We start from the raw sequence: 72089 nt of genomic DNA, 5'->3' as shown, positions 1-72089 counted from the left end.
CCCACGGGGGGCCAGTACAAAAAAAAAATGTATGCATGTATGCATTCACTACTGTAAGTCGCTCTGGATAAGAGCGTCTGCTAAATGACTAAAATGTAAATGTAAAATTCTTTTTTTCATCATCTTCTTTTGCATTCTATGGTCTGCAGTAGAAAAACAGAATGAAAACACCCAGTTGTGGCTAACTGTAAACTTGCACATCCTTGACTGCATTGTTTTTTAATAGGAATAGCCAACTGTTGACTCCTTCAGTCTTCACTTCTAGACTAAGGCCAGTATTCAATTAAATCAGAGGTTATAGGCATTGCGGCTCAGGCAATGTTCCTGTGTTCACAGAGATCCCATTCACGGTAAATGCTACATATATTGTCTCAATCGGATTGCCTTTAAAAAACGCAATGCCTATCAACCCGAGATCGGATTGATTCCCAGCCTTACACTATATACTATACTTGCTAACATTCAGTTAGAGTGATAAAGGAAATATTTAAATTACAACTCTTTGAGGAGGCTTAGAAATGTATTTTTCCCATTATATTTGATTCCTGGACATAGGGTTTGTATTGATGATGTAGTAGGGTCACTCACAGGGATGCGGTATTTGCTGCGGATGCTTGTCCTCAGGGCGATCAAGGCTCCAGGGAGGAAAGGCACACAGCAACTGTCCCCATTGTCCTGTGCAACCTTACAGCCCAGGATACAGGGCACGAAGGTCGCACACAGACCTGGAAGAAAAAAACATTAAAGTCACACACTGTCTCCACCATTAATTGTTGGTGTGGCGTGTTTGAGTGGTCATCACGGTTACATTAGTTGTGTAGAACTGATACCGAGTAACCTCACCCAGTCTATGGATTTTTAAACAGTGTACTCAACACAATGCAAACATTGTGCATGCATAATTTTACACACACAGAGGGGGACTCACAGATGCCGCAGTCATCGCAGCAGTCACAAACGTTGGAGCTCCAATCGGAGGACCCAGAGGAAGTCACGGTGTAGTTGTTGATGGTGACCTGAGGCTGGGAGCTGATCACCATCTCACTCTGATAAGCCATTACTATCAGGGAGAAGAAGAAGTTTGGACGAAGTTCTACATCCGTTTACACCTCCACACACTGATACCATTCAATATTCATATTCAAAGCCGACTAGAGTCCCAATGGTCATCTCCTGCCACTTACCTGCTGGTGCTCAATCCCTGTCAGTCTCCACTGGGGCCTTAGATATCCTGGGTGAGCTTTGGGAAAAGCTGTGAATGGGAGCGCCACGGGGGCCCTTTGCTCTTATACCCATGGTGACATCATCATATGGTGACAGTGCCATTTCCATGAAATATGGCGAGACAAAGAGTACCTGCATTCTGGCCACTCATTTGGAACTGTAGGAACACCTCATAAAGAGAAATGTCAAATGTTTGGTTTCTGGGCGTAGAAGTTTCAGTCCTTTCAAAAGTCAACCTCTTTACTTGGTTGTTGTTATCAGTATGGTAAATGGAACAAAGCAGGAACATAGTGCGGCACCTTGTACTTCGTAGCCACTCAGGTGTGTGCATGTGCGTGTTTGTGTGTTTAATGATGCATGTACAAGCCAAGGTTTGTGTTGTGTACACTCTCTTAAAAAATACATAGACTGGGTGAGGATAATCAAGACCAGCAGTTCTGTACATCTAATGCAAGAGTGATGGCCATTAACAGACCCAACGGCCCCATCCAATATCAGAAATTGAACAAATTTATCAGGGCAACAACACTACTGACAGGGCATTTTGGGGGGCCGTAAGGGAGATTTGGTTGGGGGGCCACCCACATCGCGGCAAAACATTTGTGGCCCCCCTCTTGATGGCGGAGAGACAAATGTAAGTTTGAAAGTTTATTTCCTGCAATTCCACACATTTTGCCATGGGGGGAAGATAATTGTTTTGCAATTTTGTAACAAAATTCATGCACTTGTTTCATGGGGCAGAGGTAAAAAAAAAATCTGTTTTACAGGTAATTTCATGCAATTCTACCCATTTTGGCATGGGGTGGAGAGACATTTTTGCAGTTTTAAAGAGAATTTCCTGTAATTCTACACATTTTGCCATGACTTATGCCATATTAATATGATATCTGAGTGAGAATGACAGAACATATATGGGGTCTCCCTGGCTATTGACATTTGTGTGGTAGCTGTCAAGAAAACAATCATCTTCACAATTAAATCTCATACTACCCACTGAGGTCATTTTGACCAGGAGGCATATTTTTTTTATCATAGCCCAAAGGCTATCATAGCCCATTCAGTTCTTCAAAATATTCATGACTTTGTCAATCAATTTATCAATCGATTAGGCCTACTTCTAGGATGCCTTTTAAACTCAGAAAGGATGTTCACGAAATGTCCATTTGACACCTTTCTGTTTTCTCAATTAAATACAAATCAGCATTGGAAAAAGACGCAAGTTTAAATTTGTTCAGCCTGAGCGAGTCTGACCACAAGTCGGAGACCACTATGATGGCACACCAAATGGGTTTGATGGATTGCAGGAAAAGAGCAGGAATAGGCTTGTAGGCTACAGTCCAAGCTACTGTATCTCTTCCAATGGTGCAACTGCTGTTGGTATCCAAAGATTATCCAACTTGAATAAACGCTTGGAGGTAAAAGACGACAGCAGTGGTGTAGCCACGGGCAATACGGATATCGCTTATTGATGTCTACATCGCTCATTGATGTGAATCACACTTCTGTTCTCATTTAGCTTTTTGCACTTTACGGATTGTGGTTGTTGTGGATGGTGTCGTGACGTTGTATTAGTTAATGTGACAACTGTTGCTCATCGAATGATTAAAGGTTTCTAATTGCGTGATTAAATGAATCAAGCAATTATTAACTCATTAACCTGGGGCACCATGGGAACATTAGTTTTATTGAGTTTCTATTTCCCAAATTAACTCAAAGAATATCAGAATATTGATTTTACAACAGTCGCTAATTAATCAATTTCCTCTACAGTCTCATTCTGAACGTTACATAATCCGGGAATCTGCACAGACCCGGGTCCCACCAATGAGTTCGTACCACACCAATCTTAGTTGATTATTTATTTACTAGAAAGCTAAAATGATGATAAAAGATACACATACACAAAACACAGTCTAGGCTATTGATTGGGACTTAGTATAATGGGCCAACACACTATGGAGCGTGCTACCCAAAATGGAAATTTAAAAGAGAGAGAATAAGAGAAAGTACACGAGAGAAATATACATTTGGGTGCATTCGTCAGCTATTCTTATTTTAACCCTAGCCTTGCCCCGAACTGCCGCTCTTATGGGTCAGAATCTAATGATGTAATTATGTGTTGGAGGTCTCAGATGGGAAGCTCCGCGTGGGTCGTTTAGGCTTCTCAATGACACACTTCTCCGGCGCAACTCTCTGGTTGTCCTCACGATGTCAGTGTTCTTTTGGCTTAGTGGTCCGATTCCTCGCCCTTGCTCTGATAGGGGTCGTCTGAGGACAGACAGCTCTGTAGCTCAGCGTAGATACCACGATTTGATGGGGAGTGTAGGCTAGGTGGTTCGGCTTGAATTCACCCGCTTAGACACGGCTACTCATCCATAGCATGGGTAGAAACATATTTCTTTGTCTTCTTCCTTGTGTTGCGTTTTGGGGTTCGTTGACTTTTTAGACCTTGGCTGCAGCTTGGGTCACTTAGTCTGATCTGTTCATTCTTAACCCCCATGTCTTATACCCTCGGGTCAGAAGTGGGCGTAACCGCCTTTAGGGCAATTCTCTGGGCGTACCAAGTTAAGAGGCAAGGTCTAGATTTTACTCAAATCCAATTTTAGACAACTAACTTCACATTTCATCTTTACCAAAACATTCTCTTTGATTTGAACATTTTCCACACAACATACAATGTATAAACATCAGGCATATACTAGGAAAACTCTTAAAGTTACAATGTTTTCGTAATAACATCACCTATTAACCTTTAATAACAACACAAAAATTACATACATTTTCATATTCCATCTATCGTCATGACCACCATTGTGGCTGATGGAAACCATTGTTCCAAAGTCCCTTTATTGCATGTTTAATGTGTGGCTGACGGAAACTATTGTTCCAAAGTCCCTTTATTGCATGTTTAATGTTCTGAGGCTGGTTTTCCATAGTGAGAGGACAAAGGAATTTTGTCTGTGGCCTAAGATTTATCATGGGCGTGAGTGGTCATAAAACCCATCTTCAGACCCCTAGATCTCTCCTCCTCTGTTGGGGGTGAGAGATACTCTGTAGGGTTGTGGTCTCCTGTAACCTGACCTGATCAGGACAGTCATGACAATGGCTTTTCACAAATTTAGACTATATGTGTATTTTAACCCAATAATGGTTGAATTGAAGAAGTTTAAACTGCCTATCAAGCTTGTTTTTGCGACCAGCGGAGAGTCAGTGAAAAATAAGCTCTTACAGCAGCTGCCTAGTGCGGACCCCAGTCTTTGGAAAACAAGTTTCAGGGAGTTCCTGGTATTGTGCTCCATACTGTCAAAAATGACTTTAATTTAAGAAGACCACGAGTGGGGCTTTTATTGCTTAATCTACAGTAATTCATACTGATTTTGAAAAAAACATGTCATAGGCCTACACTGTAAAAACAGAAAGACTTAAAACACCATGATTGTGTAGTGAAAGTAGTTTACCCAAAGTAGTTTACCCAGGCCCTGCACGCCTAGCTCCACTCCCATTCCCCAGGCGCTCTCATTTGTTGACTTCTGTAACCGTAAAAGCCTTGGTTTCATGCATGTTAACATTAGAAGCTTCCTCCCTAAGTTTGTTTTATTCACTGCTGTAGCACACACTGCCAACCCGGATGTCCTAGCCATGTCTGAATCCTGGCTTTGGAAGGCCACCAAAAATCCTGACATTTCCATCTCTAACTATAACATTTTCCGACAAGATAGAACTGCCAAAGGGGGCGGAGTTGCAATCTACTGCAGAGATAGCCTGCAGAGTTCTGTCATACTATGCAGGTCTGTGCCCAAACAATTCGAGCTTCTACTTCTAAAAATCCACCTTTCCAGAAACAAGTCTCTCACTGTTGCCGCTTGTTATAGACCACCTTCTGCCACCAGCTGTGCCCTGGACACCATATGTGAATTGATTGCCCCCCATCTATCTTCAGAGCTCGTACTGTTAGGTGACCTAAACTGGGACACCCCGGCCGTCCTACAATCTAACCTAGATGCCCTCAATCTCAAACAAATTATCAATGAACCTACCAGGTACAACCCCAAATCCGTAAACACGGGCACCCTCATAGATATCATCCTGACCAACCTGCCCTCTAAATACACCTCTTCTGTCTTCAACCAGGATCTCAGCGATTACTGCCTCATTGTCTGCGTCTGTAATGGGTCTGTGGTCAAACGACCACCCCTCATCACTGTCAAATGCTCCCTAAAACACTTCAGCGAGCAGGCCTTTCTAATCGATCTGGCCCGGGTATCCTGGAAGAATATTGACCTCATTCTGTCAGAAGAGAATGCCTGGTTATTCTTTAAAAGTGCTTTCCTCACCATCTTAAATAAGCATGCCCCATTCAAAAAATGTAGAACCAGGAACAGATATAGCCCTTGGTTCACTCCAGACCTGACTGCCCTCGACCAGCACAAAAACATCCTGTGGCGTACTGCATTAGCATCAAATAGCCCCCGCGATATGCAACTTTTCAGGGAAGTTAGGAACCAATATACACAGGCAGTTAGGAAAGCAAAGGCTAGCTTTTTCAAACAAAAATTTGCATCCTGTAGCACAAACTCCACTGTAAAGTCCATGGAGAATAAGAGCACCTCCTCCCAGCTGCCCACTGCACTGAGGCTAGGAAACACTGTCACCACCGATAAATCCAAGACAACTGAGAATTTCAATAAGCATTTTTCTATGGCTGGCCGTGCTTTCCACCTGGCTACCCCTACCCTGGTCAACAGCCCTGTACCCCCCACAGCAACTTGCCCAAGCCTCCCCCATTTCTCCTTCACCCAAATCCAGATAGCTGATGTTCTGAAAGAGTTGCAAATTCTGGACCCCTACAAATCAGCTGGGCTAGACAATCTGGACCCTCTCTTTCTAAAATTATAAGCTGCAATTGTTGCAACCCTTATTACTAGCCGGTTCAACCTCTCTTTCATATCGTCTGAGATCCCCAAAGATTGGAAAGCTGCTGCGGTCATCCCCCTCTTCAAAGGGGGAGACACTCTAGACCCAAACTGTTACAGACCTATATCTATCCTACCCTGCCTTTCTAAGGTCTTTGAAAGCTAAGATAACAAACAGATCACCGACCATTTCGAATCCCACCGTAACTTCTCGCTATGCAATCTGGTTTCCGAGCTGGTCATGGGTGCACCTCAGCCACGCTCAAGGTCCTAAACGATATCATAACCACCATCGATAAAGACAATACTGTGCAGCCGTATTCATCGACCTAGCCAAGGCTTTCGACTCTGTCAATCACCACATTCTTATCGGCAGACTCAACAGCCTTGGTTTCTCAAATGACTGCCTCGCCTGGTTCACCAACTACTTCTCAGACAGAGTTCAGTGTGTCAAATCGGAGGGCCTGTTGTCCGGACCTCTGGCAGTCTCTATGGGGGTGCCACAGGGTTCAATTCTCGGGCTGACTCTTTTCTCTGTATACATCAATGCTGTAGCTCTTGTTGCTGGTGATTCTCTGATCCACTTCTACGCAGACGACACCATTCTGTATACTTAAGGCCCTTCTTTGGACACTGTGCTAACTAACCTCCAGATGAGCTTCAATGCCATACAACTCTCCTTATGTGGCCTCCAACTGCTCTTAAATGCAAGTAAAATTAAATGCATGCTCTTCAACTGATCGCTGCCCGCACCTGCCCGCCCATCCAGCATCACTAATCTTCTAAAGCCATGACATCATGTTCTGTAATTGTTCAATCTGTTTAAAGTCACAGTCAACTTAGTGTATGTAAAGTTCTGACCCACTGGATTTGTGATACAGTGAATTATAAGTGAAATAATATGTCTGTAAACAATTGTTTGAAAAATGACTTGCACAAAGTAGATGTCTTATCCGACTTTCCAAAACTATAGTTTGTTAACAAGAAATTTGTGGAGTGGTTGAAAAACGAGTTTTAATGACTCCAACCTAAGTGTATGTAAACTTCCAACTTCAACTGTAAGTGTTAGGATACAGAGAAAGTGTTTTAAAAAATGAATAGAAGTACTCTGAATCACTTAAAGTGGTTCTTCAATCTGAATCTTGGTGTTTTTAAGAGAGTAGTTGGAAAACACTTTTTTGTGTTTCTGTGCATGTAAAAATCTGTGTCAAAACACAAAAAGAATGCTTTGGCATACTGTGTCTCTCATAGAATCAAATGGTGAAATATAAATAGTTTGTCAGTTATCTATTGATTGATACAGATTTTTTTTATAAATATTCTACACAAAAAAATCTAAAAAGATTTAGATACAGATCTGCTATATTTTGCCACAATTTTCAAAAATATGTTAACACTTTAAAGGACACTGGGAACTAAACCATTTTCCAAGGGTAGTCTAATTACTGTGTAGGCTACAGTTCACAGGCCCATTGTGAGATTATAAACTATGTTACAATCAAAATTGTTGGTGATATGTCAATTTCGAAATGTGTTTTATTGCATATCCCGCTCCTACAGATAGTGGGGTCAAAGCTATTATTAACTTAAATTGGGATTATGTGCCTTGCTCAAGGACACAACCATTTTTCTGCACCAGGATGCAAACCATCCACCTTCCGGCTACTGGACCATCTTTCTAACCTCAATGCTATTTTCCACCCCAAATGTGTGGAGAAGGCTGAAATGATGAAGAGGAAGTGAGACATGGCACTCATTTTATTTCTGGTTCTATGGATGTCAATGAGCTAAACTAAAGAGATGGATAGAGGCCTCTAGTGGCCAAAAGGCAGTTTAGCATGAGCAGTGTCATCAATAGCAGTGCGTGGGTAAAATCACAAGGGAAGCCAAGCTAGAAATAAATCCATATTACAATCTGTGTGTTGCAATAATTACGTTGTTTGCCCTATAACCTGTTAGTTCATATGCCTTTCCACCGTGATATATAGGCCTAAGGCCAAGACAATAAGACACAGTGGCAGAATAATTTCAACCACACCTTTATTTCATCACAAAACCGGAGAGCAACATCTGTCCGGTGAAGTCCACAAAGTATATTGCATTTAACAAACCGTTACATGGCCTACAGCATGGTCAAGCAAGTTAATGTTTCCGACATTTTCGGACTGCTAAACAACTATTGATTTAAAACCACAGAGAGTTACCGTAAGTCGCAAAGGATCTGCCTACATTATTCCAGCACCATTTTAACTTCAACATTTCAACATCATCAAATCACCTATGCTTAGTCTAGTACAGTGACAAATAAAAGATAGTGGGGGTGCAAGTAGAAAAAACATGTTGACTCACCGTGCTGGTAGAGAAACGCCAATGCCATCCTCCTCTCTTTCATGTTAACGAAACGGTCTATGACTGTCATACAGTACACGCTTTTAGTTTTTGTTGTTCTAGGCTACCTAGTTAAAATGCTTCCTCGCTAGCCTAACTTCCTTTTATGATCAACAATGAGCCAGCTAATCAACATTAGCCTACTACATCTAGCTAGCCTACATGTTGAACTTCCATCCTCTTAGGCCAGGGGTGCAATGTATGAATTTACAGTTGGATCAGAATCACCGTTATAATCATTGGCCAGTATGGAGAATTAAGTAAAATCACAAGTCCAAATCCCTATCTCCATCCATGTCTAATTTTTAGCTAGCTAGCTAGCCACCACAGAACAACGACAAAAAGAGATGCAACAATTCAAGTTTTCTGTCAATGACGTTTTGGTTTTGATGTGATTGGCCTGAAGCCTAATCCAAACTGGCTATTCTTGACACTTTTGTTTTGGTGCTCACTCAGTTTAGCTCAACGCTAATTGGCTATTATTTTTTATCAAGGGAGGCCAAATGCTCAGTGGCTTCCATTGCATTCAATGGAAGGGCAGCCACAACATCATACTCTTTTTGACCAGAGCATTAGATACAATGCCTTCGGAAAGTATTCAGACCCTGTCACGTCCTGACCAGTATAAGGGGTTATTTGTTATTGTAGTTGGTCAGGACGTGGCAGGGGTGTGTTTGTTTTGTGTTGTCGGGGTTTTTGGATTGTGTTCTATGTTTTGTATTTCTATGTTCTATTTTCTAGTTTTTCTATTTCTATGTCTAGTTTATTGTTTTGACCTTCAATTGGAGGCAGCTGTTCCTCATTGCCTCTAATTGAAGATCCTATTTAGTAAGGGTGTTTTTCATGGGGTTTTTGTGGGTAGTTGTTCTTTGTATAGCCTAGTAGCCTTACAGGACTGTTTCGTCGTTGTTTCCGTATACGTGTTTATTTTTGTTTTCCTTCTTCAATAAAAAAGAAGATGAGTATACATATTTCCACTGCGTTTTGGTCCAATCCCTACGACACTCGTGACAGAACTACCCACCACAAACGGACCAAGCAGCGGAGGAAGGAGCAGCACCAGGAGAGGAGCTATCTGGAATCGTGGACATGGGAGGAAATTCTGGATGGGGCTGGATCATGGCACCAGGCTGGGGAATACGTTCGCCCGAAGGAGGAGCTGGAGGCAGCCAAGGAGTGGGCATCCAGAGAGTGGGCATCCAGCCTGGAAGGAGGATGCCTGCGCAGCACATCTGGCCACCAGTGCGCCTCCTAGGCCCAGGCTACTCTACGCCTGCTCTACGCACGGCAGCCATCAGGCCTCTGCACAGCCCAGTTCGCCCTGTGCCAGCACTCCACTCGTACAGGGCTACTATTACCATCCAGCCAGGACGGGTTGTGCAGGCGGTGCGCTCCAGACCTCCAGTGCCTACTCATGGCCCGGTGTATCCAGTTCCTGCTCCTCGCACCAGCCCTGAGGTGCGTGTCTCTAGTCTGGCCAACTTTGATGTAATGTCCTTAAAACAAGTCAAAATGAGGCTCAGTAGTGTGTGTGGCCTCCACGTGCCTGTATGACCTCCCTACAACGCCTGGGCATGCTCCTGATGAGGTGGCGGATGGTCTCCTGAGGGATCTCCTCCCAGACCTGGACTAAAGCATCCGCCAACTCCTGGACAGTCTGTGGTGCAACGTGGCGTTGGTGGATGGAGCGAGACATGATGTCCCAGATGTGCTCAATTGGATTCAGGTTAGTAAGGGTGTTTTTCATGGGGTTTTTGTGGGTAGTTGTTCTTTGTATAGCCTAGTAGCCTTACAGGACTGTTTCGTCGTTGTTTCCGTATACGTGTTTATTTTAATTTTCCTTCTTCAATAAAAAAGAAGATGAGTATACATATTCCCGCTGCGTTTTGGTCCAATCCCTACGACACCCGTGACAGACCCCTTTACTTTTTCCACAGTTTGTTAGGTTATAGCCTTCTTCTAAAATGTATTCAATCGTTTTTTTCCCTCATCAATCTACGCACAATACCCCGTAATAACAAAGCAAAAAAACGTTTTTAGAAATGTTGACAAATTTATAAAAAATAAAAAAACAAATATCACATTTACATAAGGTTTCAGACCCTTTACTCAGTACTTTGTTGAAGCACCTTTGGCATAAATTACAGCCTCGAGTCTTCTTGGGTATGACGCTACAAGCTTGGCACACCTGTATTTTGGGAGTCTCTCCCATTCTTCTCTGCAGCTCCTCTCAAGCTCTGTCAGGTTGGAAGGGGAGCATTGCTGCGCAGCAATTTTCAAGTCTCTCCAGAGATGTTCGATCGGGTTCAAGTCCGGGCTCTGGCTGGGCCACTCAAGGACATTCAGAAACTCAATTTCGAGTCTCATAACAAAGTCTCTGAATACTTATGTAAATAAGGTATTAGTATTTTATTTTATACATTTCAGAATAAGGATGTAATTTAACAAATTGTTGAAAAATTCAGGTGGTCTGAATAGGCACTGTATATACAGCGAAGTCTTATTTTGAATTCAGAGATCAATTCTTATCTGCCATGTGAGTGAATAAAACAACTTGAAGTTAACACAATAGAGACAACTATTGGGGCTTTGGGGTATTGATAAGAATTCAAATTGACAATGTTTTGTGTTTGTTTTTTATACAGAGTTCATCTTGAAACTTGAAGTGTGTCCCCTGGAAGGCACAACTGGAGCTGACATCCCTGATAAAGGCTGGCCTGACTATTTCACTATATGTGAGGTCACTGGAGCATAAAAAGGCATTACGGAACATAGTGGATCTCACAAAACCTCAATTTCATCACCTGAGGGGTATGTTGCTGTCTGCAGTTGTTGACGAAGCACTGCAGTATGCAACATATCCTGAAAAAGTATCATAAAATTCTAATGGCAAATGCCATAATCTTGAAATGGCCAATCCTGAAGGCCAAATGGGGTTCACCCAACATGGTGTGGTTTACGTGCATTATGGACAAACTAAAGAACAGACGGTGAGGCATAGTCCCGCATTTTAGGAGAAGAGCAGCAGTGGGTGAGAGAGATCCCAGACATCAAAAGCAAAAAGGAGGACTGACACTCCAACCAGTGTGAACTTGGACCCACCGCCATGCCAGGTCCCATCAGATGCAGTATCACTAATGAAAGAAGAAATGAGGAAGATAGAGGGAAAGGGGATTTGAACAAGCTAACAAGTATTCTTGAGGAAACATTCACACAAATTAGATAGTTACTTAACACGTGAAAATAAAGATGAAATACTGGAGGAACACCCCTTTTTATTCAAGACTTCGAGCTACTCACTAACTCAACATTTGAGCTCAGATACTTTCACAGACATGCTGGCACTCCGGCAGGGAAGTTATTGGATATGGCTGGAGCCAAATTAGAAAGAATGGAGTGCAACCCACAGCAAAGGATCAATTCAAAGCGAGCAGTCCTCTAAGACATTGTGGAGAGAAATGAACATTGCCTTGGATGAAGACATAACGACACAAGACATTTACATTTTAGTCATTTAGCAGACGCTCTCATCCAGAGCGACTTACAGTAGTGAATGCATACATTTCAATTCATTTCATACATTTTTTTTTTAAATGTTTTTTTCCCGTACTGGCCCCCCGTGTGAATCGAACCCACAACCCTGGCGTTGCAAACACCATTGCAAACACCATGCTCTACCAACTGAGCCACAGTAACACGCCACCATTCAGTAGCTGGCCTCCCAATGCTTCCCCATCTCCTTTTGGTGAAGACAGTACACTTTTCCTAAAGGCGTTTTCATTAAGTTACTATTTATGGTTTTTAATGTATTGGCGTATGCTACATTCTTTTTCATTCGATTTTAAAATATATTGTATTTTATTCATTTAAGGAGACTTCCACACCATCTGATGTCACCACAGGACCTCAATCTCCCTATGTTGCGGTGTATTGGCTCAGTCCATTCTTCAACTCGTTTCTACTTAGTGGTGGAAAACAAAGCAGTGCTTGTTCTGCATGATTTTGTGGATGCTATTGCAGCATTATAATTTTAATTTGACATATTTTGGATGCTATACCCAAATAAGTGTGACTGTACTTTCAAATGTATACAGGTGCAGATACTGAAAAGGCCAACTTCAAAAACATGTCTGGAGAAACACTTTTTTAATTTGCTATTTTTTTATATATAATTTTGAGTATTAAAGTTAGGCAGGCTGGAGGCAGTTAATTTATGTTTAGAAATATTGTGAATAGAGTTTAATGATACTTTTTGTCATTCCAGATGAAATGTTGTATACCATGTCTCTTTTATCATGTTGAAGTTAGTACTGTACTTCTTGTTTGTTTATGCAAACGTGTGTAGAGATGATGTAATGTACCAGTAATGTATATATGATATAATGTATTATAGATGATGCCAAAGGAAATACTGTACCATGTTTGACTGTGATGGTTTTTAGTGTCTCACAACTCTTTGAGCAGTCTGCAATGTGTGGTTTTTTTCCTTCTGTATTTTGTATAGTCAATTGATGTATCATTGTGGAGTGACACTTTAACTCCGCTAGTGTTCAGGGGTTTTCAAGAGGAAACAACACCAAAATAAAGGGTTCCAATTCTGCAGTACACAGAACTCGTAACACCAAACTAGTGCTCAGGAGCTTTAGAGAGAGAAAGCAACACCAAAAAAGGTTTCAATTCCGCACTAAGGGAGCGAAAATTGTGGAGGGTCATGCTTTTTACATTTCAGCCAGGGTGAGGGTTTAGTATTTTTTTTATTTAGTCCAGGGGAGAGTCCTGTAATTTGTCATTTAAATGTCATATTGCTCAGGGTTTGAGAATGAGTTGCTTATTATAGTATATTGATGTGTGCCCGATGATTCCCCCATCCCTGATTCTCTGCTGGGCGAGCAATATCAAGTGTGCCTAGTCTGGTCTCAATAACAATGATCCATAGCCTATTCTATAGACTATAGGCCCAGACTATACGAAGAGGATGCTGGGAGAAGCACTGGGAAAAGTTATATTTCTAAGAAAATGTACTTCCTTCCCGAGTTTATGCGCTACTGGGATAGTGTATATAAAACTAGGCTACACTGCATTACACATTGCAATGGATAGGCGTTCCCAAACATGAGCCCCGGCCTGCCCTGCTCTTGCTGATGTAAACCCTTTTGCTGCCTAACCAACGACTGTGCTCTGTACGGTGGCACTTCAGCAGGTGGAACAAAGGCTTCTTCTTAAAATAATTTTGTATTTGTCCAAAACATTCTATATCTGTGTGTGGATTAGGCCTACTGAGTGAGAGAGTGTGAAGATGAGAAGAAGGACCAGTGGTAAGCTTGCTACTGCTATAATTTATTTCAATAAAAACATTGCCCATAATAAAGATTTTTATCCGAGATATACAGATATTGACCTCAAAATAAGCCATACATGAGTAATTTACATAACTTACATGACTATGAATTGGCAGCTGCAGATATGGACAGAGCATGGGTGCTGAAACTAGGCTAATTCAAGAAAGCTTAATTAATTGGAACTTCTTAATTTTGATTTGATTTTAGCTACTAACAACAAGAGGCCTTTGTGTTGGAGCCTATTTATTCCTATTCAAGAAATAAGAGGTATTAGCTACTGGTTAGACAGATAAAATTATAGTCTACTATTCATTTTCTCAGCAAATTCCTTCAATCAACATGCACTCCTTAAATATCTAGTTGTCAGTGAAGAGCTTGGTGTGTTAAATTAAAAACCATGGCTGTAATTGAGGGGGTATGTGAGGGTATTGTGGCTTTTGTTAAAGAAAATGGCTAAAAGCATAGGCCTTGTTAACATAAGATTTTGAATTAAATTAAATGGACCTGTTTATATAAAACAATCTATAATGACGCTTTAGTCTGCAATGCTTTATGCTAGAAACAAGCTATAAAATGCAGGGGAAAGACGTGACTCCGATGCATATAGGATATATTTGGTTTGTCTCTATGACATTCAGAGGCTGCGCTACAACCTATAACCGAGGAGAGAAAAAATGTACTTTGCTTGGGAAGTAATGTGTGATTCTGTCACTTTCATTTTTTACATTACATTTTAGTCATTTAGCAGACGCTCTTATCCAGAGCGACTTACAGTAGTGAATGCATACATTTTCATACCTTTAATTTCATGCATTTTTTTTTGTACTGGCCCCCCGTGGGAATCAAACCCACAACCCTGGCGTTGCACACACCATGCTGATGTTGCAAACACCATGTTCTACCAACTGAGCCACAGGGATTGACATTCAACATTTCAACAGAATATTAAACAACATACTAACTCTAAATCAGTCAGGAGCAAGCCAGGTAGTCTAAGAAGGAACAAAAATGAATTATTTCGGCAATATTATTATTATTTCAAGGCTATGGCCTGCCATTTAAGTAATCAATTGTGAATCATTTGTGACACGCTACAGGCTCGCAGGAGAGCTCAGCATTTCAACAACACATCAACAACAGCACTTCAACAACATGCCTATAAATGTTGCATTTAGGATCTATAAATTACATAAATAAAAAAGTATTACTTAGAATTAAATAATAATAAAACGAAAACATACTTATTAGGATATACTGTACAGTCAATGCCTTTGAATTAACTTTTAAAAACACGAGTTTGGCCAGTCTGCGGTTTGAGGGTCTTCGGTGAGCTATGCATGCCTGGTTTGTTTATTTAGCCCAGCAGGTGCTCCTATATTCCCATGCACTAATCACAGTCAAAATAAGTCTATTATGTTACAACAATATCATGGAATAAACTTTTATACAGTAGAAAATGAGAGTTTCCTAAATGAAAGAAGTTGCACGTGCATATAGACCTAGCTGATGATATGTGGCTGCTGCGTTAAACAATGAATGTCTTTTTCTCTAATTCATTGATGATCAGATACTTCAGTCGTAACTGGATCTGTTGCACTACATTTTTATATTTTACCACTGTTCCAAACTTAGACTATCCTCTTTTTTAACATTAGTCTGTATAGAAATCAAACCATCTCCGGTGCTGCATTCGTTGGCATGCTCTGTTGTGGTATTAAAAGAGATTCTGCTTGTCTCCAGTCATGTAAAATGACGTAGAATTGCATGAAATGTGTTTATAAAAGGCTATTTTTTCTCGGACCGCAAATAAGATGATAGATTCATGCAGTGCTTTTATTATAATGGGTATCTTTTCACCCCTAACCTTGTCCACGGTGGTCTGTGAATCCACCACCTTCTGGGTACTTTGCCATATATTGCTTCCACAACCTTCTGCATACTTGGCCATGTATTGCTTACAAAATGAAGAACAGTTTCTAAAACTGCATATCTAAGTCAATGGTCTGTTCTAAAGGACACACGTCAAACTCACGCACTTTTGATAGACTTAAACAACTGCAAATTATCAAGATATCAAAGTGTCACCAACAAAATCGTAAAAAGTAGGCCTATAGCAAATGCAGCATATGGCATTAAGTTTTCACATGCAAATAGCACTTTTTTGTAGTGCTCAAAGCATGCAATTCTATGAGAGCAGCATTTCTCTAAACAATTTAAGCTCAACTAATCCACCACGACAACAAAATCATAAACAACAGAGTAGGCTAATAAATTCATAATTATGGGGTTATGCTCAGGTAAAACAATGTGGCTAATCTATATTTCCAAGTCTTATTCTTGAAAATCAAGAGGTGAATTAATTGGAATGACTGGAAATCTGACAGACTGGTTTTTAACGTAAAGATATAGCCTAATCAAATTATTACCAATGGGTTAGAAGAACCCTACATAACCATCCCATAAAGTAAAATGCAACATCCATTTATGGCCAGCTATGTAAACTCTAAATTTGATTTATTATGCAATAGATGTTGTTCAGCTGTTAATATTCAGTTTTGTCTTCTTCTAATGTCTCTTAAAGGAAAACTCCACCCAACAACTCTATTTTTGTATTTGTTTCATTAGTCCCAAAGTGTTTTGCTTGTCAGCAATCAAGTTTTAAAGATAAGTAACATTCCAAATACAGAAATCATCCCCACATGATGCATGTACCATCATATGATGCTGCGTTGTGCATCATACAGAGAGGATTTCTGTATTTTGAAAGTTACATGTCTTGAAAACTTGATTGCTGACAAGCAAAACATTTTAGGACTATGTCGACAATGGAATAATGAAACAAATACCAAAATATACTTTTTGGGTGGAATTTTCCTTTAAGGGGAAAGTAATCTAAAAGTAACTAGATTAGTAATCAGATTACGTTACTGAGTTTGGGTAGGTCAAAAGTTACGTTACTGATTACAATTTTGGACAGGTAAGTAGTAACTGTAACGGATTACATTTAGAAAGTAACCTACCTAACCCTGGCAAATAAAATTCAGTCATGTAAGGCCAAGGCATTGAAATAAGGCCATTTGTACTGGGCCCTAGGCTACTAAAAATTGTCCCCATGTGTGCAAACTCCTGTAAGCGCCTCTACTCTACTTCTCCATGCCAACACGCAAATGCGATGACATGCATGCAATGTCTTATTATAAAGGTACCTCAGTGCTCCCCAGGTCACCCCCCTCTCGCTTCACTTTTGCTCGGGCACCTCCCGATAAAAACTTAAGCACTGAACAAGGTGGTCTAGACTCTAGCTAAAATATCCACACAAGCCACTAGCCAGCCAGTCATATACAGTGGCTTGCAAAAGTATTTACCCCCCTTGGCATTTTTCCTATTTTGTTGGAATTAAAATAGATTTTTTGGGGGGGTTTGTATCATTTGATTTACACAACATGCCTACCACTTTGAAGATGCAAAAAATATTTTATTATGAAACAAACAAAAAATGAGACAAAAAAACAGAAAACTTGAGCGTGCATAACAATTCACCCCCCCCCCCCCCCCCAAAGTCATTACTTTGTAGAGCCACCTTTTGCAGCAATGTGTCTCTATAAGCTTGGCACATATAGCCAATGGGATTTTTGCCCATTCTTCAGGGCAATACTGCTCCAGCTCCTTCATGTTGGATGGGTTCCGCTGGTGTACAGCAATCTTTAAGCCATACCACAGATTCTCAATTGGATTGATGTCTGGGCTTTGACTTGGCCATTCCAAGACATTTAAATGTTTCCCCTTAAACCACTCAGGTGCTGCTTTAGCAGTATGCTTAGGGTCATTGTCCTGCTGGAAGGTGAACCTCTGTCCCACTCTCAAATCTCTGGAAGACTGAAACAGGTTTCCTTCAATAATTTCCCTGTATTTAGCTCCATCCATCATTCCTTCAATTCTGACCAGTTTCCCAGTCCCTGCCAATGGAAAACATCTCCACAGCATGATGTTGCCACCACCATGCTACCCTGTGGGGATGGTTTTCTCGGGGTAATGAGAGGTGTTGGGTTTGCGCCAGACATAGCGTTTTCCTTGATGGCCAAAAAGCTCAATTGTAGTCTCATCACCCCAGAGTACCTTCTTCCATATGTTTGGGGAATCTCCCACATGCCTTTTGGCGAACACCAAACATGTTTGCTTATTTTTTTCATTAAGCAATGGCTTTTTTTCTGGCCACTCTTCCATAAAGTCATGCTCTGCGGAATGTACAGCTTAAAGTGGTCCTATGGACAGAAACTCCAATCTCCACTGTGGAGCTTTGCAGCTCCTTCAGGATTATCTTTGGTCTCTTTGTTGCCTCTCTGATTAATGCCCTCCTTGCCTGGTCCGTGAGTTTTGGTGGGCGGCCCTCTCTTGGCAGGTTTGTTGTGGTGCCATATTCTTTCAATTTTTTATAATGGATTTAATGGTGCTTCTTGGGATGTTCAAAGTTTCAGATACGTTTTTATAACCCAATCCTGAACTGTACTTCTCCACAACTTTCTCCCTGACCTGTTTGGAGAGCTCCTTGGTCTTCATGGTGCCGCTTGCTTGGTGGTGCCCCTTGCTTAGTGGTGTTGTAGACTCTGGGGCCTTTCAGAACAAATGTGTTTATATATTCAGATCATGTGACAGATCATGTGTCACTTAGATTGCACACAGGTGAACTTTATTTAACTAATTAAATGATTTCTGAAGGTAATTGGTTGCACCAGATCTTATTTAGGGGCTTCATAGCAAATGGGGTGAAGTAATTTTTTTCATTTCACTTCACCAATTTGGACTATTTTGTGTATGTCCATTACATGAAATCCAAATAAAAATTTATTTGTCACGTCCTGACCAGTAAAGGTTTTTTTTGTTATTATAGTTTGGTCAGGACGTGGCAGGGGGTATTTGTTTTATATGGTTTTGAGTGTGTGTTTATGTAGAGGGGCGTTTTATTTATGTTTCTGGGGTTTTTGGTTTAGTTCTATGTTGTACAGTTCTATGTCTGTTTCTAGGGTGTTTCTTTCTATTTTTAGTATTTGGGATTGGGGCCTTCAATTGGAGGCAGCTGGTTATCGTTGCCTCTGATTGAAGGTCCTATAATTAGGAGTTTGTTTGTTTTGGGGATTGTGGGAGATTGTTCTTTGTACTGCTGTGTGAGCCTACAAGACTGTTTGTCGTCCGTTCATCGTTTTCTTGTTTTGTTTCGTGTTAAATAAAAATGAGCATTCACATACCCGCTGCGCCTTTGTCCATCCATTACGACGGCCGTGACACCATTTAAATGACAGGTTGTAATGCAACAAAGGAAAAACAGAAAAACGCCAAAGGGGGATGAATACTTTTGCAAGGCACTGTACCATGAGTTAGAAGACTATGAATATTAGACGTTAGTGAGCATTGAAGATAAATCACAATAAGTAAAACAAAATATTTAGCTAGCTAACTACCAGATTCACATCAATCATTAACATCAATGACCAGCTTATAGCCTACCCTCTTTTCCCGATGTCAATCATGTCTTTAGGAGGCACTGTAACCATAGCAGCAGGAAGTAGAGGTGCTGAGGATGCTACAGCACCCCCTGAATAAGAATAACATATATTTTTTAAATAAAATGTCAATAACAAAAAAATCGCACCAAATTAGTACACTGGGCCTTTATTACTCCTGTATGAGCAGACAAAAATATTAGTCAGCAGCGTGGGGAGAAACAAATTCTACCAGCACCCCATTTTCCTCAGCACCCCCACCCCGAAATATCTTCCCTCTGCCATGATTGTAACTAGCTTGCTTACAATTTGTGATTGTAAGTGAGGGTGTTGTTGCAGAAATAATCAGTTCTATGCTTAAATAAAAATTAAAGTAGATTTTTCTTTTAAATAAGGGGGAGTGCCCTTTTTTCGTTTTGAGCACTTGCCCCCTGAAAGGTCTGTGCATGGCCCTGTGCACGGCTCATAGTACTAATGCAAACCTTTGAATAGGATGATAAATGAGAACTCAGCTGTGCAACTTCTGTGAGGGCTTTTCTGCAGTGAGTTTTTGTCACGTGCCACTGAAAACACATGGAGCAAGAGCATGTGGTGGCCTCTTTCATTCTCCCTCTGACTCATTCTAAATATATTTTCGCTAAAAGGCTCTCTGTGTGGCCTTATCTGTCCGAATATTGTTTGTGGAGATATGCTCTGATGAAGGTCGACTGATCGAAAGCTCAGCTATAATTAAAATACATTTGCATTTGACTGGAAGTGTGCAGTGACTTTTTCGTCTTTCTCCATAAAATTAAGGATGTGAAATCTTACACTATTGTGTGTGCAATGTAGTTGCTTTCCGGTTGGTTTCCTTAAACAAATAGTAGTCTATGTTGATACACTATTAGATAAAGCGAAAAGCTTTCTAATATTGGATAGAAAACAAACACCCAGCCTGAGAGTTTTAAAGATTTTCAACCAACGTTTACATGATCCCTTTTAAACTTTACTTATGACTAATAACACCAACGAATTACCCATTAATATAATAAGAATGTTTTTTCCCCACATACCTTGAATAGTTTACCAAAACATACTTTGTACATTATCTTACTCTCAATGCCCAACAATCTGTTGCCTTTTTCCTTTGACTAACATCACACCTCTCATACAGCCCTGTGAGTCACAGGTGTAGAGGAAGGAAACAGCAGCTAGGAAGTTGCACAATAATAGTATAAGCCACCACTCCAAACAGTAACAACCTCAACATGCTATAATGTTCCTCTCAAATTCAGCCTTGTCTCTGCACTGCTTTAAAAATAAGAAGGTCAGATTTTGTGTATGCTTTGTAATGAGTTTCTACTAAGATTAAGAGCAAAGGTGTTGCAGGTATTTTCAGATGATTGCTTCTTCCATTTGTGCTCCTGTTTAGTGCCTCTACATACCCCACCCCCTGTGTAGTATTGACCTTACAATCAAGAGTAAAAACGTTGTAGCGTCTTTATTCTTTACCCAAGTGAATAAAGAAAACCTGACAGCTCCACCACCTAACGTAATTTATCTGAACACCTACGACATCCATCCACATCTGAATAAACTCAATTGCACAAAAAGTATCTATGTGGATTGAGATCGTTACCCCTCAGTTAGAGGTCGTTGTTGCACATGGTGACATGCTACTTTGCTACCCCAGCGGTGGTAATATAAATAAATAAGGTGTGACATTTTCTTCACACTGATGCTCACTACATGGTGTGGTTGTGGACAGAAAAATGAACATTTCCTTGCACTGGATAATAGTTGCTCTATGACTATTTACGATCACACCATCTGAATAAGGCCAGATTCTAGATAACAGATATACATGCAGTATCTATGTTTAAGGGAAATAGTGAGGAAACCAGTAAATAGCTGATCTATTCCAGTTCCAAGGGGCGTTGCATGGGTGACACAGTGTGAAAGCACATCAGAGGTAACTCTGTGACCTGAAACAGAGGTACATTTTCTTCCTCACCTAACTGCAAGCGATATCAAACCTGCTCAATCTCCTCAGGGGTCCAGGTCCCCAACACATCAACACTCCGACAGAGAGCAGGTGAAAGGCTTTTACATCAGTAATGATATAATACATCTTTGCATTTAGTTATGTGTAAAGACTTTAACAGATTGTTCTATGCTAGACACTCTGTCTTTTTCATTATCCTATTTATGCCATGGTTCCACAGTGGGGAATATCTTTAGAATGATTTTCATGCTTTTGGAAACTGTATCGAATACTGTATCGCATAGCCGCAAGGTTTAGAAATAACTGGATATCAAAGTGAGCTCAGAGAAATGTTTACAGAAATCAAAGCACGTCTGACTGTATCCATCCAACAGATTCATATTGTCACGACTTCCACCAAAGTCGGCTCCTCTCCTTGTCCTCACCAAACCATGGAGTCAGCAAGAGCAGGAACCCCAGTTAGAGGAGTCGAGGAGCACGTCCAGGAACATTCTGCTATGTTACATCATCTTGGTGCCATGATGGATCGCGTTGTCCAGACTATGGACCACTGGAAAAGACAGGAAGTCTCCCCAGTGCTTCGACCAGCACAACCGAGGTTACCTCTACCCGTCCCGTCCCGTCCGGAACCAGTCCCAGTGGGATGCGTCTCTCCCTTCCCAGGGAGTATGATGGGACGGCAGCACAGTGCCTGCTACAACTGGACCTCAACCTGGCCACTGTGCACCCATCTCCCTTGGAAAGGGAGAGAGTGTCTGCCCTCGTCTCATGCCTCTCGGGGAGAGCTCTAGAGTGGGCAAACACCGTGTGGGGAGAAGAAGACGCGGCGTTGGACCACTTCGGGGAGTTCACCCGTCTTTGACCATCCACCCGAAGGTAGAGCGGCAGGGGAACTGCTCTTTCATTTGAGGCAGGGGACGAGGAGCGCCATGGAATTCGCCTTGGAATTCCGGACCTTGGCCACCGGAGCAGGCTGGAACGACAGGGCACTCATCGACCACTATTGGTGCAGCCTGCGCGAGGACATCCGACGTGAGCTGGCCTGCAGGGATGCCACCATCTCCTTCAACCAACTGGTGGATTTGTCCATCCGGTTGGACAACCTGCTGGTCACCCGCGGACGTCCAGAGGGGGCTCTGTCGGTGCCATTTTCCAGCACCCCCGCTCCGGTGCCCATGGAGTTGGGAGGGGCTGCACGTAGGGAGACTGGAGGAGGAGCCATCACGTGCACCATCTGTGGCCGCAGAGGGCACACTGCTGGTCGGTGCCGCGTCGGTTTCTCTGGTAGTAGAGGCAACAGGCAGGGCACTCTGGTGTCCCCCCAGGTGTTTGTAACCTGATTTTTCCCCGCATTCCCAGCATAAGGCGCTCGTTGATTCAGGCGCAGCTGGGAATTTTATCGACAGAGCGTTAGCCCTTAGTTTAGGGATCCCCATTATTCCTGTAGTTAGACCTTTCCTGGTTTACGCTTTGGATAGTCGACCATTAGGGTCCGGGCTAATCAGGGAAGCCACCATCTCCTTGGGCATGGTGACGCAGGGGGGGTCACGAGGAGAGGATCAGTCTCTTCCTCATTGACTCTCATGCGTTTCCGTGGTACTAGGCTTTCCCTGGTTAGCTCAGCATAACCCCACTATCTCCTGGCAACAGAGGGCTCTCACAGGGTGGTCCGAGAGTGCTCGGGGAGGTGTATAGGGGTTCCCGTTGGTGTTACCACGGTGGAAAGTCCAGACCAGGTCTCCACCGTGCGCATCCCCCCAGAATATGCCGATTTGGCTCTCGCCTTCTGTAAAAAGAAGGTGACTCAATTACCACCTCATCAACGGGGGGGATTGTGCGATAAATCTCCTGGTAGACGCTGTGCTTCCCAGGAGTCACGTGTATGCCTTGTCGCAAGTGGAGACGGTTGCTATGGACACATATGTCTCTGAATCCCTGCGTCAGGGGTACATTCGGTCATCCACTTCACCCGCATCCTCGGTTTTCTTTTTTGTGAAGAAGAAGGATGGAGGTCTACGCCCGTGCATTGACTATAGAGGTCTAAATCAAATCACAGTGAGGTACAGTTACCCGCTACCTCTTATCGCCACGGCATTATGAGTACTTAGTCTGCCGTACGGGTTGATGAATGCTCCATCAGTTTTCCAGTCCTTTGTAGACAAGATTTTCAGGGACCTGCACAGGCAGGGTGTAGTGGTGTATATCGATGACATTCTGATATACTCCGCTACATGCGCCGAGCATGTGTCCTTGGTTCGCAAGGTACTTGGACGACTGTTGGAGCATGACCTGTACGTCAAGGCCGAGAAATGCCTGTTCTTTGAGCAGGTCGTCTCCTTCCTAGGGTATCGCATTTCCACATCAGGGGTGGAGATGGAGAGTGACCACATTGCAGCCGTGCGTAATTGGCCGACTCCCACCACGGTAAAGGAGGTGCAGCGATTTTTAGGATTTGCCAATTACTACCGGAGATTTATCCGGGGTTTTGGCCAGGTGGCTGCTCCCATTACCTCACTGCTGAAGGGGTGTCCCATACGGTTGCAGTGGTCGACTGAGGCGGACAGGGCTTTTGGTTAGCTAAGAGCTCTGTTTACTTCGGCTCCCGTGCTGGCCCATGGATCCCTCTTTGGCGTTCATAGTGGAGGTGAACGCGTCCGAGGCTGGGATAGGAGCCGTGCTCTCACAGTGCTCGGGTACGCCACCAAAACTCCACCCCTGTGCTTTCTTCTCGAAGAAGCTCAGCCCAGCGAAGCGTAACTATGATGTGGGGGACCGGGAGCTGTTGGCTGTGGTTAAAGCATTGAAGGCGTGGAGACTTTGGCTTGAGGGGGCTAAACACCCTTTTCTCATCTGGACTGACCACCGCAACCTGGAGCACATCCGGGCAGCGAGGAGACTGAATCCTCGTCAGGCAAGGTGGGCCATGTTCTTTACCCGTTTTGTGTTTACCCTATCCTACAGACCAGGTTCCCAGAATATGAAGGCAGACGCTCTGTCCCGGCTGTATGACACAGAGGACCAGACTCCCATACTCCCAGCCTCTTGCCTGGTAGCGCCGGTTGTGTGGGAGCTGGACGCGGACATTCAGCAGGCGTTGCGTACAGAGCCTGCTCCCCTCCAGTGTCCTGTTGGGCGTATGTACGTTCCGTCTGCTGTCCGTGACCAGTTGATCTATTGGGCCCACACGTCACCCTCCTCTGGTCATCTGGGGATCGGCCGGACGGTGCCCTGTCTGACTGGGAAGTACTGGTGGCCCACCTTGGCTAAGGACGTCAGGGTTTATGTTTCCTCCTGCCCAGTGTAAGGCTCCAAGACACCTGCCCAAAGGTAAGCTACACCTCTTACCCATTCCACAACGACCTTGCTCACACCTGTTTGTGGATTTTTTAACCGATCTACCTCTTTCACAGGGAAACACTACTATCTTGGTCGTTGTGGATCGTTTCTCTAAGTCCTGTCGTCTCCTCCCTCTGCCCGGTCTTTCTACGGCCCTACAGACAGCGGAAGCCCTGGTTACTCACGTCTTCCGGCACTACGGGGTGCCTGAGGATATAGTGTCTGATCGGGGTCCCCAATTCACATTGAGAGTCTGGAAGGCGTTCATGGAACATCTGGGGGTCTTGATCAGCCTTACCTCAGGTTTTCACCCCGAGATTAACGGGTAGGTAGAGAGAGTCAACCAGGATGTGGGCAGGTTTCTGCGATCCTAATGCCAGGACCGGCCGGGAAAGTGGGCGGCGTTCGTGCCCTGGGCCGAGATGGCACAGATCTCGCTTCGCCACTCCTCCACTAACCTCTCCCCCTTTCAGTGCGTATTGGGGTACCAGCCGGTTCTGGCGCCATGGCATTAGGGTCAGACCGAGGCTCCTGTGGTTGACGACTGGTTCAGGCGCACGGAGGAGACATGGGAGGCCGCCCATGTTCACCCCCAGCGAGCCGCGCTCCGCCAGAAGAACAGCGCGGACCGTCAACGCAATGAGACCCTGGTGTTCGCACCGGGGGACCGGGTCTGGCTCTCGACCCGAAACCTGCCCCTCCGCCTGTCCTGCTGGAATCTGCATCCGCGGTTTGTGGGGCCATTCAAAGTCCTGAGGAGGGTGAACGAGGTATGATACAGATTACAGCTTCCCTCTGATTACCGCATTAACCCCTCGTTCCATGTGTCTCTCCTCAGGCCGGTGGTGGCAGGTCCGCTCCAGGAATCTGAGGTGCGGGAGGTCCCTCCGCCCCCTCTGGATATCGAGGGGGCCCCGGCGTACTCCGTTCATTCCATCCTGGATTCGAGGCGTCGGGCAGGGGTCCTTCAGTACCTCGTGGAGTGGGAGGGGTACGGTCCGGAGGAGAGGTGTTGGGTTCCGGTTGCGGATGTTTTGGACCCCGAACTGCTGCGGGAGTTTCACCATCGCCGGCCGGATTGCCCTGCGCCTCGCCCTCCGGGTCGTCCCCGAGGCCGGTGTCGGCGCGCCGCTGGAGCCGCACGTCAAGGGGGGGGCACTGTCACGACTTCCACCGAAGTCGGCTCCTCTCCTTGTTCGGGCGACGTTCGGCGATCGACGTCACCGGCTTTCTAGCCATCGCCACTCCATTTCTCATATTCCATTGGTTTTGTTTTGTTCCGTTACACAACTGGTTTTCATTTCATAATTACTGCATGTATTTAGTCCTATGTTCCCCTCCATTGTCTTTGTGTGTAATTGTTTGTTTGTTATGTGGATTATTGTCAGGCGCTTTACTTTTTCTATGTTCCGTGTTTTTGGCACGTTATTGTTTTTATGTGCTGTCATTTTTGGAACAGAATTAAAGTGTGCCTGTTCACTACACTCTGCTCTCCTGCACCTGACTTTGCCTCGCGTACACACCCTTGACACATATCCACAAACAATGCAAATGTTTCTCTGGTTTTAGCCACAGTAGACAGGGTCGAAACTGAATAATACCACAGTACAGACAGTAAAAACACAACTCCTGCAAAACACAGATTTCACTTCCCCCAAAAAAAAAAACAACAATGACGTTTTCGTCTTTTGAGCTTCTAGTCATGAAATCTATGCAGCCTACTCACTCACTTTTTATAGCTACTGTTTATAGGCCTCCTGGGCCATATGCAGTGTTCCTCACTGAGTTCCCTGAATTCCTATCGGATCTTGTAGTCATAGCAGATAATATTCTAATTTTTGGTGACTTTAACATTCACATGGAAAAGTCCACAGACCCACTCCAAAAGGCTTTCGGAGCCATCATCGACTCAGTGGGTTTTGTCCAACATGTCTCTGGACCTACTCACTGCCACAGTCATACTCTGGACCTAGTTTTGTCCCATGGAATAAATGTTGTAGATCTAAATGTTTTTCCTCATAATCCTGGACTATCGGACCACCATTTTATTACGTTTGCAATTGCAACAAATAATCTGCTCAGACCCCAACCAAGGAGCATTAAAAGTCGTGCTATAAATTCTCAGACAACCCAAAGATTCCTTGATGCCCTTCCAGACTGCCTCTGCCTACCCAAGGACGTCAGAGGACAAAAATCAGTTAACCACCTAACCGAGGAACTCAATTTAACCTTGCGCAATACCCTAGATGCAGTTGCACCCCTAAAAACTAAAAACATCTGTCATAAGAAACTAGCTCCCTGGTATACAGAAAATACACGAGCTCTGAAGCAAGCTTCCAGAAAATTGGAACGGAAATGGCGCCACACCAAACTGGAAGTCTTCCGACTAGCTTGGAAAGACAGTACCGTGCAGTATCGAAGAGCCCTTACTGCTGCTCGATCATCCTATTTTTCCAACTTAATTGAGGAAAATAAGAACAATCCGAAATTTCTTTTTGATACTGTCGCAAAGCTAACTAAAAAGCAGCCTTCGCAAATGGAGGATGGCTTTCACTTCAGCAGTAATAAATTTATGAACTTCTTTGAGGAAAAGATCATGATCATTAGAAAGCAAATTACAGACTCCTCTTTAAATCTGGGTATTCCTCCAAAGCTCCATTGTCCTGAGTCTGCACAACTCTGCCAGGACCTAGGATCAAGGGAGATACTAAAGTGTTTTAGTACTATATCTCTTGACGCAATGATGAAAATAATCATGGCCTCCAAACCCTCAAGCTGCATACTGGACCCTATTCCAACTAAACTACTGAAAGAGCTGCTTCCTGTGCTTGGCCCTCCTATGTTGAACATAATAAACGGCTCTCTATCCACCGGATGTGTACCAAGCTCACTAAAAGTGGCAGTAATAAAGCCTCTCTTGAAAAAGCCGAATCTTGATCCAGAAATTATAAAAAACTATCGGCCTATATCGAATCTTCCAATCCTCTCCAAAATTTTAGAAAAAGCTGTTGCACAGCAACTGACTGCCTTCCTGAAGACAAACAATGTATACGAAACGCTTCAGTCTGGTTTTAGACCCCATCATAGCACTGAGACTGCACTTGTGAAGGTGGTAAATGACCTTTTAATGACGTCAGACCGAGGCTCTGCATCTGTCCTCGTACTCCTAGATCTTAGTGCCGCTTTTGATACCATCGATCACCACATTCTTTTGGAGAGATTGGAAACCCAAATTGGTCTACATGGACAAGTTCTGGCCTGGTTTAGATCTTATCTGTCGGAAAGATATCAGTTTGTCTCTGTGAATGGTTTGTCCTCTGACAAATCAATTGTAAATTTCGGTGTTCCTCAAGGTTCCGTTTTACGACCACTATTGTTTTCACTATATATTTTACCTCTTGGGGATGTCATTCGAAAACATAATGTTAAATTTCACTGCTATGCAGACGACACACAGCTGTACATTTCAATGAAACATGGTGAAGCCCCAAAATTGCCCTCGCTAGAAGCCTGTGTTTCAGACATAAAGAAGTGGATGGCTGCAAACTTTCTACTTTTAAACTCGGACAAAACAGAGATGCTTGTTCTAGGTCCCAAGAAACAAAGAGATCTTCTGTTGAATCTGACAATTAATCTGGATGGTTGTACAGTCGTCTCAAATAAAACTGTGAAGGACCTCGGCGTTACTCTGGACCCTGATCTCTCTTTTGAAGAACATATCAAGACTGTTTCAAGGACAGCTTTTTTCCATCTACGTAACATTGCAAAAATCAGACATTTTCTGTCCAAAAATGACGCAGAAAAATTAATCCATGCTTTTGTTACTTCTAGGCTGGACTACTGCAATGCTCTACTTTCCGGCTACCCGGATAAAGCACTAAATAAACTTCAGTTAGTGCTAAATACGGCTGCTAGAATCCTGACTAGAACCAAAAAATGTGATCATATTACTCCAGTGTTAGCCTCCCTACACTGGCTTCCTGTTAAGGCAAGGGCTGATTTCAAGGTTTTACTGCTAACCTACAAAGCATTACATGGGCTTGCTCCTACCTATCTTTCCGATTTGGTCCTGCCGTACATACCTACACGTACGCTACGGTCACAAGACGCAGGCCTCCTAATTGTCCCTAGAATTTCTAAGCAAACGGCTGGAGGTAGGGCTTTCTCCTATAGAGCTCCATTTTTATGGAATGGTCTGCCTACCAATGTGAGAGACGCAGACTCAGTCTCAACCTTTAAGTCTTTACTGAAGACTTATCTCTTCAGTAGGTCCTATGATTAAGTATAGTCTGGCCCAGGAGTGTGAAGGTGAACGGAAAGGCTGGAGCAACGAACCGCCCTTGCTGTCTCTGCCTTGCCGGTTCCCCTCTTTCCACTGGGATTCTCTGCCTCTAACCCTTTTACAGAGGCTGAGTCACTGGCCTACTGGTGTTCTTCCATGCCGTCCATGGGAGGGGTGCGTCACTTGAGTGGGTTGAGTCACTGACGTGGTCTTCCTGTCTGGGTTGGCGCCCCCCCCCCCCCCCCTTGGGTTGTGCCATGGCGGAGATCGTTGTGGGCTATACTCGGCCTTGTCTTAGGACGGTAAGTTGGTGGTTGGAGACATCCCTCTAGTGGTGTGGGGGCTGTGCTTTGGCAAAGTGGGTGGGGTTATATCCTGCCTGTTTGGCCCTGTCCGGGGGTATCATCGGATGGGGCCACAGTGTCTTCTGATCCCTCCTGTCTCAGCCTCCAGTATTTATGCTGCAGTAGTTTATGTGTCGGGGGGCTAGGGTCAGTCTGTTACATCTGGAGTATTTCTCTTGTCTTATCCGGTGTCCTGTGTGTATTTAAATATGCTCTCTCTAATTCTCTCTTTCTCTCTTTCTGTCTTTCTCTCGGAGGACCTGAGCCCTAGGACCATGCCTCAGGACTACCTGGTATGATGACTCCTTGCTGTCCCCAGTCCACCTGGCCGTGCTGCTGCTCCAGTTTCAACTGTTCTGCCTGCGGCTATGGAACCCTGACCTGTTCACCGGACGTGCTTGTTGCACCCTCGACAACTACTATGATTATTATTATTTGACCATGCTGGTCATTTATGAACATTTTAACATTTTAACATTTTGACCATGTTCTGTTATAATATCCACCCTGCACAGCCAGAAGAGGACTGGCCACCCCTCATAGCCTGGTTCCTCTCTAGGTTTCTTCCTAGGTTTTTGGCCTTTCTAGGGAGTTTTTCCTAGGGAGTTTTTCCTAGCCACCGTGCTTCTTTCACATGCTTTGCTTGCTGTTTGGGGTTTTAGGCTGGGTTTCTGTACAGCACTTTGAGAATATCAGCTGATGTACGAAGGGCTATATAAAAATAAATTTGATTTGATTTGATTTGATTCAAAACATTTCCCAATGTTATGGGAATGTGTATCAGACATTCAGTCTCTCTGTACTCAATTAGACTGGCAAGCAGTCAGGGATTTGCATATCTGTCTCTGCATCTAGTCCGCTCATAGACATTTGAATACACTTTCTTTCGGGGGTTTTCTCAATGTTTGTGTGTGTTTTTTCTTAGAATGTAGGCTACTGCACTGCACATAAAACATACAGTGCATTCGGAGAGTATTCAGACTCCTTGACTTTTTCTACATTTTGTTACGTTACAGCCTTATTCTAAAATGGATTAAACAGTTTTTCCCCCTCATCAATCTACACACAGTACCCCATAATGACAAAGCAAAAACAGGTTTTTAGAAATGTTTGCAAATGTATTTTAAACAGAAATATCACTTTTACATAAGGATTCAGACCCTTTACTCAGTACTTTGTTGAAGCACATTTGGCAGCGATTACAGCCTTGAGTCTTCTTGGGTATGACGCTACAAGCTTGGCACAAATGTATTTGGGGAGTTTCTCCCATTATTCTCTGCAGATCCTTTCAAGCTCTATCAGGTTGGATGGGGAGCATCGCTGCACAGCTATTTTCAGGTCTCTCCAGAAATGTTCGATCGGGTTCATGTCCGGGCTCTGGCTGGGCCACTCAAGGACATTCAGAGACTTGTTCTGAAGCCACTCCTGCATTGTCTTGGCTATTTGCTAAGGGTCGTTGTCCTGTTGGAAGGTGAACCTTCACCCCAGTCTAAGGTCCTAAGAGCTCTGGACCAGGTTTTCATCAAGGATATCTTTGTACTTTGGTCCATTCATCTTTCCCTCATACCTGACCCAGTCCCTGCCACTGAAAAATATCTCCCCAGCATGATGCTGCCACCACCGTGCTTCACCATAGGGATGGTGACAGGTTTCATCCAGACGTGACGCATGACATTCAGGCCAAAGAGTTCAATCTTGGTTTCATCAGACCAGATAATCTTCTTTCTCTTGGTCTGATTCCTTTAGATGGAAGGTTCTCCCATCTCCACAGAGAAACTCTAGAGCTCTGTCAGAGTGACCATTGGGTTCTTGGTTACCTCCGTGACCAAGGCCCTTCTCCCCCGATTGCTCAGTTTGGCCAGGCGGCCAGCTCTAGGAAGAGTCTTGGTGGTTCCAAACTTCTTCCATTTAAGAATGATGGAGGCCACTGTGTTCTTGGGGACCTTCAATGCTGCAGACATTTTTTGGTACCCTTCCCCAGATCTGTGCCTCTACACAATCCTGTCTCGGAGCTCTGCGGACAATTCCTTCGACCTCATGGCTTGGATTTTGCTCTGACATACACTGTCAACTGTGGGACCTTATATAGACAGGTGTGTGCCTTTCCAAATCATGTCCAATCAATCGAATTTGAAAATAAGGGAGAGCCGCACACCCTAGGAGCTCAGATGCAAAAATGTAATGTCCAACGTTTCGACAGCCAAGCTGTCTTCATCAGGGTATGATCACAAACACTGTGAGATGACTCGTTTATATAGTGTCAAAAAACACACAGGTGTCTGTAATCATGGCCAAGTGTGGCCTAATATCATTGGTTAACTCTGAAATATAAAAATGGCATACAAAGAACATACAAAAAAACAAATGGATAGCATACGATCATAGATTCATTTTAGACTACACAAGCTTACAAACAGAGGGAGAACCAAGTCAGGGATCCATCTTGACTACAGGACAGAAAGGGATACAATGCTCTCTGTGCAGGAGTCTGCCTGAGTCCTCTGAACAACCCCTGTTTCTAGCTAGGCTCATTCAGCTTCCTAAAGAAATCTAGCGGCATTAAGTCTCTCCCTCTCTCCCTCCCTCCCTCCCTCTCTCCCTCTCCCTCTCCCTCTCCCTCCCTCTCCTCAGACAGAACCAATGTCTCTATATCTATACTAAATGGACAAAGTCATCGATCACGTCACATCATTCATTCCTATATGAAGACCAGTAACGGGAATTACACTGAGACTCAAGATTTTTTACCTTTTAAAAAAACTGTATTCCAAGCAATGGATATTGTTTTGTATACATTTCAACGTGAAAAATCATTTGAAGTCAAGGAAGTGATATTGCAGGCTAGCTCAGTGCTGCCCCATCTCACTGAATAACTCTAGTTAAAGGCTGACCAGGGTACTGCAGGCTAGCTCAGTGCTGCCCCCCCTCTCACTGAATAACTCTAGTTAAAGGCCGACCAGGGTACTGCAGGCCTGTAATTGTAAGCTTGTGTAGTCTAAAATGAATCTATGATCGTATGCTATCCATTTGTTTTTTTGTATGTTCTTTGTATGCCATTTTTATATTTCAGAGTTAACCAATGATATTAGGCCACACTTGGCCATGATTACAGACACCTGTGTGTTTTTTGACACTATATAAACGAGTCATCTCACAGTGTTTGTGATCATACCCTGATGAAGACAGCTTGGCTGTCGAAACGTTGGACATTACATTTTTGCATCTGAGCTCCTAGGGTGTGCGGCTCTCCCTTATTTTCAAGTTTTCTACTCCGCTAGCCAGCACCTCGCCTTAATAGGTGTGTGTTTCTTTTTCTTCTAGATCAATCAATCGAATTTACCACAGGTGTACTCCAATCCAGTTGTAGAAACATTTCAAGCATGATCAATGGAAACAGGATGCACCTGAGCTCAATTTCGAGTCTCATAGAAAAGAGTCTGAATACTTATGAAAATAAGGTATTTCTGTTTTTTAGTTTTTATACATTTGCAAAAACGTCAAAAAAACTGTTTTCGCTTCATCATTATGGGGTATTGTGTGTAGATTGCTGAGGAAAAATCAATTTTACAATAAGGCTGTAACTTAACAAAATGTAATAAAAGTTAAGGGGTCTGAATACTTTCCGAATGTACTGTGTGTACTGTGCAATGTACTACTTATCGCCAATTTAATTACATCTAGACGTTCCGCTAGCGGAACACCTGCTCCAATATCCAATGATAGGCGTGGCGCGAATTACAAATTCCTCAAAAATACAAAAACTTCAATTTTTCAAACATATGACTATTTCACAGCATTTTAAAGACAAGACTCTCCTTTATCTAACCACACTGTCCGATTTCAAAAAGGCTTTACAGCGAAAGCAAAACATTAGATTATGTCAGCAGAGTACCCAGCCAGAAATAATCAGACACCCATTTTTCAAGCTAGCATATAATGTCACAAAAACCCAGAAGACAGCTAAATGCAGCACTAACCTTTGATGATCTTCATCAGATGACAACCCTAGGACATTATGTTATACAATACATGCATGTTTTGTTCAATCAAGTTCATATTTATATCAAAAAACAGCTTTTTACATTAGCATGTGACGTTCAGAACTAGCATACCCCCCGCAAACTTCCGGGGAATTTACTAACAATTTACTAAATTACTCACGATAAACGTTCACAAAAAGCATAACAATTATTTTAAGAATTATAGATACAGAACTCCTCTATGCACTCGATATGTCCGATTTTAAAATAGCTTTTTGGTGAAAGCACATTTTGCAATATTCTAAGTACATAGCCCAGCCATCACGGGCTAGCTATTTAGACACCCGGCAAGTTTAGCCTTCACCAAAATCAGATTTACTATAACAAAAATGTTATTACCTTTGTTGTCTTCGTCAGAATGCACTCCCAGGACTGCTACTTCAATAACAAATGTTGGTTTGGTACCAAATAATCCATCGTTATATCCGAATAGCAGCGTTTTGTTCGTGCCTTCCAGAAACTATCCGAAATGGTAAATCAGGGTCGTGCGCATGGCGCAATTCGTGACCAAAAAATTCTAAATATTCCATTACCGTACTTCGAAGCATGTCAACCGCTGTTTAAAATCAATTTTTATGCAATTTATCTCGTAAAAAAGCGATAATATTCCGACCGGGAATCTCCTTTTCGGCAAACAGAGGAAAAATCACAAAGACGGGGGCGGCCAGGGCACGCGCCTAAGCCCACAGTCCCTTGATCGGCCACTTGAGAAAGGCGATAATGTGTTTCAGCCTGGGGCTGGGATGACGACATTCAGGTTTTTCCCGGGCTCTGAGCGCCCATGGAAGACGTAGGAAGTGTCACGTTAGAGCAGAGATCCTTTGTAAAAGATAGAGATGGCAAAGAAGTTCAAGAAATGGTCAGACAGGCCACTTCCTGTAAAGGAATCTCTCAGGTTTTGACCTGCCATTTGAGTTCTGTTATACTCACAGACACCATTCAAACAGATTTAGAAACTTTGGAGTGTTTTCTATCCAAGCCAATAATTATATGCATATTCTAGTTACTGGGCAGGAGTAGTAACCAGATTAAATCGGGTACGTTTTTTTATCCAGCCGTGAAAATACTGCCCCCTAGCCATAACAGGATAAGCTAGGAATAACAGCTAGAGATAGACAGAGAAACGTTTTTATAGTTATGCACTGTCTGCCTCTGTTGAGTCAGCCACATACATTTAGTTTTTTACCTTTGATATGTCACAATCCCCTTTGGACAGTCATCGGTTCCTAACATCTGTCTTTGAATAGGTCTGCTTGGCCTAAAATATAATTTGGTTCCTGAATTATTAACTTCTCCTTTTTATTTGGTTCAGAGTGGCAAAAGAAGAGAGGAACGCGGGTGAGTCTACGAGAACAGTGTTCTGAGTCTGTGAAGGTGTTTCAGGTGTTCTGTTGTTTTGTTGGTAACAATGGATCACGTCAAGGCAACCACAGATTACTATGTGAGTAACGGTCTTGTTGTGCCATATACTGATGAATGTAATTCTTTATGACTACAAGACCAATAGACGCTGCAAGAAATAATTGGGAGTAGCACACCAAAAAAAAATATTAGCCACGTAAGTCAAATAAGAAATTATATTTTACAACAACATGGTTGGTCAAGAAAGGAACAGAATAAAAATAAATATGACAATGTATAACAATCTGTACATTAAAACTTTTATTTTAAAACAATGGTTAGAGAGTCTGAAGCTACTTAAAATATTGTTCAAAATCATAGAAGCTACAAGTAAGTGTATGATCTTAATTTGATCATGCTTGTGTTGCTGAGAATTTTCCTGCACCACAGGAAACGCAGATAAGCTTTGTAATTTACATAAATTCACTGAAAACTTACACTAACACAGGGTTAAATTGGCGTTACTTTTCATGTAGACTACTTTTGTCCAGCTAATATTCTAACCACCGATCAAGCACCATTATGGACTAAATGTTCATATCCTGTGGCTTCAGGACAATTTTGCTCTGACTATATAGGTAAAATTAAGATGTGTAATAGGAATTTAGCACTGCATCATCTTGAGTTTAGTCAGAGATACAAATGCACTCTGTCCTATGAGGAGAATCCAGGGCCTGTATCCATAAAGCGTCTCAGAGTAGCAGTGCTGATCTAGGATCAGTTTTACCTTTTAGATCATAATGAACAAGATTCTATGGGCAGGGGGGAATGCTTCATGCATACGGACCCAGAACATTGTTGTAGTTAGCTAATTTTCCATCCTCAAACTCTCTTTTCCTCTCCTATGTCTCCAGATTTATGAAGACAGCTACAACTATTCACCTGAAACAGGCAGTAGCCAATCCAGTGGCGTGCCCTGCAACCAGGATGGCATCATGGACTTCACCCGGAGCTACTCCCCTGTGGTCTACAGCCTGGTGTTTGTGCTGGCGCTGCTGGGTAACATCCTGGTGCTGTGTGTGCTGATGCGCTACCGCACCTCTCAGACAGGCGGGGCCTGCTCCTTCTCCCTCACCGACACCTTCCTGCTCCACCTGGCCGTGTCCGACCTCCTGCTGGCCCTCACGCTGCCCCTGTTCGCCGTCCAGTGGGCCCACCTGTGGGTGTTCGGCGTGACCGCCTGCAAGATTTCCGGAGCCCTGTTCTCTCTGAACCGCTACAGCGGCATCCTGTTCCTGGCCTGCATCAGCTTCGACCGCTACCTGGCCATCGTCCACGCCGTCAGCACCGGATGGAAACGCAACACCTGCCATGCCCAGATTGCCTGTGCCCTTATCTGGATAGTGTGCTTTGGCCTGAGTGGGGTGGACATCGCCTTTAGACAGGTGGTGAAGATGGAAGTGGGGCGCTCGGGGGATCATCAGGGCCTGCTGGTGTGCCAGACGGTGTTCCCCCACAGCTCATTGCAGTGGGAGGTGGGGATGCCGCTAGTCAACTTGGTGCTGGGTTTTGGGCTGCCCCTGCTGGTCATGCTCTACTGCTACATCCGTATCTTCCGCTCCCTTTGCAACGCCTCGCGCCGCCAGAAGAGGAAGTCCCTTCACCTCATCGTCTCCCTGGTGTCCATGTTTGTGCTCTGCTGGGCACCCTACAACTCCTTCCAATTGGTCGAAAGCCTGAAGAAGCTGGGCATGATTAGTGGAGGCTGCCAGTTTGGCCGAACGGTGGACATCGGGATCCTGGTGTCTGAGAGCATGGGGCTGTCACACTGTGCCCTGAACCCGCTGCTGTACGGCTTTGTGGGGGTGAAGTTTAGGAGGGAGCTGACTAGAATGTGTAAGGGGCTGCTGGGACAGAGGTTCTATACAGGGATGAATGGATGGGGAGGACAGAGTAGAGCACGGAGGACCACTGGGTCCTTCAGCTCAGCAGAGAGCGAGAACACCTCCCACTTCTCTGTCATGGCATGAGCCAGCCACGTGCACAGAGAGGGGTCTACCTGTACCCGAGCACCTTTTTGTTGTTGTTCTGAACCCACAAGTCATCGTAAAGTCGTCAAGTTCACCACCCCCCGCACCCCATCCCATTGGTCTGCCCTGTACAGCGCTTGCGTGTGCCTGGTATCCAAACATGCATGGCTTGAGATGCAGTCACCGGTCGGGTCTGTGTAGAAAGCTACCTAGTTTAAATATCAACAGTACTGCCACAGCAGCATAACATTTGATCTACATCATCATCAATATTTGGTTTGGCCTACATTGCCTACGCGCAGCAGAGAGGCAGAAGACATAGAGAGGAGCAGCTGCATTCAGGCTCTATGACCCAACTCCATCCCTTCATCAATCGGGTGTTGCACATGTGTGTCAGGGCAGCAGCAACACAGGTAGTCTGGACTTTAGCTAACCACCATATACTAAAATATCCACACAAGCCACCAGCCAGCCAGCCATATACCGTAGCATGAGTTAGAAGAGTATGAATATTATAGTATATAATGAAGTTATTATTTAAGAGCATTGAAGAGAAATCTCAAAAAATGCTAGTTAACTATCAGGTTTACATCAATCATCAACACAACGATCAGCTGATAGCCTATCCTCTTTAACCGATGTCAATCATGTGTTTAGGAGGCACTGTAACTAGCATGCTTACAATTTTTGATGAGTGAGTGTGTTGTTGCAGAAATAAATAGGTTTATGTTTTTTTTTTATCGCTACAAAGGCAGGTAGTATGTTATGAATTTAGAGATATACTTTTTTAAAGGTGGTTGTCACTAGTTACCACAGCCAAAAAGTCAAAATTGGCTCTAATGTAAAAATTAATTAAAACAAAAATAAACTTTTTGGTCTTAAATTAAGGTTAGGGTTAGGCATAAGGTTAAAAGTGTGCTTAGGGGTAAGGTTAGGTTTAAAATCAGATTTGAAGAAGAGGGATTGTAGAAATAGGCGGGGTTCAGCCATAATTATGACTTGTGTCTCTGGTAACTAGTGACGACTGTGAAAGGTCTGTGCATCATGGCCCTGGTGAGAGTCTGGAGAGAGGGAGAAAGAGAGAGAGGGATCGGGGGATGTGGAGACTGACAGAAAAAGAGAGAGGAAGAGAGAATACAAGACAAAAGGGGAACAGGGAGTCATGAAAAGAGGGAACAGAAATTGGAATGATTGTGAAAATGACAAAATGGGGAAGAAATACAGATGTGCACATTGTGTCAAAGTGAGAAAAAAAGTATGTTATTTTGTTGTGATTCCTTCCTCTGGTGCTTCCTGATAGTGGCCTTGCTCCTAGTAGCTCAAAATGACGGTGCTTTTAAAGACCACACCTTCTCAGGACGGGGCATTTTTCATATAGTAGCCTACTTTCGCTCTCTTCTTGTAAATACAATTTTGGGGTCATTTTTGTTCATGAGATTCTACAGTCCATCCAAACGCATAGCCTTCCATTTTAAAACCCCATCTGCCTCTAGTGTGACCATGTTAACCCCAATATCCTCTAGTGTTTGGCTTTATGATAAATTGATGACTATAATTTCAAGGAACTGGATAATCTCTTGCAAAATAGATTTTTTTTTAAATGTTTGAAACCCACTCCCTCAAAAGGGCCAAGTCATCACTATATGTGTTACTCATATATTGCCTTGTAGTTTTGAAGGCAGCAAATACTTATACATTTCAAATCCTCGCAGCAATAATTTTTTCTTTGGTTGATTGCTTCATTTTGTCACTTGCTGAAGAGGGGAAACAAAGGTGTTAAGTCATGACAGACATGCCGCTTTACCTATGGCAAACTGTCCACGTGTCCTTTGGTACCAGACTGTTATTCAGCATTTGCTAATTTACTTATTTAGATGAGATTGTTATAAATCAGTCAGCACAACAGATATGTACATAGGATTGTATACATGTATTTGTAATGTTGTATACATGTAATTTCTATGTTGTAGACATTTGAGGAAGTAAAATAAAACATTGGAGGAAATGTACTTTTCATATATCAATAAATAAATGATATGCAAATATCTTGTTACATCTCTAGAAATGTTTTGGCTATACAACATTTCAAGCTTAATTTACCTGCATTAATGTAGCAAGTAGTATCAGGAAACGTTCAAGTAGTCCTTACCAAAAAAGGCCAATCTCGCCATCTGGTGGACAACGTATAAAACAATGTATGTTATATTTCTTTCCTTATCCTCTTAATCTGTAGGATACGTTATCTCTACTTCGAAACAACATGGCAGGTGAAAACAAATTCCCAGGCCATTTAACCTGGTCTCAGAGCATTTCGTATTATTCTGTATGCAAATCCGAGACACTCCATTTAGTATGATATGTTATATTTGGTATGGGTACCAGTGGATGCCCCTCAGAGGAGGAAGGGGAGGACCATCCTCCTCAGTGAATTTCATACAAATAAAACATTTCAAAAGTGATCCTTTTTAGATAATACTATACTAATACTATTCCCATGTCACCAAATAATTGATTAAAACACACTGTTTTGCAATGAAGGTCTACAGTAGCCTCAACAGCACTCTGTAGGGTAGCACCGTGCAGCCGGAGGACAGCAATCTTCCATCCTCCTCTGGGTACATTGACTTCAATACAAAATCTAGGAGGCTCATTGTTCTTACCCTCTTTCATAGACTTACACAGTAAACTTCCGGAGGACATCCTCCAATCTATCAGAGCTCTTGTTGCATGAACTGACATGTTGTTCACCCAATCAAAAGATCACATAATGAATCTAGTACAGAAGGCATAAGCTACAGCTAGTTAACACTGCAGTGCATATAATGTAGTTAGTAGTTGACTCAAAGAGAGAGTAAGACAATAGTTTCACAGTTTTGAACAAATTAATTTCTTCCAAAATGAAGGAGAAGCAAGAGAAAGATAGAGATTTCCAGATTTCTTTTTCACTTTCTGTTTCACTTACTTAGCTAGCAAATGCAGCGAGCCAGTTTAGCCTACTCAAACACCCTGCTCAAATAGAGGGATGCTATGTTAGCTAGCTGGCGATGACTATCCAACACAACACTGGAACACTTCCAAGTCAAGGTAAGCTTTTGGTTTTACTAATTTATTGCCACCAGGGCTCGCTGAGGTAACTGCTACACTGCTTACTGACTGTATGATTGTAGCAGGTTAAATAACATGTTAGTTCTAGTATTAGCTATGCTGACTATGACGTTATTTTAGCCAATATGGTGACAACGATGTAGGCTGTATGTAGGGGTTGTGATATGGTTTTGCTTGTAAAGGTTGTTTTGCCTGGTCACATACAGCTGATGTGTAGTGCCTCTAAGTCTACAAGGGAAGGGAAACGGTGAGAGGAGGGGAGCGAAAAGGAAAACAAAATGGCTGCTATAAAAGTGAATCATATGGGGGTGTATTCATTCTGCCGATTCGGTGGAAAATAAGTTTCTTAAAAGGAAGCAAAAGGAACAAAACGGGGATAAACATACCTGAATTTGTCTAATATAAACTGTTATATGCAACTGTTGGACTAATGATTACACCCTAGATCAGCTAAATGCAGGCAAGAAGAGTGAGCAAGGCGATATTGAATGTGTCACTGTCTGTCCATGTGTCACTGTCTGTCACCTAAAAAAATTATCTCGACCTGTGTGCACCTACATTGTAAACTTTCATTCATAGGCTAGGTTGTAGCAACCTCATGATGTGTATATGGAACATTTCAGAATCATGTAGTAGCCTAAACTTGTCACATTGACAGTCATCCAATGACAGTCATCCAATGTACTGAAATAAGCTATTCTCATGAAAAGTAAAAATTGTCCTCCCTCATCTTAAATGGCACCGACCGCAACTGATGGGTACATAAGACAGATTGTTACTTAAGGGTGGTTGGTCGGGGTGGATGGGTGGGCGAGTTTGAAACTCATCACAGACAACTTAGTATTTTAGTTAATTAGCAATTTTTCAACTACATACTACTTTTAAGCTACTTTGCAACTATGTATAACGCAAATTTCTAGCAACCAAAGGTTGCGAGTTCATATCTTATCACGGCCAACTTTAGCATTTTAGCTAATTAGCAACTTGAAAACGCAAATGTCTAGCAAACCAAAAGTTGTGAGTTCGAATCTCATCACAGAAAACTTTAGCATTTTAGCAAATTAGCAACTTTTCAACTACTTACTACTTTTTAGCACCTTTGCAACTACTTAGCATGCTAGCTAACCATTACCCTAACCCTAACCTTAACCCTTTAACCTAAACTAGGGATGGCAGGTAGCCTAGTTGTTGGGCTAGTAACCGAAAGGTTGTTAGATCGAATCCCCAAACTGACAAGGTCTGTCGTTCTGCCCCTTAACAAGGCAGACTGTTCCCCCTGTTCCTAGGCTGTCATTGTAAATAAGAATTTGTTCTTAACTGACTTGCCTGGTTAAATTATAAATAAAACTCTTAAACTTAACACTAACCCCTAGCAAGCTAGCTTATGTTAGCCACCTAGCCAGAATTTGTAACATATAATATGTTTTGCGAATTCATAACTTATTTTACATTTTGCATATTCGTAAATATAATAGGAATTGTAATTCGTAACATATCATACAAAATGGTAGATGGACGTCCACAAATGAATAAATACCATATTCAGTGGTGACCCGTCATTCAGGGCAGCTGGGGCAGAACCTAACCTGTTTTGAGCCCCACATTTATAGCAAAAAATGTATATATGTACACTACCGTTCAAAAGTTTGGGGTGACTTAGAAATGTCCTTGTTTTCCATGAAAACATACATGAAATTATTTGCAAAATGAATAGGAAATATAGTCAAGACATTGACAAGGTTATAAATATAGATTTTTAGTTGAGATAATAACTGTGTCCTTGAAACTTTGCTTTCGTCAAAGAATCCTCGATTTGCGGCAATTACAGCCTTGCAGACCTTTGTCATTCTAGTTGTGAATTGTTGAGGTAATCTGAAGAGATTTCACCCCATGCTTCCTGAAGCAACTCCTACAAATTGGATTGGCTTGATGGGCACTTCTTACCTACCATACGGTCAAGCTGCTCCCACAACAGCTCAATAGGGTTGAGATACGGTGACTGTGCTGGCCGCTCCATTATAGACAGAATATCAACTGACTGCTTCTTCCCTAAATAGTTATTTCATAGTTTGGAGCTGTGCTTCCGGTCATTGTCCTGTTGTCGGAGGAAATTGGCTCCAATTAAGCGCCGTCCACAGGATATGGCATGGCGTTGCAACATGGAATGATAGCCTTCCTTCTTCAAGATCGCTTTTACCCTGTACAAATCTCCCACTGTGCCACCATCAAAGCACCCCCAGACCATCACATTGCCTCCACCATGCTTGACAGGTGGCATCAAGCACTCCTCCAGCATCTTTAAATTTTTTCTGCACCTCACAAATGTTCTTCTTTGTGATCCAAGCACCACAAACTTAGATTTGTCTGTCCTTAACACTTTATTCCAATCTTCCTCTGTCCAGCATGTGTTCTTATGCCCATCTTAATCTTTTATTTTTATTGGCCAGTCTGAGATATGGCTTTTTCTTTGCAACTCTGCTTAGAAGGCCAGCATCATTTCTCAGGACAAGAATAGACTGACGAGTTTCAGAATAAAGTTCTTAGTTTCTGGCCATTTTGAGCCTGTAATCGAACCCACAAATGCTGACGCTCCAGATACTAAACCAGTCTAAAGAAGGACAGTTTTATTGCTTCTTTAATCAGAACAACAGTTTTCAGCTGTGCTAATATAATTGCAAAAGGGTTTTCTAATGATCAATTAGCCTTTTAAAATGATAAACTTGGATTAGCTAACACAACGTGCCGCTGGGACACAGGAGTGATGGTTGCTGATAATGGGCCTCTGTAAGCCCATTGTATATATTCCATTAAAAATCAGCCATTTCCAGCTACAATAGTCATTTACAACATTAACAATGTATACACTGTTTTTCTGATCAATTTGATGTTATTTTAATAAACAAATTATTTGCTTTTCTTTCAAAAACAAAGACCTTTCTAAGTGACCCCAAACTTTTGAACAGTAGCAGGGCTCTACAGTGCGAGTATTTCACTCGCATTTGCCCCTAAAAATAAAATGATTTACGAGCACAGTGTGCGAGTAAAGATTACAACCTACCGTAATCTATTTTTCCCCCACTGCTAATTATTTAAAAACTACTTGTCCCACATTCCACAAGCGGCATGCGCCAACCACAGTAGGGTTTTCAGTGATGACGCAGTCCAGTCAGATTGAGAGAAAGGTGAACAACACTGGAAAAAAGTATCGGTATATACTGTAGGCTATAACTGACCATACTAAATGTAACATATCAAACTAAATTGAATCTCTCAGAATTACTTATAGAATAATACGAAATGCTCTGAGACCAGGTTGGGCAATAGGATATGAAATGTATGCATGCATAACCCTGTTGCTTTTAGTAGGCTAATCTTGTGTCTTCAGATCAGTGAAGGAGGAGAGGAGATGAGATTAGGGCAGGCGTTTTTTGTCTAAACTATTGCGATGGACTTGCTCCACGACTTTAATATAACTGAAGCACTATTCTGTCAGGCCCCGATGTAGCACGACTACCACGGTTGAACCCTAGGTTAAGCATGCAAACTAGAACTGTCTCCAGCACTTCATGTTTGGACCTTGGAGCTCATATGAATAGCAGCGCCGCCTACCAATACAGAAGTGGCTAAAAGTTTCCCGCAAAGCAACCACAGCTGCTGATACCAGCAGTATATCTGCCAACCTGGTCTCAGAGCATTTCGTATTATTCTGTATGTACCGAAGCACTCCATTTAGTATGATTTGTATTTATTTTATTTTTATTTCATCTTTATTTAACTAGGCAAGTCAGTTAAGAACAAATTCTTATTTACAATGACGGCCTACCTCGGCCACACCCGGACAATGCTGGGCTAATTTGTGGATGTCCATCACTCATTTCTTATGATATGTTACCAATTGCAAATCCAATTATATGTTATGATTTGCAAAACGTACAATATGTTACAGATTTGCAAAAGTATTATATGTTACGATTTTTGGCTATGTGGCTAGGTGGCTAACATTAGCTTGTTGGCTAACGATAGCTACGCTATGGGTTAGGGTTAGGAGTAAGATTAAAGGGTTAAGGTTAGGGTTAGGGGAACGGTTACCTAAAAGGGGTAAGGCTAGGGTTAGGGTTAGCTAACATGCTTGGTAGTTGCAAAGTAGCTCAAAAGTAGTTAGCTAAAAGGCTAAATATGTCCATGATGAGATTTGAATTCACAACCTTTGGGATGCTAGACGTTCACGTTATACGCCGATCCCAACCAACCACCATACTTTAGTTATTTCCTTAAGTAGCCATCTGTCTTATCTAACCATACCAAACGTAACATGTCATACATATTTTTGTGTCACGGTTACGGATTTACATTTACTATGTTACGTCTTGTCTATGAGACCAGGCTGCAACATCGACACAATACATTCTGACAAATCCAGAGCAGTGTTTGTCTCCAGTCTCTGCAATGCTACTGGGACTAATGAATGATCGGCTATTTTTATTTTAAATTGAGCCTTTTTTTAACTATAGAACACGGCTAATGTGGTAAGTACATTTCTCATTTCAAACCCCCTCTACTGTCTATGTGTTTTCTCTTTTCTCTTCGTCTGTGGTCTTTGTCCTACACAAGTTCTCTTTACTCCGCTTATGTCTTTCATGCTTTGTGTGTGTTTGTGTGCATATGTTCGTGCACCCATACGTCCATATGTCCCATGTTCTCTCTGTCTCCCCCTCTCTCTTGCCATCTCCCACTAGTCTTTCTGGTTTAACAGAAAAACTGATAAGTATAGAATACCTACAGAGGTTAGAGAGTGTGGTTCGAGCACAACGAGACAAACACCCATAGTGTGTCGATGGCACCAGTCAGATGATCTGCAGTGCAGTGGACAGCCCCCGTAAGGGGAACTGTACTTTCCGCTCTTACTATGCTGTGTGTGGTGTTGCCTCATCTGGTGACATCGGAATCATGTGAGCAGCGTGAATATAATATGATCTGGCCATTGTCAGATGAGACACTTCAGGGGATACCTCTCTTTCTCACAAAACTTGTCAGTGTTAGAGCAGAGGACCGGAGACTAAAGACAGATCTCTCTAGGTATAACTTGGTGAAAGAGGAAATTGTTGTCCTCACCAACACACATTCTGCTCGCATTGTTTTTAGCTTAAACCCAATAGATTGATCTGTATTACCCAAACGATAAACTGATTCTCCACTTCTCTACAGACAGACATGGATTTGGACCTGGGAGGGATATTTCTAGAGAATAGCACCTATAACTACGATGAGGACTATGTTTATAAAGAGGAATGCTCCCCTGAAGATGGCGTTGGGGTGCGTTTTGGCACGGTGTTCCTCCCGATGCTCTACTCTCTGACACTGGTCCTGGGGCTAGTGGGTAACGTGCTGGTCCTGGTGGTTCTGGTCCAGAAGAGGCGGAGCTGGAGCGTGACGGACACCTTCATCCTGCACCTGGGCTTGGCCGACACTCTGCTGCTGGTCACGCTGCCCCTGTGGGCTGTTCAGGCCACTGGGGAATGGAGCTTCGGGACCCCCCTCTGCAAGATCACTGGAGCTATATTCACAGTAAGGACTTGTGGGGGGCGACTGGTCAAGCAAGTGTATATACCTGTATGAACACATGAACTGGGGGTTGGGGATGGGGAGAGGGGGTAAAGGATTTGGACTAGTGTGGAGTAGTGTGGTATATGATGGGGGGTTCTAGTGCTGTGAAATCCGTGGGCTGGGTAGTGTAGGATAGGAAGGGGAGGAAGGGTTTTTACATCCTATTATTCTGCTAAGTCATCGGATACACTTTCAATACATCATTCAATCCAGATCAGGGTTAATGTACTCTTAATGGGCTCTTCCTCTGAGTCCAATAATAAACTGTCAACATTGCTGGGAAAAGAGGAAGTACAGAGGAGGAACACAGCTGTTTCATCTTAATGTTCATTCCAGCCAAGAGCTTTCTCAAGTTTATATCTCTCTGTTCTCTCTCTATCTCTCTCTCTCTCTCTCTCCTCAGATCAACTTTTACTGTAGCATCTTCCTGCTGGCCTGCATCAGTCTGGACCGCTACCTGTCCGTGGTCCACGCAGTCCAGATGTACTCTCGCAGGAAGCCCTGGATGGTGCAGGCCAGCTGCCTGTCCGTGTGGCTTCTCTCCATCCTCCTCTCCATCCCCGACTGGCACTTCCTGGAGTCTGTGAGGGACACCAGACGAGACAAACAGGAGTGTGTCCACAACTACCCGTCTCTCTCCCAGTCTGGGTTTGACTGGCGTCTTGCCTCCCGCCTGCTCTACCACACGGTGGGCTTCCTCCTCCCATCTGTCATGCTGCTCTTCTGCTACTCCTGCATCCTGCTGCGGCTGCAGCGCGGCTCCGTTGGCCTCCAGAAGCAGAGGGCTGTCCAGGTCATCCTGGTGTTGGTGCTGGTCTTTTTCCTCTGCTGGACGCCCTACAACATCACCCTAATGGTGGGCACCTTTCAGGGGAGACCTGGGGAGCCTGTTTCTGGGTCCTATGAGAATGGGAGGACAGCTCTGGAGAACAGTCTGGTGGTTACGTTCGCTCTAGCCTGCCTGCACGCTTGCCTCAACCCAGTGCTCCATCTCGGCCTGTGTAGAAACTTCCGGCGACACGTGCTGGATATGATGAGGTGTGTTGAGGGGGTGCAGAACGATCCGAAACTCTCACTGTGGGATTCAGGTGTGGTTGAAGACTCACCTGACCTAGCAGAGGAGAAGGGGACGTTGAACCCAATAACAACCATGGGACAGGTACAGTCCACCCAGAGCTGATGGGTAGGAAGAGGATCCTAATGACTAATATTGTATGTCTTCCTGCCTTGAGGGGAAGTTGATATATGGGTCATGGGTCTGGGGATTGGTGGATGACCATAACCTGTGTCATGAGAGAAAGACATGCATTGTAGAATGCCCCGTATGAGGACTGCTTTCTTTGAATTGCACTTTAATGGAAAACGCTCAGACTAAATGTATATTTGTATAAAGTCAGTCGGTTGTCTGATCTTCACGTTTTGTTTTACCTATCGATGTCGTCCGGCTCTGTAGAATCTGTTGGAAAGATTCATACAATAATTATTCAAACCTACAAACTTTTATTTGGCTCTATACTCCAGCATTTTGGATTTGAGATCAAATGTTTTATATTAGGCGATGGTACAGCATGTCACCTTTATTTGAGGGTGTTTTCATACGTATCTGTTTTACTGTTTAGAAATGAATGCACTTTATGTATCTAGTCCCCCTATTAGAAGGTGTCATAAGTATTTGGACAAATTCACTTTAGTGTATTACATTTTGTCAAAAGTTTAGTATTTGGTCCCATAATTCTAGCACACAATGACTACATCAAGCATGTGACTCTAGAAACTTGTTGGATGCATTTGCAGTTTGTTTTGGTTTTGTTTCAGATTATGTTGTGCCCAGTAGAATTTCATGATAAATATTGTATTGTGTCATTCTGCAGTCACTTTTATTATAAATCAGAATAGAATGTGTTTTCTTCTATATTAAAGTGGCTACCATGATTACAGATAATCCTGAATCAATCGTGATTAATGATGAGTAACAAAGTTAGATGCACAAAGATCATGCCCCCAAGACATGCTAACCTCTCACCATTACCAATAACAGGGTAGAATAGGATTTTCTGTATGACATTTCTGATATTTCTGAGTATCATATTTATATATCTGTAACTTTCTCACTCAACATTATTCACGATTCATTCATAATTATCTGTATGAAGAAATCCCAAACTTTTCTCACAGAATATTACATTTTTAGTAGGACTTGTGTATGTTACTGTACTATTGTGTAACTAATGTTATATTTTCAATTATATCCTGTTATTGTATTATTCCATTTCTGTGTATAATTAATGAATAAGAGTATTTTTACCTTTTTACAACAATTGTTTCACTTTTGATTTCCTCAAGTCGGTGTCACAATATCCTATAAATTGACCACTCTGGGGAAGCCCAATGTTGTTTTTACCCTTTCTACTGGCTGGTTTTACCCTGTCTGACAGCAGCATGAGACAGGGTTTCCCACTCCGTCCCAGAAAATCCCAGGCTTGAGTTCATTTCTTTGTTGCAACAGGCTGTTTAGGCCCTTGGCAGGCCTGATGACACACAGCCATGGTTAGTGACATCATTGGTCAGATGTGGTGGGAGAGGGAGACAGTAATATTCCTTGTTGTGTCCTGTGCACTTTTCACAGGTCTGTGTCCTCGTTATCCGTCTGAATACACCACTGTTTGTTTTACTAAGAGAGGACTGTAGCGGCCATTGTCAACCAGGTGAAACTGTGGGAGAAGGTTAGATAAGAGGAAACAGAAAAGAAGGAGGTGGGGAGAGATAGAGAAGGAGATATACTGCTGGTATCAGCAGCTGCGGTTACCTCGAGGGAAATGTTTATCCGCTTCTGAATTGTTAGGCAACGCTCCTTTTCATATGAGAGCCAAGGTCCAAACATGACGTGTTGGAGACTTCTAGTTTGCATGCATATTCTAGGCTTCACCAGCAGTAGTTGTGCTACACTGCGCCTGACAGAATAGTGCTTCAGTCATATTAAATTCGTGGTGCATGTCCATCTCAATAGTTTAGACTAAGAACACCTCCTGCTCTAATCTCATCTCCTCTCACTGATCTGAAGACACAAGATTAGTTTACTAAAAGCAACTTGGTTATGCATACATACAGTACATATCCCACCTGGTCTCAGAGCATTTCGTATTACTCTGTATTTAAATCTGGGACGCTCAATTTATTATGATATGTTACGTTTAGTATGGTATATATTAATATGTGGATGTCCATCGCCCATTTCGTAAGATATGTTACGAATTAAAATTCCTATATTATTATGAATTTGCAAAATGTAAAATATGTTACGAATCTGCAAAATGTTTACTTTACGAATTTGTAAAATGTAAAATATATTATGAATTTGCTAAATGTATGATGTGTTACGAATTCTAGCTAGGTGGCTAATGTTAGCTAGCTTGCCCTTTCTTAGCTAGGCTTGAGGTTAGGGTTAAGTTTAGGAGTTAGATTAAAGGGTTAAAATGCTACATTTGGCCATGATGACATTTGAATTCACAACCTTTGGGTTGCTAGACGTTCACGTTATACGCTAACCCCCACCAACCACCATACTTTCGTTGTTTCCTTAAGTAACCATCTGTCTTATGTTACCATCCCAAACATAACATATGATATTAATTTGTCACAGTATCCACAGAAAATGGTGCCCCTCCTCGGCCGGGCGACGCTCGGCAGTCGTCGTCGCTACTAGCTGCCGCCGATCTGTGTTTCTGTGTTCATTGTGTTTTGTCTGTCTAGGTCATTTGTCTGTCTGTTGTCATTTCTGTCATTAGTGGGGGGGGGGTATTTAGTTTGTTCCTTTGGGGTTGTGTGTTGTGCGGGATTGTTTGTTTGTCAGCGGGTTTACGCTGTGGCCATGTCTTCTCTATCATTTTTATATTGGATGATTTATTTTCTCGCCGGGCTGCGCCCCGTGCGTGATTTTCCCTTTATGGATTACCTGTTTCCCTTTTGGGTATTGTGCACTCCCAGTGCCTTTCGATATCTCCTGCATTTGACTCTACTCCTTCCTCCTGCCCTAAGTACCCGTGACATAATTGAACCTCTATGGGCTAGGTGGGACGCTAGCGTGCCACCCGTGGTGCACTCCATCAACAGCAGGTGCATTTCAAGAGCGGCAAATTTGAATCCAAATAAATGTCAAAATTCAAATTTTTCAAACATACAACTATTTTACACCCTTTGAAAGATAAACATCTCCTTAATCTAACCACGTTTTACGATTTCAAAAAGGTTTTACGGCGAAAGCATAAATTTAGAGTATGTTAGGACAGTACATTTACAAGAGTTGTGTGTAATGTTTTGTCAATTCAAAGACAGGGTCACCAAAACCATAAAACCAGCTAAAATGATGCACTAACCTTTTACAATCTCCATCAGATGACACTCCTAGGACATTATGTTAGACAATGCATGCATTTTTAGTTCTATCAAGTTCAAAGAGAGAGTAAGACAATAGTTTCACAGTTTTGAACAAATTAATTTCTTCCAAAATGAAGGAGAAGCAAGAGAAAGATAGAGATTTCCAGATTTCTTTTTCACTTTCTGTTTCACTTACTTAGCTAGCAAATGCAGCGAGCTAGTTTAGCCTACTCAAACACCCTGCTCAAATAGAGGGATGCTATGTTAGCTAGCTGGCGATGACTATCCAACACAACACTGGAACACTTCCAAGTCAAGGTAAGCTTTTGGTTTTACTAATTTATTGCCACCAGGGCTCGCTGAGGTAACTGCTACACTGCTTACTGACTGTATGATTGTAGCAGGTTAAATAACATGTTAGTTCTAGTATTAGCTATGCTGACTATGACGTTATTTTAGCCAATATGGTGACAACGATGTAGGCTGTATGTAGGGGTTGTGATATGGTTTTGCTTGTAAAGGTTGTTTTGCCTGGTCACATACAGCTGATGTGTAGTGCCTCTAAGTCTACAAGGGAAGGGAAACGGTGAGAGGAGGGGAGCGAAAAGGAAAACAAAATGGCTGCTATAAAAGTGAATCATATGGGGGTGTATTCATTCCGCCGATTCGGTGGAAAATAAGTTTCTTAAAAGGAAGCAAAAGGAACAAAACGGGGATAAACATACCTGAATTTGTCTAATATAAACTGTTATATGCAACTGTTGGACTAATGATTACACCCTAGATCAGCTAAATGCAGGCAAGAAGAGTGAGCAAGGCGATATTGAATGTGTCACTGTCTGTCCATGTGTCACTGTCTGTCACCTAAAAAAATTATCTCGACCTGTGTGCACCTACATTGTAAACTTTCATTCATAGGCTAGGTTGTAGCAACCTCATGATGTGTATATGGAACATTTCAGAATCATGTAGTAGCCTAAACTTGTCACATTGACAGTCATCCAATGACAGTCATCCAATGTACTGAAATAAGCTATTCTCATGAAAAGTAAAAATTGTCCTCCCTCATCTTAAATGGCACCGACCGCAACTGATGGGTACATAAGACAGATTGTTACTTAAGGGTGGTTGGTCGGGGTGGATGGGTGGGCGAGTTTGAAACTCATCACAGACAACTTAGTATTTTAGTTAATTAGCAATTTTTCAACTACATACTACTTTTAAGCTACTTTGCAACTATGTATAACGCAAATTTCTAGCAACCAAAGGTTGCGAGTTCATATCTTATCACGGCCAACTTTAGCATTTTAGCTAATTAGCAACTTGAAAACGCAAATGTCTAGCAAACCAAAAGTTGTGAGTTCGAATCTCATCACAGAAAACTTTAGCATTTTAGCAAATTAGCAACTTTTCAACTACTTACTACTTTTTAGCACCTTTGCAACTACTTAGCATGCTAGCTAACCAGTACCCTAACCCTAACCTTAACCCTTTAACCTAAACTAGGGATGGCAGGTAGCCTAGTTGTTGGGCTAGTAACCGAAAGGTTGCTAGATCGAATCCCCAAACTGACAAGGTCTGTCGTTCTGCCCCTTAACAAGGCAGACTGTTCCCCCTGTTCCTAGGCTGTCATTGTAAATAAGAATTTGTTCTTAACTGACTTGCCTGGTTAAATTATAAATAAAACTCTTAAACTTAACACTAACCCCTAGCAAGCTAGCTTATGTTAGCCACCTAGCCAGAATTTGTAACATATAATATGTTTTGCGAATTCATAACTTATTTTACATTTTGCATATTCGTAAATATAATAGGAATTGTAATTCGTAACATATCATACAAAATGGTAGATGGACGTCCACAAATGAATAAATACCATATTCAGTGGTGACCCGTCATTCAGGGCAGCTGGGGCAGAACCTAACCTGTTTTGAGCCCCACATTTATAGCAAAAAATATATATATGTACACTACCGTTCAAAAGTTTGGGGTGACTTAGAAATGTCCTTGTTTTCCATGAAAACATACATGAAATTATTTGCAAAATGAATAGGAAATATAGTCAAGACATTGACAAGGTTATAAATATAGATTTTTAGTTGAGATAATAACTGTGTCCTTGAAACTTTGCTTTCGTCAAAGAATCCTCGATTTGCGGCAATTACAGCCTTGCAGACCTTTGTCATTCTAGTTGTGAATTGTTGAGGTAATCTGAAGAGATTTCACCCCATGCTTCCTGAAGCAACTCCTACAAATTGGATTGGCTTGATGGGCACTTCTTACCTACCATACGGTCAAGCTGCTCCCACAACAGCTCAATAGGGTTGAGATACGGTGACTGTGCTGGCCGCTCCATTATAGACAGAATATCAACTGACTGCTTCTTCCCTAAATAGTTATTTCATAGTTTGGAGCTGTGCTTCCGGTCATTGTCCTGTTGTCGGAGGAAATTGGCTCCAATTAAGCGCCGTCCACAGGATATGGCATGGCGTTGCAACATGGAATGATAGCCTTCCTTCTTCAAGATCGCTTTTACCCTGTACAAATCTCCCACTGTGCCACCATCAAAGCACCCCCAGACCATCACATTGCCTCCACCATGCTTGACAGGTGGCATCAAGCACTCCTCCAGCATCTTTACATTTTTTCTGCACCTCACAAATGTTCTTCTTTGTGATCCAAGCACCACAAACTTAGATTTGTCTGTCCATAACACTTTATTCCAATCTTCCTCTGTCCAGCATGTGTTCTTATGCCCATCTTAATCTTTTATTTTTATTGGCCAGTCTGAGATATGGCTTTTTCTTTGCAACTCTGCTTAGAAGGCCAGCATCATTTCTCAGGACAAGAATAGACTGACGAGTTTCAGAATAAAGTTCTTAGTTTCTGGCCATTTTGAGCCTGTAATCGAACCCACAAATGCTGACGCTCCAGATACTAAACCAGTCTAAAGAAGGACAGTGTTATTGCTTCTTTAATCAGAACAACAGTTTTCAGCTGTGCTAATATAATTGCAAAAGGGTTTTCTAATGATCAATTAGCCTTTTAAAATGATAAACTTGGATTAGCTAACACAACGTGCCGCTGGGACACAGGAGTGATGGTTGCTGATAATGGGCCTCTGTAAGCCCATTGTATATATTCCATTAAAAATCAGCCATTTCCAGCTACAATAGTCATTTACAACATTAACAATGTATACACTGTTTTTCTGATCAATTTGATGTTATTTTAATAAACAAATTATTTGCTTTTCTTTCAAAAACAAAGACCTTTCTAAGTGACCCCAAACTTTTGAACAGTAGCAGGGCTCTACAGTGCGAGTATTTCACTCGCATTTGCCCCTAAAAATAAAATGATTTACGAGCACAGTGTGCGAGTAAAGATTACAACCTACCGTAATCTATTTTTCCCCCACTGCTAATTATTTAAAAACTACTTGTCCCACATTCCACAAGCGGCATGCGCCAACCACAGTAGGGTTTTCAGTGATGACGCAGTCCAGTCAGATTGAGAGAAAGGTGAACAACACTGGAAAAAAGTATCGGTATATACTGTAGGCTATAACTGACCATACTAAATGTAACATATCAAACTAAATTGAATCTCTCAGAATTACTTATAGAATAATACGAAATGCTCTGAGACCAGGTTGGGCAATAGGATATGAAATGTATGCATGCATAACCCTGTTGCTTTTAGTAGGCTAATCTTGTGTCTTCAGATCAGTGAAGGAGGAGAGGAGATGAGATTAGGGCAGGCGTTTTTTGTCTAAACTATTGCGATGGACTTGCTCCACGACTTTAATATAACTGAAGCACTATTCTGTCAGGCCCCGATGTAGCACGACTACCACGGTTGAACCCTAGGTTAAGCATGCAAACTAGAACTGTCTCCAGCACTTCATGTTTGGACCTTGGAGCTCATATGAATAGCAGCGCCGCCTACCAATACAGAAGTGGCTAAAAGTTTCCCGCAAAGCAACCACAGCTGCTGATACCAGCAGTATATCTGCCAACCTGGTCTCAGAGCATTTCGTATTATTCTGTATGTACCGAAGGACTCCATTTAGTATGATTTGTATTTATTTTATTTTTATTTCATCTTTATTTAACTAGGCAAGTCAGTTAAGAACAAATTCTTATTTACAATGACGGCCTACCTCGGCCACACCCGGACAATGCTGGGCTAATTTGTGGATGTCCATCACTCATTTCTTATGATATGTTACCAATTGCAAATCCAATTATATGTTATGATTTGCAAAACGTACAATATGTTACAGATTGGCAAAAGTATTATATGTTACGATTTTTGGCTATGTGGCTAGGTGGCTAACATTAGCTTGTTGGCTAACGATAGCTACGCTATGGGTTAGGGTTAGGAGTAAGATTAAAGGGTTAAGGTTAGGGTTAGGGGAACGGTTACCTAAAAGGGGTAAGGCTAGGGTTAGGGTTAGCTAACATGCTTGGTAGTTGCAAAGTAGCTCAAAAGTAGTTAGCTAAAAGGCTAAATATGTCCATGATGAGATTTGAATTCACAACCTTTGGGATGCTAGACGTTCACGTTATACGCCGATCCCAACCAACCACCATACTTTAGTTATTTCCTTAAGTAGCCATCTGTCTTATCTAACCATACCAAACGTAACATGTCATACATATTTTTGTGTCACGGTTACGGATTTACATTTACTATGTTACGTCTTGTCTATGAGACCAGGCTGCAACATCGACACAATACATTCTGACAAATCCAGAGAAGTGTTTGTATCCAGTCTCTGCAATGCTACTGGGACTAATGAATGATCGGCTATTTTTATTTTAAATTGAGCCTTTTTTTAACTATAGAACACGGCTAATGTGGTAAGTACATTTCTCATTTCAAACCCCCTCTACTGTCTATGTGTTTTCTCTTTTCTCTTCGTCTGTGGTCTTTGTCCTACACAAGTTCTCTTTACTCCGCTTATGTCTTTCATGCTTTGTGTGTGTTTGTGTGCATATGTTCGTGCACCCATACGTCCATATGTCCCATGTTCTCTCTGTCTCCCCCTCTCTCTTGCCATCTCCCACTAGTCTTTCTGGTTTAACAGAAAAACTGATAAGTATAGAATACCTACAGAGGTTAGAGAGTGTGGTTCGAGCACAACGAGACAAACACCCATAGTGTGTCGATGGCACCAGTCAGATGATCTGCAGTGCAGTGGACAGCCCCCGTAAGGGGAACTGTACTTTCCGCTCTTACTATGCTGTGTGTGGTGTTGCCTCATCTGGTGACATCGGAATCATGTGAGCAGCGTGAATATAATATGATCTGGCCATTGTCAGATGAGACACTTCAGGGGATACCTCTCTTTCTCACAAAACTTGTCAGTGTTAGAGCAGAGGACCGGAGACTAAAGACAGATCTCTCTAGGTATAACTTGGTGAAAGAGGAAATTGTTGTCCTCACCAACACACATTCTGCTCGCATTGTTTTTAGCTTAAACCCAATAGATTGATCTGTATTACCCAAACGATAAACTGATTCTCCACTTCTCTACAGACAGACATGGATTTGGACCTGGGAGGGATATTTCTAGAGAATAGCACCTATAACTACGATGAGGACTATGTTTATAAAGAGGAATGCTCCCCTGAAGATGGCGTTGGGGTGCGTTTTGGCACGGTGTTCCTCCCGATGCTCTACTCTCTGACACTGGTCCTGGGGCTAGTGGGTAACGTGCTGGTCCTGGTGGTTCTGGTCCAGAAGAGGCGGAGCTGGAGCGTGACGGACACCTTCATCCTGCACCTGGGCTTGGCCGACACTCTGCTGCTGGTCACGCTGCCCCTGTGGGCTGTTCAGGCCACTGGGGAATGGAGCTTCGGGACCCCCCTCTGCAAGATCACTGGAGCTATATTCACAGTAAGGACTTGTGGGGGGCGACTGGTCAAGCAAATGTATATACCTGTATGAACACATGAACTGGGGGTTGGGGATGGGGAGAGGGGGTAAAGGATTTGGACTAGTGTGGAGTAGTGTGGTATATGATGGGGGGTTCTAGTGCTGTGAAATCCGTGGGCTGGGTAGTGTAGGATAGGAAGGGGAGGAAGGGTTTTTACATCCTATTATTCTGCTAAGTCATCGGATACACTTTCAATACATCATTCAATCCAGATCAGGGTTAATGTACTCTTAATGGGCTCTTCCTCTGAGTCCAATAATAAACTGTCAACATTGCTGGGAAAAGAGGAAGTACAGAGGAGGAACACAGCTGTTTCATCTTAATGTTCATTCCAGCCAAGAGCTTTCTCAAGTTTATATCTCTCTGTTCTCTCTCTATCTCTCTCTCTCTCTCTCTCCTCAGATCAACTTTTACTGTAGCATCTTCCTGCTGGCCTGCATCAGTCTGGACCGCTACCTGTCCGTGGTCCACGCAGTCCAGATGTACTCTCGCAGGAAGCCCTGGATGGTGCAGGCCAGCTGCCTGTCCGTGTGGCTTCTCTCCATCCTCCTCTCCATCCCCGACTGGCACTTCCTGGAGTCTGTGAGGGACACCAGACGAGACAAACAGGAGTGTGTCCACAACTACCCGTCTCTCTCCCAGTCTGGGTTTGACTGGCGTCTTGCCTCCCGCCTGCTCTACCACACGGTGGGCTTCCTCCTCCCATCTGTCATGCTGCTCTTCTGCTACTCCTGCATCCTGCTGCGGCTGCAGCGCGGCTCCGTTGGCCTCCAGAAGCAGAGGGCTGTCCAGGTCATCCTGGTGTTGGTGCTGGTCTTTTTCCTCTGCTGGACGCCCTACAACATCACCCTAATGGTGGGCACCTTTCAGGGGAGACCTGGGGAGCCTGTTTCTGGGTCCTATGAGAATGGGAGGACAGCTCTGGAGAACAGTCTGGTGGTTACGTTCGCTCTAGCCTGCCTGCACGCTTGCCTCAACCCAGTGCTCCATCTCGGCCTGTGTAGAAACTTCCGGCGACACGTGCTGGATATGATGAGGTGTGTTGAGGGGGTGCAGAACGATCCGAAACTCTCACTGTGGGATTCAGGTGTGGTTGAAGACTCACCTGACCTAGCAGAGGAGAAGGGGACGTTGAACCCAATAACAACCATGGGACAGGTACAGTCCACCCAGAGCTGATGGGTAGGAAGAGGATCCTAATGACTAATATTGTATGTCTTCCTGCCTTGAGGGGAAGTTGATATATGGGTCATGGGTCTGGGGATTGGTGGATGACCATAACCTGTGTCATGAGAGAAAGACATGCATTGTAGAAAGCCCCGTATGAGGACTGCTTTCTTTGAATTGCACTTTAATGGAAAACGCTCAGACTAAATGTATATTTGTATAAAGTCAGTCGGTTGTCTGATCTTCACGTTTTGTTTTACCTATCGATGTCGTCCGGCTCTGTAGAATCTGTTGGAAAGATTCATACAATAATTATTCAAACCTACAAACTTTTATTTGGCTCTATACTCCAGCATTTTGGATTTGAGATCAAATGTTTTATATTAGGCGATGGTACAGCATGTCACCTTTATTTGAGGGTGTTTTCATACGTATCTGTTTTACTGTTTAGAAATGAATGCACTTTATGTATCTAGTCCCCCTATTAGAAGGTGTCATAAGTATTTGGACAAATTCACTTTAGTGTATTACATTTTGTCAAAAGTTTAGTATTTGGTCCCATAATTCTAGCACACAATGACTACATCAAGCATGTGACTCTAGAAACTTGTTGGATGCATTTGCAGTTTGTTTTGGTTTTGTTTCAGATTATGTTGTGCCCAGTAGAATTTCATGATAAATATTGTATTGTGTCATTCTGCAGTCACTTTTATTATAAATCAGAATAGAATGTGTTTTCTTCTATATTAAAGTGGCTACCATGATTACAGATAATCCTGAATCAATCGTGATTAATGATGAGTAACAAAGTTAGATGCACAAAGATCATGCCCCCAAGACATGCTAACCTCTCACCATTACCAATAACGGGAGCATAGGATTTTCTTAGGAATATGATATTTATATATCTGTAACTTTCTCACTCAATATTATTCACGATTCATTCATAATTATCTGTATGAAGAAATCCCAAACTTTTCTCACGTAATATTAAAGTTTTAGTAGGACTTGTGTATGTTACTGTTCTATTGTGTAACTATAATGTTATATTTTCCAATTATATACTGTTATTTTATTTTTCCATTACTGTATATAATTAATAAATAAGAGTATGTTTACCTTTTTACAACAATTGTTTCACTTTTGATTTCCTCAAGTCGGTGTCACAATATCCTATATATTGACCACTCTGGGGAAGCCCAATGTTGTTTTTACCCTTTCTACTGGCTGGTTTTACCCTGTCTGACAGCAGCATGAGACAGGGTTTCCCACTCCGTCCCAGAAAATCCCAGGCTTGAGTTCATTTCTTTGTTGCAACAGGCTGTTTAGGCCCTTGGCAGGCCTGATGACACACAGCCATGGTTAATCCGTATCCATCTGAATACTCCACTGTTTATTTTACTAAGAGAGGACTGTAGTGGGCATTGTCAACCAGGTCACACTGTGGGAGAAGGCAAGATAAGAGAAAACAGAGAAGGAGGTGGAGAGAGAGGGTGGGGAGAGATATAGAGAAAGAGAGATGATTTTAGGGTTGCACGGTGTGTGACCCACTAATCCTTTGTTTTCAATGCTAAACATTGACATACAAGTCAATACATGTCTTTTAAATACAATGGGCTTTTTTTGACCAGATTATGTAATGTAAATTAGTTGTAAAAAAAATATCCTGTAACTGTCAAGTTTGGACACACCTACTCATTCAAGGGTTTTTCAAAATGTTTTATAATTGTCTACATTATAGAATAATAGTGAATACATCAAAACTATGAAATAACACATATGAAATCATGTAGTAAGCTAAAAAAGTGTTAAACAAATCAAAATGTCATAGTTTTGATGTCTTCACTTATTATACAATGTAGAAAATAGTACAAATATAGAAAAACCCTTGATTAAGTAGGTGTGTACAAACTTTGAACTGTTACTATATATATATATATATATATATATATATATATATATATATATATATATATATATATATATATATATATATATATATATATATATATATATATATATATATATATATGTGTGTGATTCAGAACACATTTAACATGGAATGGAACAGAAGAACTGACCTGGAATATTCATGACAGAACTTGACCCTATTTGTATTTTGGTTAAGCTGAATGTCTAGTTTCACTTTTTTTTTTGCACAAAACACAATTTTAACCACTTTTCCTCCTTCCTGTTTTTGCTCATGACCATACATGTTTTGTTTCACTGTGATATTTCACCTCTTGTTTTCTATGAGATATGGAGGATAGAGAAATCATGTGGCAGTAACAGCAACACACCAAACTCAAGATATGACCTGCTTCCTGTTTCTCTTCCTGTATCAGCTAAAGTTGATTATACTTTTCTCTTCTTGCTAAATGGTGGTAGAGGCAAGATGTTCAGTTGGACTGAGTGATGCTGTCAATTTAAGTCTTGTCACTCAATATTGTTGATTAAGTAAAGCTAACTAAAGGCTGAGGTGCTTATGAAGCTCTTGAATGGAACAAGTGAACGTTTTTGTTGCCTTCTAGAATAAACATTTAGGTGCACAGATGCTGTAGTAAATCAGAGAAGGGACAGGAAGAGAGGCAGACTGTCTCTTCGTCATCTTGGGTGGTGACTTCTCATATCACTCTTCACTCCTGTGTTATTTTTAATTTTTTTGTGTGCAAAGCCCTTTGGTGCAAAGCTTTGTCACCCCATGTTGGTAAGCTTAACTTGGCTTCCTGCCACAGTAAAAGTATGTATTTTTCAGCTGAAATCACAGAGAATTTGGGTAATTATGTTATCTTTTTGCAGACACTCTTTTCCAGAGCAATTAGGGTTATGTGCCTTGCTCAAGGGCACATCTGCCAATTTTTTTTTAACCTAGTCTCCACAGAGATTCAAACCAGCGGCCTTCTGGTTACCGGTGCAACACTCTTAACCGCTAGGCTACCAGCAGGCCTACCATGTTGTGTTTAGTGAGGTGGAATGTTCAGAATGTTTACAGATAGAAATGTAATGTATAGAGCTGACACAATTCCCCATTCTACATGCCAGACAATCATACATGTCTATGATTGTTCTGTGATGTTGAATCATCCTGAACAGGCCCTTGTTGGTGGTGTGGCTACATCTCTGCTGATCTGAGTCTGGCTTCCTCTAGGGTTTTCGTTTTTGCTGTACAGACATCTATTAACCAACCATTAAAAGACAGAGATTCAGTATTTCACTATGGTTCCTTGAAATTTTAACCTGTCATAGGATACTGTGCATTTTTTTAATGAAGAAATATACATAAAATCATTGCATGTGTGTTAAAGGAATTTAATATCTTGATGATAATAATCAATAATCAATTCGCCTTGACTAATGCCCAAGGTTTGTAAGACAATGGGTTATAATAATTAGGCAAGGACTCAGCTTTCTGCAAAAGGTTTCTGTAGCTTTATTCAGAGAACGTTCTGGCGTCAGGATAACAAAACAGTCATTATATAGTTCTTGCTTACTTACGCACATGCATTTACACACAAACTGTTGGTGACCTGCATCCCCCATAAACTTCTCACACTGTTTATCACTATCCAGAGCTCAGCCTGTTCTTTTCCCTCAAGGTTAGGAATTCTTTGAAGCTTTTACTCCCTTGACCATCTGTCTCCTGGTGTCCCTCCTAATTGCATACACACATTTCTTTCCCTCTCCAGTGGTTCCTGGACTTTCCGGAACTAATCAGACTAATCGATCCCTACATTGATCATTACATTGATTATTCATTAAACCTGCTTTATGACTAATAATTCATCATGGTTTATTGATTCATTTACATTTATTAGATAATTCTCTTATCAATTCCACCCTTAAATGATTCAATAATTCACCATGAAATGATCAGATGCTATCTGAGAACCCTACTAATCACATGCTATATGTAAATACATCACACGCTATATGGAAATACATCACACCCTATATGGGATTTAATTGTGATACAGGGATTTAAACAAGACTAATACATAATTATTCCTCCTATACCCATCAATGACCGTCCTAGGTCTCTTTCCAATTATGACACTTCAATTCAGGATTTTCATCATCATTTTCATTGAAGGAACAGTCTATCAAAACGTTCAAAATTCTATCAAAACGTTGAAAATTGTTTCATCAAACATTGGCTCCTCGTTATTGAAAGAGACGGAGCCATCTTCCTGGCCTGGAGGCCTGTGTTCGTCCTCCCACTGATTGGAGCTCGGAACCGGTCCATATCTCACCATCTGCTGCGTCATCGATCTCTCTAGAGTCCTGGTGATTAAACCTCTCACACATGGGACGAGACAACATCCACACAACACAAACACACTCATACAGGTGAAAGCAGCCCATAATACAGTTCTTACAACACTTTTCCATTTCCCAAACATGGGATGTGTTATCAGGAATGTACGTGTAGCGCTGAACCTAATCATTCTACCTACACTGCCCTCTTCTGCCAATAACCTATCGAGAGTCAGTCTATTTTACCAGGTCATGAGGGGGGTGGCGGATAATTGGTCAGAGAACCTCTTTACTGCATCCCCGTTTTCATTCATGAATCTCTGTTGATTATAAAAGATGTCATTAATCCCATCCACATTTTTATTTATTGTCAACCACCAAAATAATGTAGTGTTAAAGCCTTCACATATTTGATTCATAGCTTTGTATTCATCTGGAACTTCCCTGAGGATGCCAATAGCATCCATCTTGTAAAGCTACTCCCATCCTGGTCAAAACTCCTCCTGTGCCTACTTTAGCCTCCTATAACTGGCCTCTGATGACTAACTCGAACTGGTTGGACCAATAACCCCAGGGCGCAAGTTCCTAACCACCCTTTGTGGTAATTTCTATCGTATGCATCCTTTACTGGTACTGGCCCACCCTTCATCAGTTATAGGTGCTGTGAGGTTAAGAATGTTCTATTCATCTCTCAAACCTAAGTCAGTCACATTAACGATTACTTTCAGCCATTAAAATCATCTTAGTTCTCGGTGCCATTCTTGTATCTATAACACTGGTATTCATCCGGAATTTAGGTGAACCGAGGTGGGTTGGCTGAGTACTTCAATCTGGCCAACCCCAATTCCTGTACAGTTGTCTGCTTCCCCAGGAAATTGTTTAATGTTTACCTTAAATTCTACATCTTGATCTTCTTTGATTCCTTATTCTGTATGTCACTCATCAGTGTATTATATAGTTTATCTTCTACTTCTTCTCAATGACAACGGTATCCTATGATTAGTACCGGAAGGTGGTGGATCTGAATGTATCAGAAAGGTTACTAAAACTATGATGCAGCTCAGAGTCTCTACTCTTCCCAAAAACCGCCAACCCTCTCCTGCCCTTAGTCTCTCTGCTAGGTACCACCCCATACTCACACCTCTAGGAGCACACACAGTGATGAACGGTCGGGATAGGAAACCTTCGTTAAGGAGGTAACCCCCGGACCCTGTTGGTATCGGTTCTTCTCCTAACTCTGTATGTGATCAGCAGGGTTCATATGTGTACATACCTCCTTGCAGTGGGTAACGTGGACCCAAGTGACTCTTTCAGCTTTTCTAATGGCAAAGGCAGTGGTTTAGCTGAACCTGGTATGGGCCTTCACAACGGGACTGCTACCAGTCTTTTCTCCTCAGGGACTGGATCCACACCCAGTCTCCTGGCTGGATTGAGTGAATCACCTTCTCCTGTAATTCACCTGTTGAACACAAAATCTTGGACATACGGGTTTGGTTAACAAACAGTCTTCTCATGTGCTCTGCTAGTATTTCTTCAATTTCCATGTCTACCTGTTCTGGTATCTCTAACTCTGGCATTCTATAGGCTCTACCTGATTAGCTAAACTGTCATCCATCATTTAAAGAGATGGCTCCTAGTAAACCAACTCTAGGGATAATATCTGGACTTAATATTTTAGCTACCATAATCATGTCCACCAAGTAAGTTGGGAACGCTTCTACCCATTTGCTATACTTATCTATTCTTGTTAAACACCCCGTCTTCCCCTCAATTCGGAATAGTTCAATAAGTCCAATTCCAAATGTTGGAATGGATCTTCTTACAAAAATTTGTTTTTTATTTAAGTAATTATCCTCTAGGCCATCACCCTTTCCTAACTACTCTACTATACTTCCCTCCCCTTGATACATTGCTTAGCCTATGTATCAATATTGCTGCGTATCCATATAATGTCTTTGGTAGGATAAGTAAATTAATGGTGATGGCCCATCCCCTGTGACCAATTTCAAACTCCTGTCATTCACTGAGTTTTGACTCTATAAGGCTCAAACCACTGTGAAAGGACTGGCGACATCTAGTGGAAGCAATAGGAAGTGCCAAAATATTCCTAAACCCCTGTGTTTTTCAATGGGATAGGTTTAAAGTCAATACAACACATCAGGTATCCACTTCCTGTCAGAAAATGTCTCAGGGTTTTGCCTGCCAAATGAGTTCTGTTATACTCACAGACACCATTCAAACAGTTTTAGAAACTTTAGAGTGTTTTCTATCCATATATAATAAGTATATGCATGCCCTATCTTCTGAGTTTGATTAGTAGGCCGTTGAAAATGGGAACGATTTTTTTTCAAAATGCGCTGTGGCGCCCCCTATCCTAGGGTATCCTCAAGAGGTTAATGTAGTAAGAAACACGGTTCTGAAAGGGTGGTATGACTTTTGACATCTGGTGACTTTTCCTGTGTGGTCTGATCAGCCACATTGAAAAGCCATCTGGATGGTGAATTTAAGGTCATTGGTGATATTGAGAGCCATAGGACGCGCTACCAACATCAGGCTAATGGAACGTGAAGTATGGACTTTTTGACCGAAAATACATCTGTTGTGGACCTGGGATGCTTTCTGATGAAGACAACTAAAGGTAGGCGATTATTGACAATATTATAGAAGATGAGCTGGTTCATACTGTTGCGTCCAAGATGGCGCCGAGCACTGTATATTAGCTGATTTTCTGAGTATCGCATCTCCTTTTATCGCAAAGTGTGATTACCCAGTAAAGTTAATTTAAAATCTGGTATGACGGGTGTTCTCATCCCTACATTGATCATTACATTGATTATTCATTAAACCTGCTGTATGACTAATAATTCATCATGGTTTATTGATTCATTTACATTTATTAGATAATTCTCTTATCAATGTGTCAGTAATAACAAATGCATTAACTATAACGGAGCACATATGCCAGTTATCATTTAACAAAACATAAAGCAGATAAGTAAAATTATAAATGACAAGCTTAAAACTCATAAGATATTGTTCATACTCTAAAAAAAATGTTTATATATTTTTTTTATAGTGGAAATGTAATTTTGTAATCACGTTATAATTTGTTTGTATGTACAACTGATTTACTTATGTGTAACTTCATTATAGGCTCCATTATTTTCAAAGAGTTTCTTTAATAGGCAATAATTCTTCAAAATAATTTGTTTTCTGAGCGTGCTCTATTGGGAAAAGATGGTGAAACACGGCGGATCTAACAACCTTTCCTCCAGCCCAAATCTACTGGAGGGGAAGTTGGAGTAGGCTAAAGGTCACATTGATAATCCACTTATTGAGTCGACAACGACAACACAAGAGCAACAGGATAGAGCAGTGTTTCCTGAACTCGGTCCTCTGGACACCAAGGGGTGCACGTTTTGGTTTTTGCCCTAACACTACACAGCTGATTCACATTATCAAAGCTTGACGATTAGCCAATTATTTGTATCAGATGTGTAGTGCTAGGGTAAAAAACAAAACATGCACCATTTGGGGTCCTTAGGACATAGTTTGGGAGACCTTGGGATAGAGAGATAAGTCCTTAATAGATGGCAGAGGTGTGGGAGGTGTCTCCAGACTCAGACCACATGGAGCTCCTCCGGCTGGCAGTCTGCAGCCTGACTCCACTCTTCAGCTTGCAGCCCAGGGACCTCAGCATGTCCAGCAGGTGGTGCCGGAACTTCACCCCCACGAAGGCGTAGAGCACAGGGTTGAGGCTGCAGTGCAGGTAGCCCAGAGAGGAGGTAGCCGTCAGGGAGATATCCAGGGCTTTACGGCTCTCGCAGGTGTCCACCAGGGTGCTGTTGGAGTAGAGGGTGTCCACCATGAGGGTGATGTTGTAGGGCGTCCAGCAGAGGAAGAAGACCAGCACCAGGGCCAGGATGACTCGGACGGCCCTCTGCTTCTGGAGGCCCTGGGAGCCACGCTGCAGCCGCAGCAGGATGCAGGAGTAGCAGAAGAGTAGCACTGCAGATGGGAGGAGGAAGCCCACCATGTGGTAGAGCAGGCGGGAGGCCAGGCGCCAGTCAAACCCAGACTGGGAGAGAGACGGGTAGTTGTGGACACACTCCTGTTTGTCTCGTCTGGTGTCCCTCACAGACTCCAGGAAGTGCCAGTCGGGGATGGAGAGGAGGATGGAGAGGAGCCACACAGACAGGCAGCTGGCCTGCACCATCCAGGGCTTCCTGCGAGAGTACATCTGGACTGCGTGGACCACGGACAGGTAGCGGTCCAGACTGATGCAGGCCAGCAGGAAGATGCCACAGTAAAAGTTGATCTGAGACAGAGACACCGAGACAGAGGGAAACATGACTGTTATACAACTGTTACAAGGTTCAGACAAAGACTACTGCTGTAATTGGGTATCTTGATAACAATTTCGTTGCAGTTTATTTCTGTGTTATTACAGAGACGTATACTCTTGCTTCTCAGACCAGCCCCTCCCCTCCACCCCCCTTACTGTGAATATGGCTCCAGTGATCTTGCAGAGGGGGGTCCCGAAGCTCCATTCCCCAGTGGCCTGAGCAGCCCAGAAGGGCAGAGTGAGGACCAGCAGGATGTCAGCCACACAGAGGTGCAGGATGAAGGTGTCAGTCACGCTCCAGCCACGCCTCCTCTGGACCAGAACCAACAGGACCAACCCGTTACCCAGCAGCCCCAGAACCAGTGTCAGGGAGTAGAACACGGGCAGGAACACAGCATCAAAACTCATACCCTCCTCCAAGCTGCACACCTCCCCAGTAGAACAGCACGTGTCACTGGTATCGGTGTAGTTATTATACTCGTCATAATAATTATCGAGGTCACCGCCAGATATGGTAATTGTAAATTTCTCACCATTAGCCGTGAGAGAATCCTGTAAAGGAAACAGAACAAATTCAGTTTTACATTCAGTTTGATTTAGGCTTCACGGTGTGTGAGTAAAAGTGCCAAAACTATTGTTTTTCCTGGAGTGTTTCACCAGTAGGATTTATGTGGCTTTAGTATGATATATGTGTGACAAATATATTTTCAGATGACTGGGACTGTATGACAAATGATCATGCAGACTGTTCCATTGTGCACCCAAGGGGGCGCTGTCTACTGACTGATACAGAAATTAGTTGCCTCTGGTTCGTTCAGTCATTCCTATGGGGGAAATTAATGGGGAAAGAATGGGGTTTTGGGATAAACGCCGAAAATAAGGTACAGAGATCTTATACCTTTTGTTCTATGAGATAATATCTAACAGTTAACATGACCTTTCGGGAAAATGTCTTTATTTGTTTGTTTTTATTACATAAATTATTCAGAATTCACAAAAGTGATGTTAACTGATGAAGATGATCTCACAGAACAAAACATATAAGATCTCCTAAGCCTGTGTTTACCTTCGGTGTTTAACCAACCCCCCACCCCCCACCAAATAAATAAAAAACATTTCCATATGCTTTGGCCATGGCGGAGTTAGTGCTTACAAAAAGACGCCATTACTATGGAAGAGCCGAAGTGAGAACAGCAGAGGGAGCACCACGCCATCCACATCGACGGGACAGTAGTGGAGAAGGTGGTAAATTTAAAGTTCCTCGGCGTACACGTCACAGACAAACTGAAATGGTCCACCCACACAGACAGCGTGGTGAAGAAGGCGCAACAGCGCCTCTTCAACCTCAGGAGCCTGAAGAAACTTTTACAGATGCACAATCGAGAGCATCCTGTCAGGCTGTATCACCGCCTGGTATGGCAATTGCACCGCCCTCAACCACAAGACTCTCCAGAGGTTAGTGTGGTCTTCACAACGCATCACCGGGGGCAAACTACCTGCCCTCCAGGACACCTACAGCACCCAATGTCACAGGAAGGCCAAAAAGATCATCACGGACAACAACCACCCGAGCCACTGCCTGTTCACCCCGCTATCATCCAGAAGGCGAGGTCAGTACAGGTGCATCAAAGCTGGGACCGAGAGACTGAAAAACAGCTTCTATATCAAGGCCATCAGACTGTTAAACAGCCATCACTAGCACAGAGCGGCTGCTGCCAACATACAGACTCAAATCTCTGGCCACTTAAATAAACAGACGTAATAAATGTATCACTAGTCACTATAAATAACGCCACTTTAATAATGTTTACATATCCTACATTATTCATCTCATATGTATATACTGTATTCTACACCATCTACTGCATCTTGCCTATGCCGCACGGCCATCGCTCATCCATATATTTATATGTACATATTCTTATTCATCCCTTTACATTTGTGTGTATAAGGTCGTTGTTGTGAATTTGTTAGATTACTTGTTAGATATTACTGCATAGTTGAAACTAGAAGAACAAGCATTTCGCTACACTCGCATTAACATCTGCATGTGACCAATAAAATGTGACTTGATTTGAACACCACCAAAACAATAGCTATTCAGGTGTCACTATCACTGGTTAACACTTGATCTGATTGCCTTGCAGTGAATTTACACATAACACAAACGGAGCCCCATACATTTTCAATGAATGGAAGTGAAGTGGGCGAGGGGACCGTTGGGCGATGCGAGCATGAGTGATGGAGTCTGAACAGGGCGAAACCAAAGTTTGATGAAGCTGCCCATTTTGCTTCTCTTCCATTGGATATGAATGGCTTTCTGTAGTTTCATCGCCAACATCGTCTTCAGTTAACCCTATCAGTCCAGAGACCCCAACAAAAATCGGCTTTTATCTGCATGTCCAGCCCTTATATTCTTCCTCACAATGAAATGTTTTAACATTTTATTTTCAGGACAACCAGGGCTATAAGTACAACACAAAACTATTTGACATAAACAACTACACAAACACATGTTTTAAACTCTGCTAAAGCAAAATAAACACATGAAAAATGAATTTATATGAATGCTGTAAGTACAGAATGTTTGCTCACTGGGAAATTAATATCTAGTCAGTGACAACTGTGTGGAGTTCAGAGTTGTCACAGCAACTATGTTAGCTTATTACAGTATTATAGACACTATGTCCTGGGATTCACTATGATCTTCTATGTAGAAGAAACCCTTATGTTTTAACGACTCTTGTGTAGCTTGTGAGCGTCATAGAGCAAAATATGTTACGTGTGTGTTTGTGAGAGTTTCAGTTTTTCATAGATCGCTTTTACATACATTTTTGTAAAAAGACCAGCGATCCACCCTTGTCTCACAAATGCCACTCAACCCATGTTAATGGTTGGTATCTATCTATAAACAAATCTAATGGTACAACCCAGAAGTCTGTAGCTCACACAATGTTTAAAAGGGGTTAGATGTCCAAAACATACTATGAGAACATTTACATTTTACATTTTAGTCATTTAGCAGACGCTCTTATCCAGAGCGACTTACAGTAGTGAATGCATACATTTCATACAATTTCATTTTTTTTCTTTTTTTTTCTTCTGTGCTGGCCCCCCGTGGGAATCGAACCCACAACCCTGGCATTGCAAACACCATGCTCTACCAACTGAGCTACAGGGAAGGAAGGAGAATATAGTCACAATATTTTCAGATGCACCCCAATAATGCAACTGTGAGTCAAAATATTGGTGCGTTATTGTGGAACATCTGAACATCTTAACAAAATGTGTGGGTACTGTCTTTCTTTTCACACATATTATATACCCTGCACTGCACCTGTGAAACATGCTAAATGCGATGTGGGGACACTACCTAAAGCCTTATCGGTGTTGTCAAATGTCAATAACTTATGGCTTTCGGTATCAGAAAATCATCTGTCGAGATTATGCCATTTCAGACAATTCAATTTGACTCTATTCAAAGACTGTTCACACCTACACTTAATGTTAAGGTGCTTTTCTTAGGTCTGACTCAAATTTAGAACATTTTTTCAGTGCATTTAACTAATTGAAAGCCTATTGTTATTAACAATGTGCATTGTGAAAAGTAATATAAAATTGCTTATAATACCTTTAATGCTCCCAACATATTTATTTTAATAAATAGACAAATAAAATAAACCTGTACCCATTTGTACAAAATCAATGTTGTTATTCAATGTGATAGTGAATATTTTGTATATGCAGTTGAAAAATGTGTATATAGGGACACTTACCATGCCTTTAAATGGTATTGATGCAGTCTATCAATCAGTTTCCACAGAGATTAATGGCTGGCGCTGTTGTGAGCATAATGTCAAACATAACTGCTATTTTCAGTAAAGGGGAGGAAACAAAAGAGAGGAAATAAGCTCAAAGGCCTTCATATGTAATACAGGCCCAATGTTGATCACAGATTTGTATCAGGTTTATCTGTGAATGAGCATTCATTTGTATTCATTATATTCCATATGCCTTGTTTTCCTGTTGTTTGTAACGAATGTGTTATTCATTAAAACACATTGTTGAACGCCATAACCAAAAGAAGAGAGATGAGAATTTAAAAAAAACATTGTTGGCTTGCACATTCTAACACAAAGGTGAAGGATAGTTAGATCCTGTGCTGAGGTTGGCACAATTAACCACAGTCACACTGAACAGACTCCACCTACCCCAGAGTGGGAATTACGGGGGACTAAACCCCCTGAATGAGCGATAAGCACCCTTAAATGCAACAAAAGTCAAACTTTGGGATGTCTCTAAGTAATTACTGCTAATTTAACCATTGTCCAATTTGTTTAAGATGCAATTTTGTACTGCTACAGTGGTAAATATGAAAATCTAATTATTCCAAATGAAACGAACACTCCAAACTCTCTGTCATAGTTGTAACATTGTTTTTCCCTATGTAGCTGCATTTTTCATCCTGGGACAATCACGTACTTCAGCCCCTTTTCAGGTGTCTTGAGTTTGCTTTTTTCAAAAATTGAAAATGTATCAATTAATTCAGGCAACAAAAGTGTGGACCTAATGACAATCGTCAAATGTGACTTTTTAGCAATGTGTAACAATTGTGTCTTTCCATTCATCAAATGGCAGGTGCACACAGTGCACTGTTTGGATGCTGGACAAACCTGAGCAAGTAGCTTTTCTAAGTCATTTGTTTTGACAATCAGATGAAAATATTATGACTGGTTGTGTTCATGCCACATTAAAAAGGTCACACATTTTTACAGTTAAATTACGTCTTTCCCATTAGGCCCATGAAAAAAGAGATATAATTCGCACTAACTCTGCCACAGACATATGGCATCTTAAATGTGGAACTAGTATTATGACATTGTGATCGCTAAGGTTTTCATTATGAATGAACCAAATGTTCCTTATCTTGATTTCAACGTATTTGATTAAAAAAAAATCTTATCTTACTTTCTAACCCTCTTTACATCCTTTTTCTACTACTTTCTTTCATGTTGTGATCCACACCGAAGTCATCAAACCACATCACCTGTCTCTCGCACACACACACACACACACACACACACACACACACAACACACAACACACACACAACACACACACACACACACACACACACACACGCACACACACACGGCTTGTTTCAGTGTCGGTCTCTGTTCTTCTTGTCTGGTCTGTGCACATGGTGTAGTTGCAGTGTTTTTTTCACACCTTTGCAGCGTCCGGTGCAGCTGTGGTATGTGAGGTGAGCTATCGATAGAACAAGCTGCATGTGGGACACAAAGAGATCTCATCTTTATATCTGTGCCATTATAGCGTCTGTGACAGCATGGCCAGTGCATAGTGGAAGCCCTCAATGGCAATGTTGATTCTAAAACAGGTTATATATACAGGATGAGTCCTCTATATATTTCTATAATGGGCCCTAAACTCTGCTCTTCTCAGCACTGTTCACATGCAAAGACACCCAGCACCAACCCCCAACCACACACACACACAGAGAGATGCACAGATGCACTCACAAAATTGGATATCAATGTATTCTAAACATTTTTGTGGTCAAACAGCCTGATTGATATATTATGACTTATTAGGGAAACAGCGGTTTTCCCAAAATAATGTTTCCTCTTTGTTACTGTGTAGCAACGTACGGTGTTTCACATTGTTATTGTTCTGGGCTGATTGACAGTTAAATATACAGTGAGGGAAAAAAGTATTTGATCCCCTGCCAATTTTGTACGTTTGCCCACTGACAAAGAAATGATCAGTCTATAATTTTAATGGTAGGTTTATTTGAACAGTGAGAAACAGAATAACAACAAAAAAATCCAGAAAAATGCATGTCAAAAATGTTATAAATTAATTTGTATTTTAATGAGCGAAATAAGTATTTGACCCCCTCTCAATCAGAAAGATTTCTGGCTCCCAGGTGTCTTTTATACAGGTAAGGAGCTGAGATTAGGAGCACACACTTAAAGGGAGTGCTCCTAATCTCAGTTTGTTACCTGTATAAAAGACACCTGTCCACAGAAGCAATCAATCAATCAGATTCCAAGCTCTCCACCATGGCCAAGACCAAAGAGCTCTCCAAGGATGTCAGGGACAAGATTGTAGACCTACACACGGCTGGAATGGGCTACAAGACCATCGCCAAGCAGCTTGGTGAGAAGGTGACAACAGTTGGTGCGATTATTCGCAAATGGAAGAAACACAAAAGAACTGTCAATCTCCCCCGGCCTGGGGCTCCATGCAAGATCTCACATCGTGGAGTTGCAATGATCATGAGGTGGGCCATGTTCTTTACCTGTTTTGTTTTCACCCTGTCCTACAGACCAGGTTCCCAGAACGCTAAGGCAGACGCACTGTCCCGGATGTATGACACGGAGGAGCGGTCCATAGATCACACTCCCATACTTCCGGCCTCTTGCCTGGTGGCACCGGTGGTGTGGGAGCTGGACGCGGACTTCGAGCGGGCGTTACGTACAGAGCCCACTCACCTCCAATGTCCAGCTGGGCGTCTGTACGTTCCGTCTGCTGTCCGCTACCGTTTGATCAATTG

At 42.3% G+C, this 72089-nt stretch overlaps 5 protein-coding genes across 7 annotated transcripts in view; 3 read left to right on the top strand and 2 right to left on the bottom strand.

The window, feature by feature from the left end:
- cnfn (cornifelin) overlaps positions 1 to 1287 on the bottom strand; it is a 2320-nt gene extending 1033 nt beyond the window's left edge. Inside the window, exons 1-3 of the mRNA XM_014201340.3 lie at positions 1185 to 1287; positions 929 to 1060; positions 589 to 725 (exon numbers count right to left, since the gene is read on the bottom strand). Of these exons, the coding sequence (XP_014056815.1) occupies positions 589 to 725; positions 929 to 1058 (267 nt within the window). The 5' untranslated portion in view covers positions 1059 to 1060; positions 1185 to 1287. The remainder of the gene's footprint in view (positions 1 to 588; positions 726 to 928; positions 1061 to 1184) is intronic.
- Positions 1288 to 34325: 33038 nt separating this feature from the next.
- Positions 34326 to 38778, top strand: LOC106605554 (C-X-C chemokine receptor type 3-2-like). 3 transcript variants are annotated; one of them, XM_014201339.3, is made up of 2 exons: positions 34326 to 34906; positions 35604 to 38778. In XM_014201339.3, exon 2 carries the CDS (start codon positions 35685 to 35687, stop codon positions 36717 to 36719), a length of 1035 nt encoding a protein of 344 aa, XP_014056814.1. In that variant the 5' UTR covers positions 34326 to 34906; positions 35604 to 35684; the 3' UTR covers positions 36720 to 38778. The 3 variants fall into 3 exon arrangements, with proteins under 3 accessions (XP_014056814.1, XP_045574663.1, XP_014056813.1); XM_045718707.2 differs by having other exon boundaries at positions 34327 to 34686; XM_014201338.3 differs by having other exon boundaries at positions 34334 to 34789.
- Positions 38779 to 44228: 5450 nt separating this feature from the next.
- On the top strand, positions 44229 to 47740 carry cxcr3 (C-X-C chemokine receptor type 3). The gene is given in 3 exon segments (NM_001140493.1): positions 44229 to 44350; positions 45030 to 45389; positions 45832 to 47740. Coding segments are annotated over 2 exon segments (1131 nt in total). The 5' UTR covers positions 44229 to 44350; positions 45030 to 45035; the 3' UTR covers positions 46609 to 47740.
- Positions 47741 to 54534: 6794 nt separating this feature from the next.
- On the top strand, positions 54535 to 57508 carry LOC106605553 (C-X-C chemokine receptor type 3). Its single transcript, XM_014201337.3, has 3 exons — positions 54535 to 54667; positions 55347 to 55706; positions 56149 to 57508. The coding sequence occupies exons 2-3, from the start codon at positions 55353 to 55355 to the stop codon at positions 56923 to 56925; spliced, it is 1131 nt and encodes a 376-aa protein (XP_014056812.2). The 5' UTR covers positions 54535 to 54667; positions 55347 to 55352; the 3' UTR covers positions 56926 to 57508.
- Positions 57509 to 64256: 6748 nt separating this feature from the next.
- Positions 64257 to 69381, bottom strand: cxcr3.1 (chemokine (C-X-C motif) receptor 3, tandem duplicate 1). Its single transcript, XM_014201358.3, has 3 exons — positions 69289 to 69381; positions 65669 to 66064; positions 64257 to 65485 (listed from the first exon to the last, which is right to left on the bottom strand). Exons 1-3 carry the CDS (start codon positions 69289 to 69291, stop codon positions 64751 to 64753), a joined length of 1134 nt encoding a protein of 377 aa, XP_014056833.1. The 5' UTR covers positions 69292 to 69381; the 3' UTR covers positions 64257 to 64750.
- Positions 69382 to 72089: the final 2708 nt, after the last annotated feature.

This window comes from Salmo salar, chromosome 05 (assembly GCF_965601325.2).
Source record: "Salmo salar chromosome 05, fSalSal1, whole genome shotgun sequence".
Lineage (NCBI taxonomy): Eukaryota > Metazoa > Chordata > Actinopteri > Salmoniformes > Salmonidae > Salmo > Salmo salar.
This window is presented reverse-complemented; position numbering and strand designations above follow the sequence as displayed.

Bases quoted from the DNA above. Each gene is read 5' to 3' on its own strand.
- LOC106605554 (XM_014201338.3), top strand. From the start codon at position 34,757: ATGGATCACGTCAAGGCAACCACAGATTACTAT. The intron at 34,790-35,603 runs GTGAGTAACGGT...CTATGTCTCCAG, and splicing joins AGGCAACCACAGATTACTAT to ATTTATGAAGACAGCTACAA.
- LOC106605553 (XM_014201337.3), top strand. From the start codon at position 55,353: ATGGATTTGGACCTGGGAGGGATATTTCTAGAGAATAGCACCTATAAC. The intron at 55,707-56,148 runs GTAAGGACTTGT...CTCTCTCCTCAG, and splicing joins TCACTGGAGCTATATTCACA to ATCAACTTTTACTGTAGCAT.
- cxcr3.1 (XM_014201358.3), bottom strand. The intron at 65,486-65,668 runs GTAAGGGGGGTG...TCTCTGTCTCAG, and splicing joins TCACTGGAGCCATATTCACA to ATCAACTTTTACTGTGGCAT.